We start from the raw sequence: 71,690 nt of genomic DNA, 5'->3' as shown, positions 1-71,690 counted from the left end.
AGAAAGAGGAGCCGTAGTGGAGGGCTACGGAGTAATTTCGACCACCTGGGGATCTTTAACGTGCGCTGACATCGCACAGCACATGGACGCCTCTTCGTTTCGCCTCCATCGAAACGCAGCCGCCGCGGTCGGGTTCGAACCCGGGAACTCCGGCACAGTAGTCGGGCGTCTTACCACTGCACCACCCCGGCGGGGCTGACATCGTCTCTAAGTTGAAATCTGGGGCACATCATCGTCACAACGTTCGACCGAACCTTCTGGAACTCCGGCACAGTAGTCGGGCGTCTTACCACTGCACCACCCCGGCGGGGCTGACATCGTCTCTAAGTTGAAATCTGGGGCACATCATCGTCACAACGTTCGAGCGAACCTTCTGTCCTAGTAACTCGCTGTTGTCGTTCGCCTATACCAACTACCGAGTTATCTGTCTTCATCTTCTTCTTTTTTTCTTCTTTTTCTGCTTCTTTCTTCGCTCTTCGGACAGGTACAGTGAAATGGCGAGGCTGTGGCGAATGAAGCTGTCGCTACAAAAGCTGCAAGCCGTATTGCTTGTTCTGGAAGCGTAAACTTTAAACCTTCTTGTTGTTCACCGTCGACATGACCATGACATTTACCCGATGGAACAGCGACGTGGGAAGCATAAGGATGTAGCCAATGTCTTTTTTGTGCTGTAGCAACAGAAAGTCAAACAATCCAGCAGAAGGCATCTAAGGCTAGTGCGAGGCAGTTGCTTAATATAACGTGTAGAACAGCAAACGTAGCTATGAACAGCGAGTGCGCTGCACCCGTGTAACACAGTAGTTAGAGAAAAAAAGAGCGAGCAAGATGCTGATGGTTAACCTTTTCAAAACAAGAAGCAGGCGCATAAGATGCGCACGATGCAATAGTGGAGGGCGGGGGTGAGTAAAAACAAGGACAAGTTAGGTAGTCCAAAGCAGCTAGCATATGCATGCATGCAGATATATCATCTACAAGATGGCCAATGTTCTGTGCGTTTATTTGAAAACATTTCTCACTTACGGTAACTCCAGGCACTATGGGATGTTTAAACATCTTCCCTGTTTCAATCTTGGTTTTCTATCTCTGTATTCTGTCATCGCGAAACATCAACATTGGAATGTTTTTTGGCACATTTAAGAGCAATCGCTCCTGAATGGAAATTTTTACTGGCTGTAATTTTGAGCATTTGTTTTGGCAGCTCATTAATATTTCAAATAGGTTCATTGTGTGTCTGCGCAAGCATCACAATCTGATGTTCATTCCTTTTATTTCGAAACGGTCTCTGTGGCTAGCTGGCATAGTGGTGAGAAGTTCGAGAAGTGCATCAGCTGGCAAATACGCTTATCACGAGGAAGGAACTCATTCATGTAAGTGTTAAGTGACCTATAAAGACTCAGTTGCAATTTACGGGAGCAGGGTATTTTCAAAGCGAAGAATTAGACAAGGCCAGAAGGTTCATTATGGCGCACAATACTGCCCAGTTGCTTATGGCAACAGTGTGGATTTTGAGAACATGATCCTATAAGACACGAGAAAGTCCACATCGCATATGATATTAGAAAGACTGCGGAGGTAGCGTGGCAGCAGCTCTTATTGTTCAGTGTTCACTGGTGACAAGGTGTGCAGCCTTTTTTCCTGAAGCCTTTGTCACCAGAATACTAGCGCTGAACTCTTTAATATAGTCAGTTTGAGGTTGAGCACATTCCAGGACGTACCTTACTCCGTTTGGCCGCGATTTATTTATCAAATTATATGGCAAAGTTTGACGGAAAATGCGCATTTTAATTCCAATGCCACCGATGAGACAATTATAAATGAGTTTTAAAAGGAAGAATATCAAATGTGCTATAGCTTTGCAGCGGGCTCGCTATTGTGCACAAGACGGGAGCTGAACGCTTAAGAATCGAAGGTAGCTCGAAGAAAACGAGGTTAACCGCCTTAGCGGTGTTACACAGACTACGTGTCACTGTTTCAACTGTACACACTCTTGAGTCATGTCACGGGGATTGGTTTGCTGAGACAGAGAGGATATCTGTTGGCAACTGAGCGGAAGTTGTTTCTAATGTTTATAGAGTAAACGAAAATGGATGACTACAGGCAGTAGAACAGGCAGCCAGTATTCGGTAGTGTAGCGACTGTAAAACATCGTTAGAGGATATTTCCTTGTTTCGTGTAAAAATAGCGTAGGAATTCCTTCGGATGTGAAGCACTCAAAACGTGTTTTTAAATGCTTCAAAATGGGCATGGTATTGTCTGACCCCGGCTTAAAGGGCAACTCTGCTGGCTTTTTGATCATTTTATGTTTGTAGTTGTATTACATTCCTCGGCATGTCCTTACTCCAACACAAAAACCGTTTTTCGAAATTCTAATTACAAGTATTAAAAAAAAAACAGCAAACCGAAACCGAAACTGCTTTCACGGCCAGAAACGACGTCCCAGTTGGCGAAATGGTGACGTCACACTCAGTATTAGAAAAACACTCGTACGTGCGTTAGATGGTGAAAATAAAGTATGGAAATCATGACGCACTGCATAAAATGTCTGAGGTAGTTCAGTATAAGCCTCACAATTTTATAATCACGCGGGAAGTGGACAGTAACGCGGCATACTGTTTGTGACGTCAGAAACTCAGAGTCTCCCCCAGAAATACTCTCAACTTAAGCCATGAAAACGGTATATTTCAGAGCCGTGTTGCGCGTGAACGGATTATCGTACGGCGCCAAAATTTTGTAGAATGCGTCAGGACGGAGAGGAGAACCTATGGTAAGATTTCTACTAGAATATCCGAAAGTCAAAAACCGCCAGAGTTTCCCTTTAATATTCACTACAGACTCCAATCATCCACTTGGATTAAATAAAAATTAAAATAACAAGCATATTTTAATCAATAACACGGAAAGTTGAACTAGTTGGTACATATTTTTAAGGAATAACAGCGCGGAGATATTTTAATCGGCTATTACATTTCCAACAGTAATGGCAGTATTGTACGACAGCTGCAACTGAATGTTTTCCTGAAACTAGTTTTTATTTTGAACGGCGATTTTTTTTAAAGTTCAGAATATGTTCTCTGAACCACTAGGTGTCTCTATACCAGTAAGAGATATACTTATTTTCACTCAACTCCTATTCCATGGAATCTCCTATCGCGCCAGCCTGGAAGACTGGTCTCGCACAGGACGAGTCAGCGGACGGTGATTCTGCCGTGGTGGGCGGGCTGTCGGCGTTCCAACCACCGTTGGAGTCTGCCGTTGATGGTGGTGACGAACAGAGTACGGCCATTGACGAGGACGACGAGTCTCTCTACCCGTCAGCCGGCATACCTGCTTTGGGTACCCCATACCAGGACGAGTTCACGGTCGCCCCACCCACAGCGCAGACACCTGAAGAAGAGTCTGTGACCTCTGAGCGTCACAACCGGCGATAGAGGCCGCTAGGCCGACTGTTGACATTGCCAGGAAGGAGACGCTGCCGAAAGATTTGAATGCTAAAACGGTTTGACGCCGGTGCTAGCGAGGCTAATATTTAATAAAAAAGTATTTCTTCATATATCGCTGGCAAATTTAGAAATTCAGGTTGTGATAATAAAGCGAGGCTTAAGGCATGAACGACAGTGGCAAGGCTTGTACAACTCCACACACAGGTAAACATCGAACACCATTGTCCACATGTTAGGGCAGCTTGTTGGAGGAGTTTGTTACCGTGAGATTGCAATTTGTTTTTCGCCACACTCTGCTTTCTTTGTAGCGTGAGCTCTAAGCTGATTTGACACAGAATCGTTGGATGCCCTGCGATGAAGGACAGAGAAAAAACAAAGCTGCCGTTAAAGAGGGGCATATTAGGCTTTAAACAACTTGTGAGCAAGGAGTACCTGGGCGCGCTTGTCCTGCTATTGGTCGTCATTGATCTGACACGACCAATCAAGGTGTCGAGCCGGAATTTTTTGGGTTCGGTTCGGATTCACGCTTTTCGCGTTCTGGAGGCACATTTCGTTCCGGTTCGAACGGGTTCAGAAAAAAAACAACTTAGAACGTATAGTTTTGCTCCACTTTTTTTAATACTGCGTTTCCTTTACATTTCCAGTATATAATAAAATCTGAAAAATCCTACAGCAGTACGTCTATTTATTTCGCGTCAAATATCATAAGGTATCGCCGTAAGATGGTTGTACACACATCGGCAAAATGTTTATAATGAGTTAACGACGGATAGAACCCGATAAGTGAAAATGATCATTTTCATCGGTACACTAAAGCTGTCACATGCCGAAAGAAAGTTAAAAGAAAATATTGTTTCCTGCAGCGCTTTTCAGACAAACAATAGTTCACATGACTTTTATTTTAGAGCGAAAACTACTAAAGCATATGCAACAATATTTCGTAAAGATTTCAATAAAGGACCTTTAGATGAGATCGAGAGTCATGAGTGCGAACAGGCCTTGTGCGCCCTCGGAGGGAGTCACACCGCAATTGTCGGGCATTGAATTAATGTATGAGCAAAGAAATGGTTTGATCAGGTAGATGGCGAAATAAATGTGTCTGTGTACAAAATTTTGTTGATGTGGAATAATTTTTAATTGGAGCCATAACGACAATTCGATTCCAAAATAGCTAAGGATGTAGATATAGTGTGCAGATTTCAAAGTAGCCACGGATGTCGAAATGGTGAAACATTCGCCAATATTGTGCGAGAAACAGGCGCAAAAAGAAGCGCAAGTAAAGAAGCAAATGATTGCAAACAGCTGCAAATGAGTACAAAGAGATGAAGGAAATGCTTGGAGGGAACTGCCTCCAACGAATTGTTTCCCTTTCTTTATAGAAAACCATTGTGACTGAGTAAACAGGCAGCTTTTATACCGTGTAAGCAATATTCTTCTCGTTCTACCCGAGTAAGGAGTAGCCACCTGGGTTTCTTTGTTTCCGTGTTATTTGCTTCGTAAAAAGGGCGCGAATTGTACAGCGCTTTGTAAGCATCATGTATATTCAACTAGGGCTCCATCTCGCGCGCTTACTAAAGATTATCCGATAATCGCGCGTAAGGTTTTCCGTTGCTTTACTAAGTGTCGTGATACATTTGCCTGACATTTCTACCGTCAGCACCTCATTACGCATTCAGTTGGTTTGGTTAATGGGGTTTAACGTCCCAGGACTAATCCGGCTATGAGAGGCGCCGTAGTGTAAACGGCTCCGCAAATGTCTACCATCTGAGTCGGCAGTACCCTCAGGAGAAAGTCCGTCAGCATACAAAAGAAAGCTGAGCGAAAACTTAACCAGAACAGCAGACCTTTTATTTGAAGGTCAAACACCAGGTCAGCAAATAGTTTACGGAAAACTTCAACACCGGATCCCCAGACAATTTAACAATAAATTTGCAGGGCTTTCGTCAAAATCAGCAGCAGATCAGAACAAATTTGAACAGAAAGTTCAACAGCAACTCGGCAGGGAGTACAACAAAAGAAAATTATAGGGAATACTTAAGCACCGCCTTTGAGTGTATGGCACGATAACGAAGACTACCAGCCCACGTATAAAGCCCAGATTTAACCAAGCCGTATGGACGTGCCTGCGTGGCGTATGGTTGACGTAAACCTTACCCCTACATTTTATGCGAAGCATATTGCTAGAGGTAAACCACAGCCCTTCGTGACGGTTACACGCCGTGCAAAGAATGTGGAATGCTACGGCACACCACGTGATACGCTGACGTCACGACAGAGGAGAGACGGGGGACCGGATCGCGTCGTCGGCTGCGGTTGCACGCCATGCGGACCACGTGGTATGGTGACGTCACACCATGTGATACGTTGGCGTCACGACAGAGGAGAGACAGGGGACCAGCTCGCGCCGTCGGCTGCGGTTGCACGCCGTGCGGACCACGTGGTATGGCGACGTCACACCACGTGATACGCTGACGTCACGACAGAGGAGGGACGGGGGTCCAGCTCGCGCCGTCGGCTGCGGTTGCACGCCGTGCGGACCACGTGGTATGGTGACGTCACACCACGTTATACGCTTACGTCACGACAGAGGAGAGACGGGGACGACATGTTCGTTGTGCGTGTAGGTAACACAGTTATATTGGAGATGAACGAGTCATGCTATTACCTAGTTTTATGCGATGGGAAAACATTGTGCATTCCAAGTTTAAACCGTGTAAAAGTACGTGTAACCAAGGAAAGAAAAGTTCAGCCAAGTGTAACCATCGAAAGCCGAGTTTAGCAATCAATATGCTTCGCATCTGACCAGGCTTAACCAAGCTAAGCCTCAGCCATTTTTTAACGCGGTGGCGTAAAGACCTCGTGTCGCAGAAAAGCCGGTGTCGTCGGCGTCAGCCGTGAGCGATAAATCCCGGCATGCACTTCATAAATAAAAATCAACTTCCAAGATGACCTGGGTGGGAATCGAACCAGGGTCTCCGGAGTGTGAGACGGAGACGCTACCACTCAGCCACGAGTTTTTTTTTTTTCTTTATTGCCGACTTGGACATTCAGAACAAGACGATGAACAATACAACGTGCCAGCACACTTTCGCGTGACACGGCGGGTTAAACCAAACTGTCAAGCACATGAATCCATTGTGGCTGCTCTGGGAGTGTCATATGCACTTCCCTGAACCGCACAACACTGTGCATGAAATGTTCTCGTACAGGATTGACTTGTATATTTGCATTGTTAAACTGAATTCTGGTTTTCCACAAGCTGTGGAGGCCCAGGAACATTATTGTATCAAAGGGAAACTCCTCTGTATTAGGAAAAGGTAAAAATCGTATGCCATATGCATCTAGAGGTAGCTCTTTTTTTTTAAGTTCTCTGAAGCACATCCCAGAAAAAAATGGCATCCCAACAGTCCAAAAACGCGTGTTCTATCGTCTCAGGTCTGTTACACAAGAAACAGTTTGTTGACCAAGGGACGAACAGGCCTTTAGCGTGCATCCATGTTTTGACTGATAATGTGCTAGTGTGGAGTTTAAAGAAAAATGATTTGACTGGTGGTGATATTGGCATCTTGTTAACTCTCTTGAGTACATCATCTCCTGGGCCTGGACAGTGCGACAAATGGTATATCGGTACAGGAAGCATTGTGTCCACTAGGTCCGCATACAATTTTTTCCGCTTAACATTGCACAAATACTCCATGGAAAAGCGCACATGCAGCAATCTGTACGCGAGCACCACTTCTCGCAAGTACCCACTTACTGTACCACCTACATTGAGACACGAACTGACAAGAAAATAAGGAAGGAGTCGACCAAGCCGAACTTGGATTACTGTTCTGAGGAAGACATCATTTTGGTCACGAAGGTACATGAAACGCGAGACAACTTGTCGCAAAAATAAATGCGCCAGACCAAGCCTTCCTTTTTGTACGGAAAGAAACACATTTGTTCGGCTCGTCCTTTCCCAGGTCGACGCCCAAATGAAGACGGTAAAAACACGGTGAAGTTTTTGCATGTTTGTCCTCGAAGCACTGAGCACATTCATCACGTACCACACTTTAGCAGTAAGGAACAGATTACATATAGTGGCACGCAAGAACATGGACAACTGCCTTCCTTGCCAAGCATCACTTTTTTTCCTTGGCCCTCGATGCTTGGTCATGCCAGTACGGATCTGGGTCCCGGTAAGAATCAAGGGGCACTCTTAGATACAATGCTGGAGTGGTTGACCGGATGCGCTGGTCACTCAGCCACGAGTTCGATGCTTGAAAGCGGTACAAAAGCGCTTCTAGTGAATGCGGTGTCGCCTTAGAAACGTGCCGTAGAACGTTATACTGCGGTGTATATCGGTAATTATGAGCATGTTACTTACAGAAGTCGCAGTTACACGAGTAGCGAAGTACGTTTCCGCTACATTTCTTCTGCGCTCTGCGCACATGCGGAGCCATCTTGCGGCAAACACAGAACCCCTCCTCGCAATGTGCGGCGCTACCCCGACACGTGGCGCGCCACTCGCCCCTGAAGTTTCGCCGTGCACCCTCACGGGTTGTAGAATCAAGCGTCTTTCCTTTCTTTAGATCACTATCTTCGCTCACCCGCTTCTCCCCTTCGGGCCGCGCAGGTACTGGTGCGAGGATGCCCCAATACCCTTGCGTTTAATAAGTTTTCTCGCTCTCTACCCTTCCAACATCCAGCGTGCGTCACTCGAACAGTGGTGTTTAGGTTGGTTGGTTTGTGGGGTTTAACGTCCCAAAGCAGCTCAGGCTATGAGAGACGCCGTAGTGGAGGACTCCGGAAATTTCGACCACCTGGGGTTCTTTAACGTGCACTGACATCGCACAGCACACGGGCGCCTTGCTTTTCGCCGCCGGCGACGCGGCTCCTCTTTCCGCTCACAGCGCGATTGCTAGGTGCAGCGTCTGATGCCGGACGCCTCTGACGTGATCGCTGCGCGTAGCGCTTCTGCTGGGAAAGCGTCCCTGCGATGTATGCCGAGCTGCTTCCGATGAATCATGCTTCTGCGTGGTGCTCCCAAGCGAGACAGAGGACGATCCCATCAAGGCGTCAGCCCCATGATCGCGTCCGCCTTCATGGCGCGTCGCTGCCCGGCTTTCTCCCTCCGACACACTCAGTGCGTGTGAGCGCTAAAGGAACACGGGAGCAAGAAACGTTGTAGTGTGCAAAACACAGTGCGATAATATAGATTGTGAGAAGCACTTGTTTGAACAAATAATTAGAAAAAAGTTGTACAGTGCACTTAGAAGTGTTGAGTATGAAAACTATGTCTTTGTGTGACTCAAGAGCATACCGAGCGAATGAGTGGGCGGTGCGAACGAGGTGCAAAACGCTATCGCGTTCCACTCTTGAAGGCGAAGCTTAAGCGTCCTCCAAATTTTTTTTCTCTCCTTCCAAACTGGATGCATACAATCGTCCATTAACAGAAAATGTTTGTGTCCACCATTACTTGATCCTACAAAGGTGCAGTGGGAGGCTATTAGGCTCGATAGGAATTCCGACTTATGAATAGAAGAGAGAACACCTTCAAGTTACACTATAGCACTCATTGATACTGATACCTACAAGCCAATCATACCCGCGCGATATACCACAGACAGAGGAGGCACCACATCGGATATATGTATCTTCATGTCATGCAGAAAAACGCTGCAAAGTGCGCAAAGTAGATTTGGCGAACCCTAATTCGAGAGGAGGAAGAAGAGGAAAAACTTCATTTAGCCCTATATTACTTGGCGGTTTTCGGACGTCTTCAGAGATGTCTGCTTGTTGAATCCACAAGAGTCTTCTCCGTCGACTTCGTCCACTTTTGCACAGTGTTCGGTTGCCCTCCGTCCAGGGCTCCGCTGGCTACTGCCGCCTGTTGGGCTCGCTGTACCAGACCTTGCTGGTCTTCGCAGCGGTCGCTGGACACCAGAGTCTCCCATTGCTCCGCACTCGGGTTTGGGTATGAACCCGTCTGTAATTGTCTCCATATGACAGCTTCCTCTCTGGTGAGAGAACTGTGCGGTGGGGGATATCGCATGCTTCTTCCTCTGTAGTTTTCTAGTATGGCCGAGTATGCCTTGGGTGCTGGCAAAAGTTCCGCGGACCCGTCGGATGCTCGGAAAGTAGTGTATGCTCGAGCTATCCTGTCAGCCTCTTGCTTCCCTGCCACCCCCATGTGCCCCGGTACCCACATAATTTTGTGTCTGGTCTTGTTTTCTTCGTCGTTTTTAATTCTGTCGCTCGCTTCGAGGAGTATACGGAGCGCGTGACGACCAATCCTACCATTTATGAAATTTCGACAGGCTGTTTGAGAGTCCGTGAGTATGGTTAGCGACCACCCAGCTCTATAGCCCTCCGCCACCGCTAGAGCAATGGCTACTTCCTCGGCCTCTGCAACTGTGCAGTGTCGGATAGAGGCGCTGGTCACTTCGCTTAGAGACGAATCGACTACCGTGGCCACTGCAATTTTGTTGTGTCCTCCTCTCGAGGACGCGTTTGCATACACGGTCGTGTCTTGAGGAGCGTATGTTTTTTTAATAAAATCGGCCCTTGCTTCTCTTCTACCTTGGTGGAGGTTAGGGTCCATGTTTCTCGGGACTGGAGCTATCTTGAGGGACTTGCGAAGTTCGTCGGGGATCGTTACCGTCCTCGCTATTTCTCTTATCTGCTCACAGTATCCGAGTCTCTGTAAAAGCGCTATTCCAGTCGTTGTCTGCAACAGCCTGCGTTTTTGCGACTCAAGCTGCGCCTCGCGTAGTTCTTCGAATGTGTTTTGCGATCCAAGCGCCATGAGCTTTTCTGTAGACGTGTTGCGCGGTAATCGGAGCGCCGTCTTATACGCTTTGCGTAGCATTGCATCCGCTTGTCGAAGAAGCCACCAGTGCGGTGTTATGCAAAAGTATTACTTTGAGCAATTGCGTGCGCTTTTTAATGGAGTTATGAAGTAAAAAAAATCTAAGATCTCCGAAAACCAGCATAAAAAAATTGCTGTGGTTTAGCTCCAGTTTGTGTCTCGCGAAAGCTTGTACACACGGTTACACGTATCGATAATCAATGATAATAATTAGTTTACAGGAAAGGAAAGGCGTAGTTTGTGTGGACAATTCCACGTCGTAAGGATTGATTGATTGATAGGAAGGGAAAGGCGCGATAACTGTCTCACTTGTTTTCTGTGGACACCTCAACCGCGCCGTAACGGAAGGGATGAAGGTGGGAGTGAAAGCGGAAAGGGAGAAAGAGGAGCCGTAGTGGAGGGCTACGGAGTAATTTCGACCACCTGGTGATCTTTAACGTGCGCTGACATCGCCCAGCACACGGACGCCTCTTCGTTTCGCCTCCATCGAAACGCAGCCGCCGAGTTCGGGTTCAAATCCACGTCGTAAGGAAAGAAGGTGGGAGGTGAAAGTTGAGTGAAAGGTAGCAGTAGTGGAGGCTTCAGACTAATTTCAACCACCTGGGTATATTTACGTGCACTGACATCGCATAGCACACGGAATGAATGAATGAAAAAAAAAAAGCATTCTATATGCAGGGAAGGTATGGCAGCGCGCCTTAAGCTACTATAATTAGGTAGGCTACCTCTTACGTGAGTCCAATCGGCGTCGACCGCGGCCCAGGACCACTCGACCAACCGCGTTAACCGCGTTACGCAGTCAGGTTATAGCAGCCGAGCAGGGCCACCTCTCAGTCCTCCCGGTAATTAATAATTGGTTCACAGGAAGGGAAAGGCGCAGTATCTGTCACACTTGCTATGCGGACACCTGAACCGCGCCGTAAGGGAAGGGATGAAGGTGGGAGGGAAAGTGGATAGAGAGAAGGAGGAGCCGTAGTGGAGGGCTACGGAGTAATTTCGACCACCTGGGGATCTTTAACGTGCGCTGACCTCGCACAGCACACGGACGCCACTTCGTCTGGTGGTTTTTGAGATGCCCACAACATGTGGAAAATGTCCGCGGACTTTTCCTCACAGAGGGCGGTGGGGGGGCGGGGGGGGGGGGGATTTGCTTCACGTAAGTGGGGTTTATTTCAATGCTGCCGGACAAAGTATTTCAATGCTGCCGGACACAGGGAAGATTTGCTGTAAAGGCGATAGGAGAATGTGCTCCTCCGGGTATGCCTCTCTGTTTCGCCTCCATCGAAACGCAGCCTCCGGCGGTCGGGTTTGAACCTGAGTACTCCAGAACAGTAGTCAGGCATCTTAACCACTGCTTCTCATCCTCTTTTGTAGCGAGAGCTACGCTGGGGCAGTATTACGGGCCACTCTACAATTGAGAGCGCTTTAAAACGCCCGCTCCTATTGGTCGCCGCCACCATCTTGTAATGGTGTGTCACGGTATGCTGCTATTGCGTCAAGGATGCTCAAGAGCACATGACGTTGCGCACCTAATTATGCGCAGTTTTACACTATTTCTGTAGTGCGCGAAACTGACTGTGGCACCTCGGTGTGGTGGTGATTGCGGTGCCTGATTAGACTTCAACATGCGAAAGCGGAATGGTCGTGCGACGGATTTGCGATGGATTTGATGAACTGTGATGAAGCTCGCGGTCGACCGCTCTGTCGGTGCGGCAGTAACTGCCATGCGTGCTCAGATTTTTTAGAGCGCAGCTCTTTGGCGCCCGTTCCTGGGTTTCGCGGCGGCGTCGGCGTTGTCCCTCGTAACCAGCTCCACTTTCACTCCCACCTTCCTTCCTTCCCTTACGGCGCGGTTGCTGTGTCCACAGAAAACCAGTGAGACAGATACTGCGCCTTTCCATTCATGTGAACCAATTATGAAAGGCACGCTTCACAGCTCAAGTGGACTTTCACTCTCACCTTCCTTCCTCCCCTTACGGCGCGATTCAGGTGTCCACAGAAACAAGTGAGACAGATACTGCGCCTTTCCATTCATGTGAACCAACTTTGAAAGGCACGCTTCAGAGCTCAAGTGGACTTTCACTCTCACCTTCCTTCCTCCCCTTCCGGCGCGATTCAGGTGTCCCCAGAAACAAGTGACCAACACTTCGCCTTTACATTCGTGTGAAACAATTATGAAAGGCACGCTTCACAGCTCAAGCAGAAGACGCGACCACAAATGGTGCACGCTGCAAAGATAATTCATGAATAATGCGAGCGCCCACACCGAACTGCAGGGTAACATGTGCAGTAACCGAGAATTCACACACTCACAGAGAAAAGCATCATATTTTGATGTAGCTTGCTTATATACACCTAGTTCACCACGGTAAAAAAAAAAAAGAACTTCGCTTTTCAAAATATGTCTCGAATGACATCGTTCCAGCATTAAGCTTTTTGGCGCCTGTTCCTGGGTTTCGCGTCGTCGTCGCCATTGTCCCTCGGAACCAGTTGTCTGTAATTGTACATATATGTCTTGCTCGAATTAGTTGCCTAAATCTATAGAAAAGCTAAAACAGTTGACGAGGTGCGCTCAAATTTCGCATTAGAAAGTACCGTAATCGTCGTAATTTTTTTTTCCTCCAGACGATTTCATGTCTCCGTAGGCAACGAGCAGATTGCAGGTCTCACTTAATCGACGGTGTGCAAGTGCGTGCGTCGATAATAATAATAATAATAATAATAATAATAATAATGGTTAACAGGAAGGGAAAGGCGCAGTATCTGTCACACTTGTTTCTGTTGACACCTGAACCGCGCCGTAAGGGAAGGGAGGAAGGTGGGAGTTAAAGTGGAAAGAGAGAAAGGGGAGCCGTAGGGGTGGGCTGCGGAGTAATTTCGACCACCTGGGGATCTTTAACGTGCGCTGACATCGCACAGCACACGGACGCAGCCGCCGCGGTCGGGATCGAACCCGGGTACTCCGGCACAGTAGTCGGGCGTCTTACCACTGCACCACCCCAGGGGCGCGTGCGTTAAGTGGCTGAAGTCATATTCGGCAAAGTTGGTACACGGAGGGAGAGAAATGCGCTGGTGCGAAGTCAGGGCACGTTACAGATCCCCTGGTGGCCGAAATTACTCCGCTGCCCTCCACTACGGCCCACTTACTTTCCGCTTTCATTCCGACTTTCTTCCCTTCCCTTTCGGCGCAGGTCAGAGGTCCACATAAAAAGTGTGATGCGTCAAGTGGCTGAAGTCATATTCTGCAAAATTGGTACACTGAGGTGTGGGTGTACCGAGTGTACCCGGGTGTACCCGGGTGTACTGCGGTGTCACAGTGCACCCAACGCAATAGGCGGCGGCAAAGGCGACACACAATACAAGACGAATGAAAATGAGTGAGGTTGGTAGTGTATACGCGCTCAACCGCGTTGCTCTCCATGTGCTTGTTCTAACTGAAGTATTTGTATGTGGGACTTTCATGCGGCGATAAAAGTTTATTTTGCTCGACGTATCATGCTCCTTGGTCGATCTTTCTTCTGTCTCTATTTTGTAAAAAAAAGAAACAAAACCCTGATTACAAATCTGGTTTATCTGCGCGAATATAGGACCACTCGACAGTACCTTGAAATTAGACGATGCGTAAAAAGCAGGAACTAGCCATGGAATTAGCTGTTTTAAAGAAGGCCTCCATGGAGCACGCCATTCGCGTATGGCCAGGCGCAGCCAATCTAAGAGCGAGTTGTTTCCTATGGCCTTCGTCGCGGACTAATAATATTTGTTAGAATAAAGGGTAGCTCAAAGAACGAGGGCGGAGGAAGGAACACAAACACGAACCAACTAGCCCAGCAACAAGTTTTATTGAATAATAATATTTGGTTCACAGGAAAGGAAAGATGCAGTATCTGTCACACTTTTTATGTGGACCTCTGACCTGCTCCGAAAAGGAAGGGAAGAAAATCGGAATGAAAGCGGTAAGAAAGGGGGCCGTATTGGAGGGCAGCGGATTAATTTCTACCACCAGGGGATCTGTAACGTGCCCTGACTTCGCACCAGCGTATTTCTCTCCCTCTTCTTTTTTTCTGTCTTGCTTATTTTCTCTTCTGTCCGCACGAGGCAGCGGAGGTGGCTCAGCTACTACAGCTTCTTCTTCTTCTTCTTCTTCTTTCTTCTTCTTCTTCTTCTTCTTCTTCTTCTTCTTCTTCTTCTTCTTCTTCTTCTTCTTCTTCTTCTTCTTCTTCCTTGATATTTGGCACATACCCACGAAGATGGATTGGCCAGGGTTCAGTGTGGACTGCCAAATCTCCTACACAAACTGAATTAGTGTATTAAAGTAATTGACAACTACAGCTACAGAGCCAGTAGCAGGCCCGTGAATTTTCTTTTATTTCTTCCTACAGCCACAACAACAACACAGAGTAGTTGGGTTAGCTACATGCCAGCAGCGTATTCCCCAAGAGTCGCAAATTTGGCTAGTTTGTGTTGACTTGCGCATTGAACGAGGGCGAAGACTGCTTTTTTCTGTGTATGCGGTCTCACTCAATATGTTAGTCTAATTTTTTGTGTAGACGATGACGTGGCGCCTGCACGCCGCACGAGACGTGAGCTTCAGGTGGATAATCGAAGGGTTGCTGGTGCCGTTCGGTTGATTGTCCCTGGCTCTTCCGACAATTTGGTGAGTGCGAACTTCGCCCTACCCACCTGTTCCGCCGTGTTATTTGTTACCTGTTAGTTGCCGTGGTCCGTGCGCTCATCGTGAATGCGACACCATGGACAGCGCGACCGATGACGTGTCGCCGCACGCCTCAGACGCCCAGGAACAGATACCAAAGCTCAATGATAACGTCCGTCAGCAGCAGCTGCAAATAAAACACCAGGAGAGGTCTTTGTCTCCAAGCAACAGGGAGAACAGCGACGAGATCAAGCATTCGCTGGCCATGAGCATGTCCGACGAAGGAAAAGAGGAATCCTCGGAGAACTCTCTCGAGGATCTCGGCCTCATCGAAATCGATCCAGAGTTCCTGCTGCTGGACGAAGAAACGTGGCTTCTCGGGCCGGAGGCGACGGGACCCCCCGGTGAGACAAGGCCCAGTGTCCTCGAATGGGTGTTCGGGGACACGAGTGAGGTTGGCTCCCAGGAGATCTCTGTCAACGCCGCCCATCTCTCGCTAGCCAACAAGGAGGACGAGATTGCACAAATGACCAAACAATAAATCCACACACCGAACCAAACCAGATGTCCTTTATTTTTTATCGTAGCACTGACCTCTTGATACAGCGTCCGCCGCGGATTCGGGATGTACTGGCATAAATTCCTGGTGCCGCCGGGTACCCAACGGTGTTTCAATGGGTGCAAGGTTTCCCCAGCCTAGTGTCCGTCTCATATGGGGTGAAATGCTTGAAAAACATTGCTGATGGTTTAGCTTGACTTAGAAGCGTGTGTAAGCGAAAGCTTCATTAATAATGGTTACACGTGTTAAAAGTGTTTGGACGCACAAGTACCCTTTATCATACCCTTGACCATACCCTTCAACCTTCATAACATTCATTTTATGCCCCGAGCTCTAGGTAGGTGACACGTGTGCTGTCCGTTGTGTTGGGGCGCTGGCACATACACCCATGCTACACTCACATTTTCATTTCTAATTGCAGCATCAGTGTAGATGTCTATTCTATTCAGCGGTCTTGTGAGAGCAGCTCTCTGTTCTAAAAGATGCCTAGCCACCCCGTTCCGCCTACTAATAGGTCGTTGTGGCCTTAGTGTGATTACCGGCGCCTACCACGGATGTGAAGTGTCTGTCCCCAGGGGCCTCGGAGAAGTGTTGATTCGGTTGTCCCATGCCATGATCTTCTGCCCTTGCGTCGTGTTTTCTAGTCGGGATCGCATTCTTATTTTTGCTTCTCTTATAATGTATTGTATGGGTAGTATGCTGTCCAGCTTAAGCAACTCTTCATTCATCGTGTGCTTAGGAAGCCCAGTAATTGTGCGAAGAATGGCCCTGTGTAGCTTTTCAATGTCTTTAAGGTCGGGATGAGAAAGCTCATACACCGGTGCCCCGTACAGACTCCTGCCGACACCAACCGCTCTAGACAGTATTGCATGCCATATGGGGAGCCATAAACACCATTACGACAGCTGCAGCCAGAAAAGATCATTTTAATGAATATCGAACTTTAACCGACTCATATTCAGCGATTGCAGAGCCGACGGCACCAACTACAGACCACGCAGTGGCCAAGGACATCAGAAAGAGGCTGAAGCGAATGCCGGAAGTTGGAATAGAAATTCAATTTATATGGAAACCGGGACATACTGGCATGGACGGGGGAAACGTAGCCGCGCGAGCGGGTGGGCTTGCTAAAAGGTACAATGCCCTACACCCCAACTCCAGGTCTAATCCGACAGACTTAAATTCTTACCAAACAATGCTCACTAAAGGCTCCCCTGACAGATCGATGATGCACTATGTACGCACCAAAATAAAGCACGACAGCAAGCTTAGATTATATGAAGCGACACCAATGCCAGTGTTTGATAACATGAAAGGGCTCACTCAACCACAAGAGATATTTCTCAACAAAGTAATAACAAACGCAGCTTACACACTTCACATACTTGACAAGTGGTTCCTCGGAAGACACGAAACACTCAAACACAACATATGCACCCACTGTCAGGAACAGTGTACAGCAGACCTAAAACACCTTATATGGCAATGCCCATTTTTTTCACGAGTAAGAAACAAAATTACGCATATTCCACACGACGACAAGCCCACGCTAGCAGATCAGATTCTGTCAAGAACCGCAATACATTTCATTGCTGTATACGGCAGTGAGTGCGGCCTGCTTCGAGTAGTGCGAGAGAGGTCGACTTACAGCGCGAAGATAGGCCGCATGGCAAGCAACAAGCAACAGCTTGAAGAACCGTTAAGACGAAGCTACACTTCCATCCCTCCCAACTTCCTAAGTACCCAAACAGCGGCCGAGAGTCTTGCCTTCCTTTAAATAAAGGCTTCATTCACGACGCCCTGAGCGAGGCAATAAACATCGCAAAATATCAGTCAAATGGAGCAGAAAACTTGGAAGACCGCAATAAGATGAAGGTAGAAGAATGGGAGAAAAAGAGGTAAATGGCCATCAATTTAGAGGAGACCAACAACAAAAAGATTCTGAAGCCGACAAGAAGAAGATGGTAGAAGGGAAGAAAAGAAGAAAACGAGAAGCAAGAAGCTGGTTTGAATCGGCTACATTTTGGGCGGCTAGTCCTATTTTTCTGTTTCCCCTGCGCCTTTGCGCCTTTTACCGCGTAGCTAACGCTCGCGGAGAGATTGTAACTGTCAAGTGATGTCTACGCAGCCTCTTCTTGGTCAGGGGAGCTCCCCGTGGTCGCCTTTCATTCTGCTTAAGGATCTATACCACTGGAATCTAATCAACGCCCTGGCGTTCGAAGCATTCCTGTTGCGCTGATGCCCAAGGATGGCGGATTCATCAAAATGACCAATCCAGGGACTCTTCAAGCTGCTCTCCAGGCAGAATCTTCCAGTATGATACATGATGTCCCGGTTATAGGGCTCTTTTCGGGGTGGAGAGCAGGAATCACACACCAAATAGGGCCAGTAAAGATTTAATCTGAGCTGGAGCCCCCGCTCACCCGACGGTCTTGAGGCTGCGTCTGGACGCCACTGCGGTGATCCGGTGTTTGAGGTGGGAGATGATGGCCATAGCTGCAGGCAGCGCTGATGATGGCGGTTTACACAGCGAGCTCAATATACGCGCTGCCAGACCTAGCGAGCCGTCTTCGTATTTTCAGACAGTCGTCCCTCGCGAGACGAGGCTTGGTTGGCCTGCTCTAGCGCGTCTCTCGTACGTTCCTCTCTGCCCCACCGTTCTTCTGCTGCTTTCCTTGTCGCCTCGAGTCCTTTCTTCCCGTTCTCTGAACCCTCGCAATCCTCGCAACAGTGCACGTGTAGCCGTCATTAGCACGTCGTCCCCGCATTCCAGCGTGTCGTTCCGCGACCCTTCTTCGTATCCGGTTTTCGGACAAAAGGCGACACGAGCAGGCAAAATTGTGGAGAGGTCGGCCCTTCCCTGATCCCCGCGCTACCCGTGTCCCAAGTTCCGGCACAGGCAATTTAGCAGTCACGTTCGCTCACCATAGTTTTTCGAGAAAAAAAAAACATTTTTTTTTCGAAGTCTGTGCACCGTCACATCAATTCTTGCGTCCATACGTTGTTGACCTTGGTCTGTATGCGCACTGCCAAGAAGGCACATCAGAAATGAGTTCAACCGCATCACTGTCCATACAAGAAGTCCTCATTTCACACACAACAGCGAGGTTATCCAGAAAGCACATCACAGATGAGTTCAATAGCATCACCCTCCATACAAGAAGTCCGCATTTCAGACACAACAGCGAGGTCATCCAACTCCCTAGCATCTGTTGAGAATCAACTGGCTCGACTGGCTACTATTTTACAATGAACAAAAAAAATTCTGTACGCTTTCTTCCCTTTAGCAAAGCATTGCAACGGATACACATTCTAAAAGGGGACTGAAAATGGTATCATAGAGGTTGATATACACATCATTAAACTGAGTTCATAAAATTCATACAATTAAAACTAAACACAAGAGTACAAGAAAAAAGCTTAGACATCTGAACAGCGTTCAGAAAAGGGTATCACACTATGTTTTATACATGGATGAAACTTACTAGCAGGCTCGCAGCATTATCAATTAGGACGCAGGATAGTACATATCCCACACATTGGGATGCAAAATCAGCTCACGGTTTGGCTCTGCCGGCAGTTCAGAATTTTCGTCCCTGTTCTCTTGCAGTGCCTGCGACTGTGCGGCCTGTGAATTATCCACGTCACCCTCAGCAGTGCTGCTGGGTTGAATATCACCGTCTTCAGCATTTTGCGGCGGTAAATGTTGAGCCTGTGTCAGAATGCCGTGACCGATTTCGGAATCTATAATGCTTGTTGTCGCAGGTAGGAATACGTCATTGCAACTGTCCTGAGCCGGTGCGCTCTGTGTGCAAACTTCGATTATGTCCTGTTCTGAATCACTTTAATGGGTCCTTTCTTGGTAGCGCTTCAGTCTGTTTGCATGCATGTGAACGTTGGGCGCCTCCCTTCCCTGCACCGAACACGACATGTTATGGGGCCTAGTTGTTCAACGATGGGGCAGGGCATTTCCATTTTGGCACCAGTTTATCTGGCAACCCCCTTTCACAGTGCTCAAATTTGATCAAGAGCCGATCTCCTGCCATGAACTCTGCTTCCGTGGCTTTAATGTCATGTCTCGCTTTCCGGACAGTGGATGCGGAAGCCAAAGCTTTCTTCGTCATCTCGTGAGATAGCTGCAGTCGCAACGCCAGCTCTGCCCGATAATCGTCCATGACGGAGTACTTGGGACCCCTACACTCCTCAAATGCCTCATGCGGCATGTCTGAGTCTCGGCCATACATTAGGAAAAACGGCGTCTCATGAATACTCTCGTGGACGGCGGTGTTGTATACATGCGGGATCCACAAATCCCAGTCTCTCTGGTCGCGTGCCACAACATGCGAGAGCAGCTGCTCAAGAGTCTAGTTCAGCTAGCCGCACTACTGCCTCATTACATTCTGGGTGGCATGCTTTTCGTTTCAGCTTTTTGACCTTTAGAAGCTGACCCACTTCTGTCATAACCTTGAAGTGAAATTGCTCCCTTGGTTAATAAGCTGCTGTTTGGGCACACCGTGGCGTAAAACGACTCTCTCAACAAAGCTCATCGCCACTGTTGGCGCCTTCTGGTTAATCATTGGAATGGCTTCCTCGAATTTGGACAGATTATTGTAGAACACTAGCACGTACTTGTTTCCATTACTGGTTGTCGGTAAGGATCCGATAAAGTCAATGGCCGTTCTCTAAGAAGGTGTGCTCAACTCTCTAAACTCCTGAAGCCGAGCCCGTTTCCTGACTGACTGACTGAATTTTTCTGTGTTTTTCGTAACTGGCAGGATTCGCACTGAGCGCAGTACTCGGTAATCGACTTCCTCATTTCTGGTCAGAAATACTTCAATTAAATTTTCTGTCTCATTTTCTTAGCTCCGAAATGACCGTAGTATTGTGCGTCATAGTATGCACGTAACACATCTCTAACCAGGCTGCGCGATACAATGTTGCAGGCCTGAGCCCGACCGAAGATTGAAAGCCGATATGGAGACTAATGCATTAACATAACGCTGGACTACTGGAACTCATTCTTTCCAGTAATTTGCACTTGACTTAATTGCATGCAGTGGAACGTCCAGATATTTAGGGGGCACACATGACCATTCCACTCCTGCATATAGGGGCGGTGTTGTGCCCCACGAACCAAACCAAAGGCCAGAACTCTTGAGTGATTCATCTTAGCACCAGAAACAATGCCAAATTGTTCTATGCTGGATATAACTTTTTCTGTACTTCGTTTGTTAGTGCAGAGAAACGCAAGATCATCCGCATATGCGAGCACTTTAATCTCATTCCCAAGGAGATGAACGCCATGGGTACTACTGTTACGTAGGGTCGTGAAACGCTCTTCATTATTTCGCTTGTCTACCGTGAGGATGATAGCGGGATTTCGCGAGTGGCAGATACTGAGATTGGCGCGCAATTTTAAAGTACCAAAGACTATAATAGTTAAGTATAGCCTATGCCACCCCCTTTCTCAATCTCAATCCTGATGAAGTAGAGAAGTTAGAGAAAATGATCAGAACGTCATTCAAAATGGATTTAGGCACCCCCCCCCCCCCAACTCGTCGACAGAGAAGCTTCTAGCTATGAGAATGCATAATTCCTGTGAAGAGATTGCTAAAGCGGTCAGAGAGGCCCAGATCTGGCGGCTCAACTCCACTGTAGTGAGCCACTCTATGTCGCTGAACTCCTGGAGCTTGAGACGCGGAATTTTTTTTAAATTGCACTGATCCCTAAGAAGATGCACCCGATTCATGACAAGGAACGAAGACAGCATAGAGCAAAGTTTATTCAAAGGAAACTAATAAACGACCCTCCTGAGCAATCAGCCTATTGCGATGCTACCTGCGGGCTAGAAGGGGTCACGGTCATAGCAGTGGTAGATGGGAACTACTCCCAGAAGGTAATTGGTTCCATTAATACGCGTAACGCTTTAATAGCTGAAGAGGCTGCTATAGCGCTAGCATGTGCAGGTACTAAAGTCAAAACTATCCTCTCAGATAATTAGGCTGTTAGGCTGTTAGGATCGAAATTCGGCAAAGGCGTAATTTCCAAGCAGGCGGTCAGACTACTGAGAAAGCGCCCGCTAAACTGGGTGGTTTCAGTCATCTGGGTTCCAGCTTACGAAGGTCTACCAGGCAATGAAGCTGCCCATCTCCTCGCTCGAGATGTATACACCCGAGCGGTCGTAGAGATCCCGCTACCCGGAGACAAAGACCCCCTCCTCACCTACAAGGAGCTCTGCGAGACTCTCAAACTAAGCAGAAGGATCTATCCACCACCAGATAAGTCCCTAACACCCTCAGAATGCAGGGCCTGGCGAAACATTCTGGCCAATCGTTTCTTTCCTTATGTTGCTCTGCATAATGAGTTGACAGGTGACCCAGAGGCTTGCAATCTCTGCAACGTACATCTGAGTCAAAATCATCTAATCTGGCAATGCCCCAATCCTCCGGGAGCTAAAGAGACTGATCCCTTTGATCAAATTACGTGGCAGTCCTACGTAATAATCAGAATAGCCTAGAAGGCCCTGGGCCTCCCAATTACGACATCGACGGACCGGCTTTTATGACTGGGCATCCACAACATGGTAAACGAGCTGATAGAGGCACACCTCACGGCGCAGGTGGTGACTCTCCATGACTCTGACTGGCCGACAAATCTTGAACGGCTTGAACATCAATTGCTCTCGGCAGCTAGACCCTACAAGCGACATCCCATCCTCATGTAGAGGACAATTCAAGGGAACTCTACTACCGAGGAATATGCACCCCGATTTTCACCAGTCTAGTAGACAAGCACGAGCGGAAGCTATAAAAAGGCACTACGGCTGGCGTGAGGGTGTGTTCTATGTCAATGCCGCAGGTCCTGAACAGAGAATGGCGGCCGTTGCGATAGTGCCCCAAAATCAAACAGTGAACGGACTACTATTGCCCAGCCATGGCAGATTGGCTGCGGAGGCAGTGGCGATTGCCCTAGCTGCAACACACACTACCTAAGAATACATTCTTACAGATTCACAGACAGCATATCGCAATTAGCTCAGGGGCTGGATTACACCGCTAGCAACTAAAATCCTGCAACATAGTTACACCTGTGGCTTCCAACCCACAGAAACACTTATAGTATGGGTACCAGTACCAGGTCACCAGGGCATCCCAGGGAACGAGAGAGCACACACCTCAGCCCGAGCATTTTTCCCCCGGGCACCCAATACGGATCTCGTGGAACCCCCTACCCCATTGCTAACTTACACTGAAATTCTTCAGCACGTAAGATTATCTCGCCGGGTCTACCCTCCACCGGCTAAGGCACTAGACAAAGGGGAGGAGGTACGCCTCCGCAAGCTACAGACCAACACTTTTGACAACCCACAAGACTACATGCATGCAGTAGATCCACAGTCATTTGACTCACAATGCAAATTCTGCGGGGAGAAGGCGGACATGTACCATATGGTGTGGCCCTGCCAATGAAATCAGACTATCACTATTAATAACCAGCCAACGCTGGAGGAGCGGGAGGCATCTCTGGCTAGCTCGGACGCAAGGAGTCAAAAATTACTCGTCGAAAGAGCGCTGACAGCAGCCTACACCAATGAGGTTCCGGATTGAGGACTCCGACCGCCGCTACAATCTCCTAAACATTCTCATTAAACTATTTTCACCACCGGCGCGAATAGCCGCACTCTTTAGGCCCGTGTGGCGTGCGTCAGCTGGTTTACGGAAAAAAACTATGCAAGGAATGATATCAGCCAAGCGCGTGCCGCCAAGAGTTTAGAGTGCGGTTACGCGTTTTTACTGCCCTAACCAGATCAGTGAAGTAGCTCAACAATTTCAGCGCCGCCTTGGTTCGGTGCGTTGCATGTAGTAAGACCGACGCAGAGTACGCCGGTTTTCTTAGCCCATACCCGGTCGAAAAAAACTACAGAAAACTTTCTGATGTTACGACAAAATTTCTGTGCGGTTTTTGACGGGAAACCTGTTGTGACAACAAAACATTCTGTAGTAACATCAGAAGTTTGTGTAGTTACAATAGAAAAGTACTACAGAACTACAGGCAACAGAAATGTACTACAGAAGTACAGAAAAGTACTACAGACAACAGAAATGTACTACAGAAGTACAGAAAAGTACTACAGAACTACAGACAACAGAAATGTACTACAGAAGTACAGAAAAGTACTACAGAACTACAGAAAATTATCGTGGTTACGATAGAACTACAGGATATTTTGAAGTTTTTTGACACAGTTCTGTAGTTTTTTTTTCGACTGGGTATCTTTAAGTGTTGAAGTCCCTCGTATACAAACATCTTTTTTTTTTTTTAAAGGAAGCAAGAGGTCCGCATTTCTAAATCTTTTGCCAGAGCAAACACCCCCTTGGTATCGCTAAATATTCAAAACTCCAGTTTTATTCAATTGAATGACAAAATTGAGAACCTGAGCTTATCCCAGCGCTTAAGCCCGTCAAGGCTACCTTTCAGAGTATTACACTTATCCACCTTGAGAGGGTCTATCGCTGCATGACACACCAATTGACCCGTGGCGCTTTGTACCAAGTGACCGCGAAGCAGTCGGCCAGCCCGGCACTCAATTCTCAGGCGACAACGGGAGCCGCTTTGAAACACTCCGTATCGACATCCCACCATGAATATCTGAACTCTCTAACGACGCCAGTCATACTCGGACCATCGAAAATATTGGCGAATTCTAACGGCATTAATGTGAGAAAAGTGTACAGCTGCTGTATTTTACTGACACGCCATTATAGAGAGGACGCCTGAAGAAAGCGTGCTATTTTCCTTAACGAAAAATGTGTACAACCCGTGTATCTTATTCAAATTGTGTTCACTAATCAGCGTGAACCTAGAAATCCAAGAAGTACACCGAAAGCCTTGATATAAGTCCGGATAGTTCACTAAGCAATGGATTGTAAAATGGAATGTGCGAAGTATGAAACAAAAATACTATTTCAGAGCGCAAATTTGACTGAAGGGTATCCAAGTTAAACACCAAAAAAATGGTTTCGACGTGAGTAAACTGAAATTGTAGAAAGCTCTATTTTCTTGATTTTGCTTGTTTTCGCTAGGTTTAGCTTGATGGTAATTTACTCCCGCGCTGCATTGTAGCAAAGGCATGTCATTTTAGTTTGCATTCACTGAAACCTTAAAGGATGTTTTACAAATAAACACAAATTATGCACTCGGAAACAAGGCCGCTTCCAAACGGCTTCGTTCATGTGCACGATAAGCCACATTTCGCGCCATTCTCGCCTGTTGTTCTTCGCGCAGTAAACGTACCTGTCCCACATTCTTGTAGTTTAGACGCTTTTCGATACGAATTTTTCTTTCTTGGCATGCTTGTAGTGTCGCTTAGTCTCAAGACCTCGCTCCCCATTCTCTACATAGCAAGGATAAGTAGAAGCACGCTGTCGCTCCCTTCGCTCTTGCTGTTGTTTTCACTGTTTAGCACGACATGATTCGGCTTCCGATAGTCGATGCCAAAGGTTAGGCTTACTCACAATCTCGAACCAGGCTGCCTATTCAAGACAAGATTCAGCCATATATAGTATAGGAGTTTCACCACATTACACTAGCATTAGCATTCTGTTATTTTCCACGAATCAGCCACCAGAGACACCCGAAATCAGAGTCAAGGTCAAAAGTAAAGGTCAAAGGGTACGAGCACCATGGCTGACAATAGTCAATATGTCATCTCATGTGTGTACACGGCACAGCATAGTAAAGTTTGGTTTCCCTCTGAGACGCCTTTGCTGTTTAATTATTCCAAGGTTAAAGGAAAGTACCTTCAGACCTCATTCGGCTTTTGCTGCTTTAGTGGCGAAGTAGAGCTTTCGCTCTGTAAAGGAATAGGCATGGGCAAGGCAGATATTTCGGAACGAAGATAGTAACTGTTTACTGAAAGCAGCGCATGGTGTTTCAAAGAAACATGGGTGCCATGGAAAGCGGTAGCGAATCAGGCAGGCGCATGAGATTACGACGCTTTCGACAACACTAGAACAATGCGACGAAATTGCATCCGTCCTTTGTCTTGCAGTTGTTACAATTCCCAGTTGAAAAAAAAAAACTACAACACATTTTTCTCTAGTCATAATGGAATTTCTGTGCTGTTTCTGACTGTGAGCCTGTTGTGACAGTAGACATTTATGTTGTTTTATCAGAATTTTGTGCGTTCACGACAAACCATTACTGCTCAAATACGTCTACAGAAAACAACCATAGAAAAGACAATTGAACTATATAAAATGCTAGAGAACGTCAGAAATGTATGACGTTGCGACAGTGCACGCGGCAGAATATTTTATAGTATTTCGACACAATTCTGTACATTTTTTCGACTGGGCTATGCTATACAAGGAAAGATAAGATGTACTGATGCTGATTTATCATTAGCGGAGGTCCAATGTTTTGGAGAGGGTAGGACAAACTTCTTACCAATAAGATATTCAGGACATTAGAAATATATTACAAGCCACACGAAGTACATTGCACATGTGGAGCTGAGTGGGGTTCTAGCAGCGCCACTGTATTGGAAGCTTCGAGCTGGTCGGCGCCCGAAGTCACAAGTTCAACTAGCTTATCAGTCATAATGAGGATGCCTTTGACTTCTGTAGACAGTTTAAAATGATCATGGCTAAGGAAGGTCAAATCATGCACGTCATGAAGGGGATCAATGAAGGCGCCTTCAACATGCTGCGCGCCAAGTTTCATCCTCAGCTGAGATTTCCTGTACCAGCATCATCCGATGATTTACTGCGCCGGTACTCAAGTCGAACCCTGTCTGCGTCCTGTGTTACGCCTTTGGATGCCATGCAGAATGAACCGCGTCCTTTTTGTCGAAGAAGGCTAATGGTTGTTGGCCTGCTGATTTCTATTGATTTCTTAAACAATCGCCGCTTTTAATCGTTTTCGTCATGTTTTTCCGCCTTTATTCATAGTAAGCAAATAAGCTTCAGATGAAATTTCTGCAAGAGTAACATGACTTCTACTTAAATAAAAACAAAGATGCCATGCATTGTGTTATTAACCTACCTCTAGCAAAAAAAAATTATTAATTCTGAAAAAAAAAATGAAAATAAAAGCAATCGCATAGATAAACTGCGTAAATATTGTAATTATTCGCAACCAGTCTTGCCTGCTACTGATGTACCCGCGGAACTCGCCTTGCAGGAAGTCTTCCTGTTCAGTTCGGAGATCATTATAGCGCTACATTGCGAACACAAAGAGAAATAAAAGAGCCGCGGTGAACTTTCATTCCAGCCAGTGCACTGCGGAGCACATCAGATAGCGATAGCATGTTAATTAAATTCCAGTCGTATCGACTCCATTGCACATAAAACGTTCCGCGAATCGCCCGATCTATATACCGCTACGAGGAAGGCAAAATTAATGATGCCGTCTTCCTGTGCACAACCCGTGCACAGGAAGACGAGTGGTATCCAAAATGCCTTCACGAGGGGAAAACGGAGGCTCGGAGCAATACAAAGGGTGTCCCCACACTGAAAGCCAAGGCGTGGGCATCAAGACGCCCTAGTGCATCGATGCATTCCGCATCGTTGAAGCAACGAATTCACTTCTTATGTATAACTGTGGCGAAAGCTTAGTTCAAATTCTTTACAGCACGAGCTTTGCTCAATGCAAAAGCCGCTCACTCTTACGTCTATTACATACACTATTAGCATACCCTAAATGTCAAAATTTCTAATCAGGCAGTAGCATCACTAGTTATACCGTTGTGTATTTTGTGCTAAGTAAAGTCGCCCCAAGTGTTATGTCGTTCAATAGTTTATGTCGAGTATAACTACACAGAGGGGGGAGGGGGGTGGGACTACTAGTATGCCTGAAAATGCTACTTTTAATTAGTTAATTGTGAATAAAATTGAACTTGTTCTACAGGTGGAGTATTGTATCCTTGTATATCTTATGCTGCGCATAACTCCACCGAACTAATTCAAGGCTTTAATTAAATAGTATCACTTAGTTACTGTTGATCAAGTATGAACTGCAGCACCAAGTTATAAATCGTTAGATCTGTTGGCTGTCCTCTCTTAAAGACCCGTCCGGCCGCCTCGCACGATGAAAGGGGGTTTTTACTGTGCTTTAACAGGGATAATAGCCCTGTCGAAGTTTCACGGCGCACCACACAAGAACACAGCCAGTCTCAGTCTCCACAAGTGAGCACGAGCAGCGCAGCGGCACTTCGTCGTCCTTATCCTCGTCTTCGTGATATTCTCACCTACTTAATCCTCGTCTTCGTATATCCTCGTGTAGTTCACTACAGATCGCTTATACTGAGCATAATTGCACTGTATTAATTCAAGACACTATATAATTACCGTTATACAATATAAATTGGTGTATTGGAAAAGAAAGATGTATATCTCTCACATGAAGTTGCTTAGTATTAATTAGTTGATTGTCAGTGAATTATACTCAATATTAGTTATCCAAGGATATATGACTCGATGCTTTAGCGTGAAGTTCAATCTTCTTAATATTGTTATTCGAAATTAACTAATTAACAGCAATTTTGCGCGCAAACATAGGCGTATCTTTAAAACGGCGGGGGATGCGAGAATGTTTACGAAGGAAAATTATGCTAAACCGCTTTCCCCGGACAAAAAAAGAAAGTCGAAAAATTGTTCGGTTCATTTAGGGTTACCTCTCTCCAAGACTACCTTAAAAAGCAATCCTGTGCACAAATTATGCTAGGAGAACAAACTAGAAAAACACAAAAATATGTCAGTTTTCGATATCAGGAGCAAAAAAACTAAAAACTTGAATCTTAAGTTCAGTTCAGCCACGTAAAGAGCTCGGTGGTGTGCGAAAATTATGGACAATAAAAACAACAAGTAGATATGAACGCGTGATAGAAAACATGCCATATACGCATTTAACTATTTCATATATTTTCGTTAGTCAATTTTAATGCCTGTAGGCTTTAATCATTCTCCTTCCTAATAAAAAGCCTACGTTAGCCCGAAATTTCTAACAAATGTTAACGCGTCCCTTCCACTTGAAAAATTATGGTAAATAGTTAAGTGGTCACTTTTAAGCTGAATATGATGCGATAGCCAGTATATAAAGCCCCACTTTAAACAAGCCTGCTTACCTGCGTGGGCCAAGGACAAGTTGAAAACAATGGTCCTAACAGACTGATTCCGCCATCGCGTTAAAACGTGACCCTGAAAGATATTAGAGATTTTTTCTTCATGAGAAATGAAAGCTGTGCACCGAAGCGGCGTCATCCAGGAAGAGATCAAAAAAGAGATAAAGAGGTACCGCATTGTTCTTGAAATACACTGAGTTTGACGGCATTTGGCATCACGCACAGCACGCGGGCTCTCGTATATTTTACCTCGACGCGGAAATTCGTCCGCGACAGATTGCTCTCGAACTTGTTATCTTGAGCCCCATAGCACCACGCCGTCAACACAGAAGCGCTTTTTTTTTTCTTATTGGCTGAGCAAACATAAGCCGCACCAAAGATAACGTTTGGCACGAGATCAACGTCATGCAATAAAAGGTCAAGCATTAGGCGAGTTCTCTAATTTTTGCTTATTTCCACTATATCTGCATACACATTATCAACATAAAACGCCCCTTTGACGCCCCGCTAGCCACGTCTGCGGTGATAACTTACGTAGCAGCTGCTATTGTTCTCGAATGGGCATAGCACAGCTGCCCATCAGTGTGGAACTCATTTGGGAGCGATTCAGGCACCCGAAAAGTGTGCGCTCTGCCTACGAGTAAAGAGCACTAAACGTCACAATATTCTTATGGGGGTGAAGAACCTGTGGAAAGAATTCGACATAGCGAAGAAGAAGGTTAAGCTGAAAAATCTCCGAGGAAAACGGTTGGCCGTCGATCTCAGTGCATGGGTCAGAGAGCAGAAGAGAATGGCGAAGACAAAAAATGTGTCCAGTGTGCCCACAAGGTAAGCATTGAAGTTAATAAGTATTGTAGTATGCAATGGCTAAATTTTTGCCCATTTGTTACTCGAAGGCACATGCCGAGGACGTAATAAAAGATCTCACTAAATAATATAAAAGTCAAAATAAAAAAGTCTGTTCAGCGGTTCTGCGTGTGACATGCAGACTCTTAAAAAAAAAGGTAGTTGTGGTTACTAACTTTTGGGGTAGTAACTGCGTGTCACATATGTTACTAACTAGTTAGTAAGTGCAGGTTAGTATCTGCTAGGTAGTAGCATATACTACCTCTAGAAGGTAGTAATCAGAACTACCTCCAGCAAATTTTACTACTTCTAGATGTAGTACCAGCAACTACATTTAGTAAACTTTACTACCTATAGAAGGTAGTAAGAGCAACTACCTTTACTAGTATTCACTACCCCTGCAGGTAGTGTGAGTAAAACATCGTTGTCGTCACCAGCTACCTTCACTTTTATATTGAAGATAGATAGACAGCAACGAGATATGTAACTGATGACATCCTTCTTGTATCGGGGCGATGCAAGGGTCGCACTGCCTATTAAATTAGGTGGCTGTTTCATAATTTCTTCACTTTTCTTGATTTTGTTTCAGAATGTTCGCGTTTTTTGTTCTCAAGTTCAATGCTACTTTTATTCTGAGAAACATTGATTTCTCCGACAGTACATGCAGTTCATTCTATATATTTATAGCGCGACAAAAGAACACAAGTGACAAGAAGAACGGGAAACGCTTCTCCCGTTGTATACTTGTCCATTGCGTTTCTTCGTCGCGCTATAAATATCTCGAATGAGTGGCATAAACCAACTCACCCAACAAAAAGTTTAATCAGGCCTAATCATTAGGCCGAGCCGACGCCTGCGGCACCGGGCTCCGGGGCTGTGACTTGTGGTTGTGGGCCTTTGCGAGGCTGAATACAATGGAGTACTCCGTTGAGGGAGAATCTATATCGCCCGAAGAGTTCGAGGCGGGAGAATGGAACTGGGTTTTAAAGGCGCAAGATCGATTCAAGAAGTCTGTGTACGGGGATCACTCCGAGAGTAGGCCTACCGAGAAACAGGCGGGCAGCGACGGGCGCCAGACGCACGGAGCAGCCCAAGTCAAGCGGGGGAAAGCGCCGGTGTGGAAGAAACGGGGACCGTTTCTGAAGATGCCAGCCAAGGATTTCAAGGTTGTGTGCCGGCCCAAGAATTGGGACTTGAGTATAGTGACGCCGAGGGAGCTCGGATGTGCCTTGAGAGCGGCAGCAGAGCTGACGAACGCGACTGCGGTGGAAGAAGACCTGGTGCGGGTCAATGAGACAAACAACACGATGACGGTGAGCACGCCGTGTATGAATCGTAGTGGGGCATATGCGAATGTAAAGACGCTCAAGCTGGGCGGTCGTGACCTTGAGGTTTCGGCGTACGTGGCGGCGCCGGAGAACTCTGTGCGCGGAGTAATTTACAATGCGTACAACGGATGCCCATTGGCAGAAGTTCGCGCAGGATTCTTGAAGAAGAACGAAGACATGGACATTTTGGATGCCAGACCTTTGGGCAAGTCAAAGGCGATTCAGATCACTTTCGGCGGGAAGCGCGTTCCCCGGCAAGTTATTTATTGGAACTGTCTGTACGCTGTGATCCCGTATAGAGAGTTAGTCGAGACCTGCTATAACTGCAGACGAGTGGGACATCGGGCGGACGTTTGCTATCGTCCGAAGACTAATTTGTGTCGCCGTTGCGGGAAGGAACATCCTGCACCACCGGACGGAGAGTCGCTGACCTGCACGCCGGACTGCATCGTGTGCCATGGGGCGCACAGCACGGGAAGCCGCAACTGCAAGTTTCGTCTAGCCCGTCAGCAGCCGACGGGTCTGCAGCACAGCAACGAGGACAAGAGCCAAACTGGCAAGGAAGAGCGGCGTTCGCAGCACAGCAACAAGGACAAGAGCCAAACTGGCAAGGAAGAGCGGCGTTCGAGGCCCAGGAAGCGGTCATCTAGCGGTGCGAGAGGCGATAGCAAGAGAAGGAACCGGTCAGCTTCCTTCCCGTCACTGCCCGGACCCGAGCCTGGCAAAGGAGGAGGGCAAGGTTCCGGTCATGGAAGAAGTCCCAGTGCCACAAGGAAAAAGGTGAGCTGGCCAAACGCGGGCTCCCAAAATGAGACTGCTCGAGAGAAGGAGCTACAAAGGCAGGTGTTGCAGCAAGCCGAAACTATCAAAAAGATGGAAGCTAGGATGGCAGAGATGGAACGCGCGCTTAAAACCGGCAGAGTAGAAAGGGTACAGACGCCGCTGGCCCAGGCCCCACAAAAAGCGGCGCAGGCGAACGCTTCTAGCGTGGACGCCCCACAGAAAGCGGCGCAGGCGAACGCTTCTAGCGTGGACGATAACTGTACAGCTATGGAAGTGGAGAATCGGGGGACGGTCAAAAGGCCGCCGCCGGCAGATGAGGGAGCTCATGCGAAGAGAATAGCAGAAACTTCGGCGGCGGACACGCCGCAGCCAGTAGTTAAAGTCACTAGTCTTAGGAGGGACATGCTTACCCTTGCAGAGAGAGTAGGAAAACTGGAAGAAAGACAGGATAGGTTGGAAGGTCGGGTCGACAAGATCGAAGCCAGACTAGGCAAGATTGAGGAGCGTCTTGACGCCTTCACCAATGACTTAAGGGGTTTCCAGACCCAAGTAATGGGTATGTTTAAACACCTAAATGCTATGCTAGAGGCTAGATTGCCTCCCGTAGTCGGCCAGGAGCCGATGTTAGTGAACCTAGTGCCTCACCATGGCCCCTCGCCAGCAAATTGAGGTTTGGCAGTGGAACTGCAGGGGCTTCCGTCGCAAGCGGGGGAACCTGCAGTTGCACATACAAAATCTAGATAGTAAGCCGGACATTATAGCTTTGCAGGAGGCTAGCGGCTCAGTTAAATTACCGGGATTTAAGACATTTACACCACCAGAAATTGATCGAGGGGGCGTATCGAGCGTCTTTACGGCCATGCTAGTCCATCGTAACACCACAGTGATTCAGCATACCATAGATAGCAGCAGGGAGGACTACGTCCTGCTAGAGATTTTACCCAAAAGAAAAGGCGATAAGAGTCTCTTTGCTCTTAATGTATACTCTTCTCCAAAAGATAAGGGGGTGGGCTTGCCAGACCTCCTGATAAAGACGCAACGGCTAGCGGCTAGGTCTCAACTCATCGTGGTGGGGGATTTCAATGCGCCTCATCCGGAGTGGGGCTACATCCGAGCCAGCCCGAAGGGAAATAAACTTTGGCAGGTTGCCCAGGACCTGCGATGGACGATCTTGAACAACCCGCTAGATCATACAAGGATAGGCAACAGCGTGAGCATAGACACCTCTCCAGACCTCACATTTGTGAATGGTATCAGGGATGCAAAGTGGGTAAACACGGGACAGCCACTGGGAAGTGATCACTATATCCTTTCCACGATATTTAGTGCTGCTAAGCACAAAGACAAGGTGAAAGGAACTCGAGTGACGGACTGGGACCGATTTCGGGAAGTCAGGAATGATACAGTGACCGGGGAAATCGAGGACTTAGGAGCCTGGGTTGAGGCACTCAAGCAGGCCGTGAAGAGTACCACAAAAGAGGTTCCAGCGGAGGAGGAGGGCTCTACGGCTGATTCCAGATTGTTACACATGTGGGAAGCACATGCGAGTCTCCTTCGGAGGTGGAAGAAACAAAGGCATAATGGTGTGCTCCGTAGAAAGATGGCCAAGTTAGAACGAGAAATCGAAACGTACACATTGGAGTTGCAGTGCAAACAGTGGGGGCAGATTTGTGACCGGATGAATGGGCAATTCGGATGCAAAAAAACATGGCAGTTGTTGAGGCACCTTTTAGACCCGACGGCAACCAAATCTGCGCAGAAGGGGCAAATGGCTAGGTTAGTGCATCGGTATCAAGGCACGACTGGGGAGTTTATACATGAACTCCGAAGACGTTACATAAACACAGAGGCGGGCGGTTGCTTGCCGGATTACTCGGGAGAGGAAAACCTTGAATTAGATGCAGACTTTACGGTGGCGGAGGTGGAGTTTGCAATGGGTCAGCTTCGTACCACGTCAGCAGCGGGTCCGGACGGGGTTACTAATAAGATGCTGAGGAACCTGGATTTCAAGTCAGTAGGGGCACTCACGAATTTGATGAATAAATTTTGGGTGGCCGGGGAGATTCCGCCAGAGTGGAAGCATGCTAGGATTACATTTATTCCTAAAGCAGGGAAGAAGCTCTGCATTGAGAATCTGCGTCCCATCTCGCTAACGTCGTGTTTAGCCAAATTGATGGAGCATGTGGTCCTGAACAGGCTTCAGGGTTATGTAGAGGACAAGGAGTTGATACCTGAAACAATGATTGGTTTCAGGGCTAATTTATCAACGCAGGACGTCATGATACAACTAAAAAAAGACGTTGTTGATCCTGGGTACGGCACGGGCACCAAGGCTATCTTGGGGCTCGACCTAACTAAGGCCTTTGACAATGTTACCCATGAGGCAATATTGAGGAACCTATCGGACATAAGACCGGGGGGTAGAACCTTCCGGTACATCAGATCGTTTCTGGAGGGTAGGACTGCGGAGATTATAGTCGGAGAAATGAAATCGGATCCCTTCCCATTGGGGGGCAGAGGGACACCGCAAGGGTCGGTATTATCGCCGTTCCTATTTAATCTCGCATTGATCAAGATACCACCCAGGCTGCAAGGGATATCGGGACTTAAACATACATTTTATGCGGATGACATTACTCTTTGGGTAACAAGAGGCAGTGACGCACATTTGCAAGAAACTCTACAGCACGCGGTGGATATTGTTGAGGAGCTAGCAGGGGAAGCAGGACTCTCGTGCTCTCAGCCCAAGTCCGAGCTTTTTGTGCTGAGGGACAAGCCAAGAGGGATACATGCGAGACACACTATGTGCCGCCACCGCCTTTAGAGGTCAAAGTGGGGGGCGTACCGGTCGCTGAGGTTCAAACGATCAGGATCCTGGGTATGTATCTGCAGACTAACAGGAAAAATAGCGAGTCCTTGAAAAGGCTTAAAAATACGGTCAATGCTACCGTGAGGTTAATCAGGAGAATCGCTAATCGTAAGAGAGGTGTTAAGGAAAAGGACTTGTGTAAGCTGGTGCAGGCGTTTGTGCTCAGTAGAATTGTGTATGCGACGCCTTATTTGAAGTTGGACGCGACGGAAAAAGGCAAGGTGGAGGCTATGATTAGGCAGGCATATAAAGCGGCCCTTGGGTTGCCTCACAATGCGTCTACCGAAAGGCTGCTGGGATTAGGGGTGCACAACACCCTAGAAGAACTACGGGAGGCGCACTTGGTGATGCAGCTCGGTAGGCTTTCAAAAACAAAAGCAGGAAGGGACATATTGGAAAGGATCGGCATTGGAGTTGATGCTCCAGCTGGTGACACTAAAATTCAGATTAGGCGGGAAATGCACAAGGGCTTGTACATAAAACCTTTGCCCAAGAACATGCATCCAATACATCACGAGGACCGCAGGAAGGCAAGAGCCAAAGCTTTACATGTTAAGTACGGGAAGTACAACGGGGCAGTCTATGTAGATGTCGCCGAGTATAGGGACAAGGACGCATTTGCAATTGCGGTGGTGGACGGGCGGGGACGCTTGATCGCCTCCGGATCAGTCAAAACCCGCTCCCCAGAAACTGCAGAGGAAGCGGCGATAGCACTAGCTATTACTAGTAGTAATGCTGACTTGATCTTCAGCGATTCCAAAACAGCCATCCGAAATTTGGCGAGGGGCAGAATATCTGTCACAGCGGCGCGATTGCTGAATCGGGCCACGGGGCGAGGGACTACGGAGGCGGAAATTGTCTGGGTACCAGCACACTCTGGGAATCCTGGGAACGAGACGGCTCACATGAATGCTCGAGGTTTCGTCAGCCGAGTAGGTGAGCCGGACGTTCCGGGAAGGTCCACGAGAGATGGGCTGGTATCCTTTCATGACATTACTAATCATTTCAAACTTGAGCGGAGGATTTACCCACCCCCGGACAAGCAATTGGGGAAGGCGCAGGAATGCGTCTGGCGACGATTGCAGACTAGATGTTTCTTAAACCCATACGTGTTGAGCAAAATCTACCCGGACATTCAGCCGGAGTGCAAATGGTGTCAGGAATTGGCAACCTATGACCACATATTATGGAGCTGTAGCATAGCACCGCCACCGGCGGATATTATGCGTGATCCTTCCCTCGAGCAGTGGGAGGCCGTGTTGGCCAGCTCAGACCCGGTCGTCCAGACCAGGGCCGTGGAGTGGGCCACCCAGGTCGCCGTCAGCCATGGGTTGATGGCCATCTAACACGGAACCATCCATACATGCTCTCTGACGAAAATAAAGTTTTTCCATCCATATTGATCATGCAGTTCCTTCGTTCTGCTTTTAAACAGCATCGCTTTACATGTATTTCAGAGAACATTGTTTAAAATTTATTGAGGATCCAGGGTATGACCAGAGAGAGAAGATGGCTATACAGTATGAAAGAGCACTGAACAAGGCTTCAGGAGGAGCCTCAGCTCGCAAGTGGAGCCAATGTTTCGTGAAATTGTCTTCATCTATGCCTCGCACAGCACGAATGCCAGTCCACTTGTCGAAACGTTGGCTCGGCTTTCAAACTGAGGCTTCCCCTTAACCCTTGTTCAGTGCTCTTTCATACTAAATATTGTGAGTTCGGGATAGAAAAGAAAATATTAACAGAAACAAACTGTGAGGCGCGGCGGATGCAATTCGCTGCGAAATTCTTCAAATTATACATCTAATGACTGAAACTCGCAAGGTACATTTTCAGCTATCGAAGTTTCGTGGCAAGTCCCAACAGGGAGGTCAAAGCCGAGAACAACATGTTGTCACTCAGTTTTTAACCAAATAAAAGTTCAATCTCTAAAGCGCAGCTTCGCGAGGAAATCAAGCTATTTTAAGAATACAAACTCTACGTTTGCTATTCGTGATGGTTTGCGTTTGGTTTAGAAGATAGAACAAGAGATCTAGAATAGCGCCACGAATATCGGCACTCCTGTAGGAGTCCGCTGAGCTCTCCGCCAACTAGTAGGAGAGTACTCGAGGAGCCAGTTATTGCGGAGGAAACGAATCCAGCAAATGTTGGGAGGTGCGGATCCAGGAGGTGTTATTGAAAGATACTGGAATCAGTAGTGGGTGAGTGCAGATTTAACGAAAAGCCTGAATACCTGTTGTCGATTGTGTCAGCACCGGGATAGATCGATCGGGGTATGGAGAACAGATACCTAGGAATATAAATGGGAGATTTACGTGAATGGAGAGAGGAAGCAATGCAATATCAATCAGGGATGGAAGGGAACGGTTGGTGCAGACGCCAGAAAGGCGAGGAAGAATGCTGTTGAAGACGGATGACCCAGGCCTTGAGTTTTCCGTCACTCCGGAAGATGTTCACTTCATAAGCATTATTAGCAAAGCTCTGCGAGTTTCACTGCACCCCTAGAGAAGATGCACCATACATGCGAGATCGAATAGCTTCCATGATTAAGGTGGTCAACTCTTTAGAAGTGCGAATATTTTGTAGACTGCCAGGGAGTTCACATTTCTTAGGATGCGGTCCCAGAATATAGCTGAATGATTTTTGGTGACGCTTCGGGGAAACGTGACTACTTCAACGTAGACTGAGTTTCTCTGTGCGGAGAGGAGCCTCTCCAATGTCATTGTCAAGAGTTGTGTCTCCATATGCGGTGTCAGTATGTGATTGACGCAGAGCACATGTCAATGTAGCCTTTATTCCTCGGCGATGGGCCTCTTGTTTGAATGAATGTAGCAAGGGAGACACCTGTGAGGGTGGTTACGTCAATGCTCTCACGCAACTGGCTCAAATTATTTGCCTTCATCTTTGGACAAGCGAGAGAGCGAATTTTGTGACACAAAGGTTTGCAAATATCTCATTAGGATGCCGACAGGCCTTTGTGCCCTGTCTTAACTGTTATAGCAGCCACTGCTACAAGATTCGAGTAGATGTTTCGCATATGACGCTTTTACTGTAATGATAACTAAAGATACGGCAGGGACTAAAATCTTGTGAACTGACACTTCCTCCGTGGTAGGTAACGTAGTCTGGAAGAGTTATAGAGCCTTGTAGAGTGAGGAGAAACGTGTGCCGGTCTTGAGCACTGCGTGTGTTGAAGTCTTAACAGCGTTGGCGGTAACGCGTTACAAGTAACGGAGTTACCGCGGTAACGCGTTACGTTTTTCGTAAACGGTATCGGTAACACGTTATCTTTTTTTTATGGGTAACGTATGGCGGTAACGCTTTCCTTTTTTTTAATTGTAATGAGTAACGTACTTAGTTACGTTTTTCGGTAACGTCTAAAACACTGGAGAGCGGATGTATGCTATCTTTCGAGGAGTACTAGGCAAGTCTGTGTGGTAAATACCATGCATCAGAGGATTTCGGGATCGGATGTGAAATTTACGCCGGAACATGTTTACTTAAGTCAAGCGGTATCAGCGTAACAGTGCACCCTCAGTAGCCCCTATTTAACGTTATGTGGTTCGCCGGGTTCATTAACTTCCCTTCGTGGTCAAGTCGGTCCCAAAGCAAGACCACGCAGGACGTCGGACGGGCAGGCCAAAATTTGAAAGCGCGGCTGCCTCCACTTAGCAGCCGTGCTGCGCCATTGATACTAACGACTTTACAGTCTTGCTGTGAGTAAAAGCATGGGTAAAGAACAAAGCATACCATCGCGTTCCTGACCAAGATCCGAACCCTCTACCACTCCACACATTATTGCGGCAAATGCCAATCATGTCCATGCAGCCCTCTGTGTTAGTTTAGATCTATCAGTTCTTGTTTCCACAAACCACTGACCTATGGAAAGTTCAGTATCCGTTCTGTTCTCTTAGAAACCAGTAAAAACGTTTATCGGATCTGTATATTATTCGAACACCGCGTATTAGTTAACGAGTAGAGCTCTCTATTTTATTTCCATAAAGTTTCGCTTTATAAACGTTTGATGACTTGGGAGCATTAGTTAGACCAGTCATCGAGGCACCGTTTCCGTTGGGATGGGTGGCGAATGGAGCCCATGGAACCACAATCCTGTGAGAGAACGCAATTTGTCTTCTTCGTGATTAGCGGTATATTCTATTGCGACTGGACAATTTCTCGCCCACTGGACATAAGACGCCCTGCCAAGATGAACAAGCTTACAATTCTTGTAGACGCCCTTGCGGCAATTAGTGCATGTTTATCAGACGTTTTGACAAGCTGTGCAATGAATTTTGCACGGTACTTTCAAAACATTGCCAGAGATCTTTCAACATCGTGTATCCTACTTTCATCTCCTCTAATGTTGCTATTTTTTAGCTGCAAGACACTTTGCAAGGCTATTTATAGGTGTCTCAAAGAAAAATCCCAGCTGCCTACAAAGCGCTTAACGGATATCTCTCAATGAGGCTGCATAGGCCGCAAGGCTTCGCGGCGCTGGCTGGCAGGTTAGATTATGTGATACCCGGGTCAGTACATTAATCTGCCGTAATGTGTATCCTTTTTACTTCTTTGTCAAAAAAGGAACCTGTTTAAGTGGTGCAAGAAGCTGCTGCTCGAACATCGAATCAAGCCGTTTTTCGTGCTGGGAGGCCAGCGCACGGGTAGTCAGCAGAAAGAGGTAGGTATACTAGTCTATAAAGAGGCATGTTGCAGAAAAGTGATGGCATCCTGACATAGCCGGGAATTCATAGTGCGAAAGACAAAGGCTTGAGCAAACACAATGGTAAAAATGAAAAAAAAAAACACTGCATTTCTTTGCAGTGAATTTATTTGACAGCAGTGCCTTGCCAAAAAATACATTCAGCTGCAGCGTTTGGTTTTGGATCTCCATAGCTGAGCACTCTACAGCTTTCATGAAGCTCGAAATTACCAGAGAGGAAAATAAGATCTTTTCACAGAGATAAGTGACGTACTCTGTTGTGCCACGGCTCTGCTATGGCCCCCCAAGATTAAAACCTGCATAATTTTTTTACACAAACCTGTGCATACCTATAGCAAGCATTAACTAGACGGAAACTAACCTTTCCTAAATTAGTAAAGCAAAATAAAGCAAACTATACGCATTGACGTGTTGCCAATCTCGTCAGATTGCGCGAGTGCGAAAAGCATCATACTTTACATCACCAAAACGCTGTCCGACCCGCTTTCTCACTGTTTAATTATCGCGTCGTAAAAGCAACTAAACTATGCAATACTGGTCGATTTTTGTAGCTTAAGCCTCGAGGAAAGTTCGTGAAACTGTGGTCATATACATTTTCTGCATTTTGCACTTTTCAATTGGCAATACATTGATCGTTTATGTTCTCATTTGGATCTTTTCATTATATTTACCTTGTCGGCGTCAAACTCAACAGACCACCACCGACTAGTATTCCATTATTTTTTTTTTTTTCAAAGCAGTTCCAAAGTGTCTTTGAAGTGAAATTAACACAGAATGGTCGATTTTATAGCACCTTATTTTCTTACTACATTTCCTAGATGAAACTAACACTGGGGCTTCTAATAGTGCATTGGCATTTGTGTAGAAAATTGTGCGATACCTTTGAAAGGCAGAGCATCCACGACATTGTGTCCCATTGACTAAACTGAGAGGATTGAGGAAGATGGCCGTTGCGGAATTTATTTCTGGTGTGGACAGCCTATCAATGTATGTAATTTACAGAGATCGCGCACTGCGAAATGTGCGCTAGATACGGCCTGTAGTCCAGAACTTATGATAGGTAAAAAAAAAAAGGATTTCTGAGAACATGAGCAGCAAACTGTCTAGGAACGAATTTTGTGTCACTGAATTTCTTCTGTTCCCGCTGCATGCAGTGTAAAAAGCTCTTGGATATCTTGGGCCTTCCTTGCTGCCAAATAGACCGCAAGGCGGAGAGCCTGTGCGCGTTCCTCAATGAGAAGGGGGTGAGTGTGGTCAGGCTGGTTGGTTCACAAATTTTACGCAGTTGGAATGGCCCCATTCGAGTCACTAATGTACTCACTGGGTTTTTCCTGCTTTGGTGCAGCTATGTCGTGTGATATAGATAGATGAGACAGAGAGACACAGACGCCGCATTGAACCAAAATATTCCGCTTCAGAAGAGGGAGATTTTTTAGAGCGCAGCTCTTTGGCGCCCGTTCCTGGGTTTCGCGGCGGCGTCGGCGTCGTCGGCCTCGTTACCAGTTCCGCACCCCTTTCAGCCCTCCAGTTCAAACCGGCGCTTTGGCAACCGGAGCCTCCCAGGAAGAGGGGAGGGGGTTACACTCAGCGGCGAACGATGAGGGCACGAGCGCGCGCAGCAACCGGAGAACACGAGTAAAGGGGGGCGGGGGTGGGGGGCGCCGAAGGCACGCCCCTAGCGAGTCAAGACAACGTACTGCGTAGAACACCGTTGCCGCCATGGACAAAGAGGAGGAGGGTCCCTTCTCCCCTCTTCCTGAGTGGCGGCGAGGGTGGTGGTGCTCTCTGGTTGCCGAAACGCCGGCTCGCTAAGCGGATCATTTTGCGTGCATCCCGTTCTCACTTGCTTCGCTCGCTAGCGGTGTCAGCGGCATCAGTCAGTCGCTGCTATTTGTTCGTCGCGCAACGTTCCTATGGACCCACATGCTGCCTCCCGCAACCTCCCGCAACCTCCCGCAACCCCCCGATAACTCAATTGCTCTCTTCATTTCTCCGATTACAAAACTTCTTTCATGACAGCCAAGAACTGTTAGTGGAGTGTTTCTGGAAGGAATACGTGGTAAATTTAAAAAAAAAAGTTGTCTGTAATTGTACATACGCGTCTTGCTCGAAATATTTACCTCAATTTATCGAAAAGGTGAAACAGCTGATGAGCTGCGCTCAAATTTCGCATTAGGAAGTAACGTAATCGCGGGAAATTTTTTTCCCTTCAAGATGGGAAGCCAAATGTCCATTGGTACCATCAAGGCTAGGGCTTCATAGTGTTTATCCCCACTCTCTCTCTATCTGTTTCTCTCTCTCTCTTTCCCGCTTCTTACATGACGCCACGCGACAAACATCGATCGGGCTGGTACTTCCTAGCCCAGATAGACTAAATCCAAGATAATGTGGCCCTGAGAAAGGAGACATACCAAGTTTTCGTTCCGGTCACAATTATTTTTAAATGTTCTCTCTTGATTAAATATACTTCAGCCATGGAGGCAAAATTACGAAGCGTGCGATCATTAGAATTCGTCTTCCGTGTCTTTGCGATGTAACCTTTTCCTCAGTGTTTTCATGGGTCTTATTTTTCTATTTCATCATCTCCCTGCGGAGACGGTGGATGGCTGCATCACAGAAGGTAGCGACGCATTTCTATACGGCGCACAGACTGTATACAGGAAGTTCAACATTGAGGAGGAGGTAAGGTTACTTGTTCCATTAGGTACTCTCCGAGTGGGAAATACAGTAGCACTGCAAATAGCTTATTTTCTTATCGACAACTTGTGAAAAATGCGAGAAATCTGTCAAATCTAAGACCTAATATGCCATTTTACTTCATGATGTTGGTGAACAGAATTTGCAGCGCTGTCAAAATCATTCGAACTACGCGCCAGAAAAAAAAAATTAACTTGCGAAAGCTCCAACTTAATATGGACATACCAAACGCGAAAATCCCTAATAAAAAGCGTAACGCCGCTTGGGATTCCTTCTACGTCGTTTAAGCAATCATTGCAGTCCTACCTGATCGACAAGAAATGATGCGAAATATTTTTGTCTTTAGGCAATTTTCAACGCTGTAGATGCATTAGAAGCCATGCCTGTGGCTAGGAAGTAAATTCTTTGCTCCAATAATTTGTCAAATGCTGTACGTCAGCTTTACTTTCTGTATATATTGTTACGGAAGAAGAAGACAGCAGAGACGAAAGCAGGAGTAACACTTCACCTTGGCAAATCCCCCCATGGTTGGTGCGTGCCATTTCTCAAGAAACCAACCACTACTTGCACTGCATCCAGTGCTGTAATTAAAACAATCTCATTGCCATCGGTGATGCTCTTTCTTCTCTGGCTTGCTCGTTATACTTAATGAAGGTGCCGAGTGTCCAACTCTTACCGTCCTAGACATACAACTTCAGTGCCCTATGTCTGGCTTAGTGATCGGCAACAGGTTCCTGGTGTGCATAAACCGAAAACCACGTCTTGGCACGCCTTATTGCTCCTTTTATGGCACACATTCAAGATCAATAACAGCGCTTTTTTGTTGTTCTTAGCGTAGTTAGCAGCGCCCCTACATCCCCTTCGCCAGAAAATAATGCCGCCCCCAAACTTGAGTTGAAAGCTTCATTGTCTTTACTGGGAAGACACCTTTTAGATCGCGTGGTCATCGCTCGGACGTTGCTTTCAGCGCTATTACTGCCTTAATCCTTAAAGGCAGCTTCTGACTTCCAGAAATTTGAGAAGGCACATGCCTTGATGGACCCGAAGATAGTGACACCGACTACGCCATTGTCTGGCCAGATACAGTGGAGACGAGGACTCTGGAGTAGGACGGAACTCCTTGTTCTCGAAAATGATCAGACGCCCCCCGGTTACGCTGTATAACTCCCCTTCATCTCTCCGCAATGTAGTATCGTGACCGCTGCGCTCTGCTGAGGAGCTATACTTGACAATCGGCATCTGTCACCTACATCTTTTGTCCCAGAGAAATGTCCCGTACCTCTCCCACCCTAAGGTGATGGTTTAAGACCTTAGCTTGCTTTTTATCGGTGGCGCTGTCCTTTTAGAAGAAAACACCAAGTGACGGAAGTTCCGGCGAAAGCTTGTCTGCAGCCCTGGGTACATGTGTTAGCAACCGTTGACCCACGAGCGGATAGGAGGGTTGATAGCCAGAGATGCCTAGCGGGTTGCTGTACAAAATCAGTCAGGAGCGGTCATCACTATTGCGGGAGCAGCTTTTCACCGTCATTATGGCACTCTAGACTGCACCTATTGTGAGCACCCGAAGCTGATGGTGACATGGTTTAATTCGTTCTCCTTGACAAAGTTCGAGAGCTCCTGTGAACAAAACTGAGGACCGATATCACTTCAGAGCACCTCTGGTATGTCGAAACGAGCCACGGCACTTTGGCAGCAGAACTCACTGCCTAGCTAGAAGTGCTGCGTAGCGTGAAACCTTCTTTACGTTCAATAGTTTTCTTGAAGAAGTCTTGCCCTCTTAGGAGGATTAAAAATCTGCCCCCACATGTTGCCATAAATAATCAGCAGATTCTGTTGGAAGCAAAGGCTCCACCAGGTGTGGTCTGGTTGCACAACTCTCGCAAATCTCCACAATGACCCTAACCTGATTTCCAATGTTAGGCGGTCATGCCGAGTCGCCGGCTCGTTCCTTGCAACGGTTAACGCCCTGGTGACTCTCGTGGACTAAAACACACAGAAAGAGAGAAAGAGAGAGAAAGTTATTTATTGAAAGGAAAGGAGGATATTTCGGCCGGTGGTAAAGATACACTGGCTTGCTAGTGCACACCAGAGAATGGAGAAAAGAGAAGTAGAGTCAAGGCGTGAATGGAGGGTGACGATGGCATAGTACAGTAAAATTCTCGACACCAAACCAATCACATGGTCAATATCACAGCAGTCTTTGCGGAATTCTGTTCTTTCCTTCTGCATACTGGTAGCATTTTTCAAGAAACCATTCAAGACGTGTTAAAATCACGCGTTCCATTGTTTTGCCAATGCAACTTGCGAGAGCTACAGGTCTGCGTGATGTACTGCCAATGGGCCGATTTATCCGATTTGAGCGAACCCAGAACGCGAGTTGCTTTTCATTTGATGTTCAAACACTGACAGCGACCCAAGTATTTCAATCCAGGCTAAAAGCATTTCGTTTGATTTGGCTCCAGGTGGTCAAGCACACTCTAGATAATTCCATCGGGCCCATGGAAAGAGCATTGTTTAAAACCAGAAAAGTTCATAAAGAGTAAATTCAACTACCAGCTGATAATCAGCGGCAGGAGGAACACACCGGTGCTGCGTTATTGATGCTACGGCACTAGATATGCTTCGAGCAATCCATGAAATTTCAAGTTCTCCTGGCATTGAAAACGCGCCAGGGCGCAGAAAAGATGCTGCTGTGAGGAAGAAGACGGCGGTTTTCGGACTATACACGGATACATGAGCACTTTCCGACCATCTAGTCTGCTGCAAAATGACCTCCACGGCTGTCGATGAAGTTTCTCTAAATAGCGCACTTGCCTTTGTGCACTCCCCGAAGCACGGAGATCCGAGACATACTTCGTCCCGCGGTATCGTCTTTCTGCGCATCGCCGAATCGTGGTAACTGCGCATAGAGCACATCTATTGTAGTTGTGGAATTCTCGGCAGTGATGCAGCTCGATGGATTCGTCCTGCGGTATTGTCTTTCTGCGCATCGCCGAATCATGGTAACTGCGCATAGACCACATCTATTGTAGCTGTGGAATTCTGGGCAGTGATGCAGCTCGATGTGTCTTGCAGATCCAGAATCATACACTACTCCACATCCGCTGGCATAGTAAGAGCTCACAGCTCACTTCTCAAACGTTGCGGAACGGGTCCCCGTCGGTGCAACGTACTTTAACAGATTGAAGATGTTCAAACCAGTGAAGCTACACACGTGGTTAGTATGTGGTCATTGTCGTACGTTTTGATATCAGCTCACCAAGTTGCGGATAAGAAGAAACTCCTCTATACAAGTTCCAGGTAGAGGCAGCTGCTGTATGTACTTCCGCGCAAAACAAGTTGGCGTTCCATCGCTCACAAATGCCGGCATTATTCAAGAACGCGGATCCAAAGTTGTGTCCCGAGAAGCGGAGCTGAGAGATAACGCAAAACTATCTCACTTCTGGGTGGACACGTCAAATCTGTAGCCCAAGCGACGTACCCAAGTAAAAATAAGACCATATAAAAATGATACCTTCTAGAGGCCCGTCGCGATGGCGCAGTGGTTAGATGCCCGACTACTTCATCAGAGTACCCATGTTCGAACCCGACCGCTGGAAGCTGCGTTTCGATGGAGGAGAAATGGGGGAGCTGTCCGTGTGCTTGCGACGTCATTGCAGGCTAAAATTCCCCAGGTGATCAAAATTACACCATAGTCCCCCGCTACAGCACCTCTTTAAATATCCCTACCACAAATGTTCATTACTGCACTAACCCAGCAATGGTGATGCGCATTGCAATCACCGAGTATAATATGGGCTGCGAAGTGCAGTCCACAAGCGACTGTAGTCACGATTCATCAAATCCAGGCCTAAGTGGGGTGTAGCCACCGATAACAGAGGATGGGTGTCCATTCAGGTTCACTGCTAAAGCAACATACTCATTGTAGCTCCTTCCGGGAACTTGATGTTGAACGAACGTCAAATAACAGCAAATTAATTGTAGAACTTTGCTTGGATGTCCAACCGGTTCGGATACGAATTGCTCATATTCGGACATGCTTAAAAAGGACGTAATATTTGGCTCAGAGATTACAAATACCCTAAACCGAGACTGGAATATTCTTTTCCTGAAGTCCGCTAGGCAGCTTTGCAGATGCTGAGCATATTACAATGAAATGCTGCCGATCGAGACATTTTCTCTTGTAGTGATGGTGGGAAGGAAATTAGATCATCATCGGTACAGCCTTCTATAAACGAGTAGCCAGAATGGTTTAGCAGCGTCTAAAATTGGCACAGCTGGCTTGGCAGCGGGCGTGTCCACACCAGCGGGGATCAGCCGTGGGGTGTCGATCAGTTGTTTAAGCATAACCTTAATTTGTGATCCGCAGTAAACCGACGCATTGACGACTGCGCCTCAGCGATTGCGCAGTGCATGGTGGAGGTGTCCATGCTGCAGAATCAAGTCTACCCCTGACTGGTTGAAATATTTAGCGCTTCCGCCGCTGGAACCGGTGACTTCTGCACAGAAGAGTGGCCTTCTTCCTGCTAATGTGTTGTCGGCTCATTTGCTGTATTTGAGATCTTATGGTTACGTGTGCGCCTGCACCCGCAGTGAACCGCATTTCTGGTCTCTGACCATTTCCCTCAAAATCTTTATCTATGTCCTTGCTTTCCGACACTCCCTTGAGGTTGCCATGTCCTTTGAATTTTACTCATTTCGGCTCTCGAACTGCACATTCAGGTCCGTCATGGTCTCCAGCGCAGCAAAGGAAGGTTTTGTTGCTAGAGCATTCCGCGCTCACGTGTGTCCCAACTTTAGAAATTTTCGGCACTGCAGAGGCCGGGGTAGATAAGGACACACTGGATGCCTCAAAATTCTATCTTCACAAGTAATGATAACCTGGTGCCTTCTAACACTAGTTTCACATATTTCGATCGACCAAACTGGTGAATGTTATTGATTTGGGCAGAGCAAGACAATAGTTTCACAAAATCCACATCATATTATCTCAATGTCCACATCAGAAATCACTCCCGCAATAGCACTGAGGTCATGAGCAACGAACGAGCGCACTTGTATATGCTGAGGTCTGACATAGCCTAAGCTACTCCAAGGTGTCCTAGTAGGAGACATCACTGGACAAGATATCAATTATAGCATTAATACGTATTTCACTGACTTGCTCCCCAACTAGCTGTCGAAAGGAAAGAGTGGGAGTCGGCCTGTTAATTATATGTATATCATCCATGCCATCGATAGGCATGTATAAAAGCGTGTAAGTGAGCAGTTACGCACTCACACTGACTTCATTTGAAGATGCCTCCCTTGAGAAGCAGACTATTAAACACCGTCAGATCCCCACATCAGTTCCAGTATTTCCCGAAGCTTTTGGAGACTTTTCTTTTTTTACCAGGAATGTTTCAGTGTACTTCATGAAGTAATGAACTCACCATCTTTCGACTGGGGTTAGTGAATTTCCCCTAGGCTAGTTGACGCAACCCTGAATGGAACCAACGAAGTCGCCTACATAAACAAAGCCTAGCTGCCTCTGCTTTTGACGGCGATGCCATTAAAGCTTTTGAAAGAGCATCCGCCATTGACTAGTACATGATTCTAATACCGGCATCTCATTAGCTTGATTCGAGTCCTCTCCATTTTCGGTGGCAAAATAGATTTCTGGCTCTCAGCAATGCTGTGACAGGTTGGTGGTCAGGTTTCAGTACAAAATGTAAGTCCCGAACACAGTAATCGAAGCGCCGGACAGTCAAACCACCAGCGTCTCCTTTTCTCTCTGGTTTTATGGATGCTTCGTTGACGTGAGCGAGGGTGACGCGTCCCATTAGTTGTCGTTCGCCTGTAGGCTGATCTTGAAGGAAAACAGCGCCCTCGTCAAAGAAGGTACAGTTTGCAGATATAACGGTTGACCGTAGTGATTGATAGCTGGCCATGCAAATGTTGGACGAGAGCATACCTTTAGTTTTCAAGAACGCTTCCTGCTGACTCGGTCCCCACATCTACTCGCTTCTCTTAAGCAGTTCTCGGATGGATGCCGTAACCTCTAACAGACGCGGTACAAACCTTCCCACGTGGCTCAACTATCCTAGAAATTGCGTTTACTATCGCAATTGACCGCAAGATCCATGCCCTTGATTCTTTTAAGATTCTCTAGGTCACGTAAGATATCGATGCCACTGACGACCACATCGAAGACTTTCATGCTTGAGTTTGGACTCCAAGTTGTTGAGGGTCAGCTTAGTTTTTCTGAAGCGCCTCAGGATTCTTTTCAGTCGTTTGCTATGCTCTTCATAGCCTCGGCCGAAGATCAAGATGTCGACAATCATGTTTACGACGCATTTCGAGAACTGAAAACCCCGTTCTCCTCCGACGGACTCATCTCCGGTTTCATTAGGCAGGCCACTCCTGGGTCGATGACTCTTTTTTATTCTCATCAAGTCAGGTGCCTCCTGCAACTTTCAACATCCAGGAGCAGTGTTTTATGGCGGAGGCAGTGGTAGGCGCTGCAGGTAACATCCCGTTGTAGACCACGAGATCTGGAAAGCGGGCCGCCCCAAAATATAAATTGAGTGTGTCACTCTGGGGATGGCGTTGCTTTCTTAAAAAGAGGGATATGTAGCGTCGTTACTAACCATACTATGAATAACTACCAGAGGGCGCCCTTTCGTATTGCTCATGTGTACGTATCTATAAAGGGCGCAGTAAAGAGTGCAAAACATATTTCATTGTAAGCCGAGACTGGTACATCGTTTTTCGTTCCACTACAGTAGGCACGCAACCTTCCGTTCTCTACATTCGCGAAAGTACAAAATATTTGTACGAATCGATAAGGGCACAATAAAACCCGCCGCCTTCTCTGTTTAGTTTTAGGTTTCACTAAATCATTGTTTCGAACAACAATTGCAGCCTACAACCGAAAGTTGATGCACTATACAGTCGCACATGAGCAGAACACAAGACCACGCCAGTTTATGTTACGTTGTTTTCAGGGCCGCTCTGGTTTCAGCAGAAGAGCCCACCAAAACCTTAAGAGATACATGTCATGCTGCAAAGTAAAAAAGCATAAGAAATTCAACTATCCTTGAACCAAGTTTTACAAGCATTAGCCATCGGCCGTAGCCGCAGTCGCTGCTGCCGCTTCGTCTTAGTTTACTTCCGCTCTTGGCAAACTTCTCGGCAATTAGCTAGCATAGCTTCTCTTTGTGTGATAGTCTCGGCAGCCTGTCTGGCACGACTGAGGTCTATGTCCTTAGTGAGACGGCATATGTGTATGGCGTATTTAACTAGGTGAAGTGAAGGAGCGGCGCAGATGGAACTTCATGAAGACGACGATGTTTAAAGCACAGGGCGAGAGTGTTTTGAACGAGATGTTCACTGCGCAGTGAAAAAGTGTGTTGCAGTTTTACATGAGGCGTGATTAGGGGCGGCGAGAGCATAGTGCCCTCGTGCCTAGGCACGATGATGAATACGACGATGTTTGCTGCACAGCACGAGATGAAACAACATGCAGCTCCCAAGTACGTGGTGCCATCTATATAACTCATGAAGTGCTAGGTGCAGGAGTAACAAGGAATGACGTTGAATAACGTTGAATAACATGAAACTCGCTAGTGAAACCCGTATAGCTAAGGCTCGAAATCTTGCTCTCACACAAAGATGGAACTTGTATTCTGCGCACGCGCCAGCTAGTCCTCACCAATTTCACCAGTTCCCATCATATATTACTCAGGAATTGAAATCTGTACTTTTGTGATGTGCCATACAGACGAACCTTTTTGTTGTTATGGAATTTTTATTTTCGTTTCTTTCGCTTGCCCAGCAGTTATATTACTTTTTTCACTTGGTTGACTACAATTAAAACGTGGTGAAAACGCACTTTTTTTGTACAGTGTACATAAAACATATTGTTTTATGAAAAATATTCACAATTATTCGCTTTTACAGTCTTTGCCACGCCAGCTCTTCGCGACTGTTCAGAATCGCTACCTTTGTCCTCGATGTCTAAAGACTATAAAATAATTTCGCGAATAATGTTGCATACAAGTAACAAAACATCGCTTCTCTGTAACCTATCTCATGGCAGAAACTGTCAAGAATACTGGCAGAGTGTGAGGATCACCTTTCTTTTCTGACCTGTCTCACAATTATTTCTCCCTTTTGGGTAAAAGAATATACAAGTGATACAACTGAAGTAGGTCAACAGCAACTTCTTTATTCTTCTATCTACTCTCCAATAAAGCGAGGCTTTAAGCCCTGTTCATTTGCATTGTTTCTAAGCCCTCACTAAACATATTAATTGTGTATCAAATTCGACGCTGCATGGTATGATACTATAATGCCCGGTATACGTGCACGATATCTCTTAGGACCCGGAAATTGATGAGTACAACATCTCTGACATCGAGAAAAAAGCGGACCTCAATCGCAAGAAGCTCATAGCATTAAACATGCTGGTTGGCTCTGATGGTATCCCCGGAGTAGGCATGGTGACGGCGGGACAGCTGCTGAAGGAATTTGGCGACGACGATCCCATCAAAAGGTCAGACCCCTCCTGGGGGCGACAGCTATTCCGATCGGGTCTTCAAATATTCACCATTGTTCTTTAGAAAGCCATTCGACTATCTGCACCTTTTTCAACATGACATCATTAAATCTACGATTCTGCACATGCAGGCTCCATGCGGTGCGCCATGCACTGGCGTGCCCGCCATTTTCATGTCAGATGGTGATGGCATCCATGTTTTTCTTTCATTTCTGCTAGCATTCGCATTAGCAGACGGGCGTTCCAACTTGAAGCGGCAAGCATTGGTCGCCGCTTATCGTCACTTATTTGAGAAATAAGAGTGTTTACTTTACATCTTAATTTATCTGTTTGATTGTTCCACTTGCGCATTTTCGCACATCTGTTTTACTGAGCTTGTTTGCGAGACGCTATGTTTGCTAATGCGATAGTATCAAAGGTTTCGTTCACAAGAAAACCCGGCATCAGTCCATGTCAAGAAAAATAGCCATTAATCGAGAGGGTGATGACGTCACAACGCTACGTGCATGGGCGAGCTCTGATTGGTCGGAGGAATGTGGCATCATGAGACCACATCTCATCGCCACCCTCTCAGCATATAAGGGAGGCCACGTATGCAGGTGGCACTGCTAACCGCTGATTGGTCGCCGGGTTGTGTTATGCAGTCAAGAGTATGGCCGAGTCGCAGGTGTTCTGGCAGTTAGTGGATGACATGGTCGCTGTGGTGTGGGACGTCATGAAATCACGTGCCGTGAACTAGTTTGCAAGTGCGCTGGCAGTTAGTAGCTAGAGGATGCACTGGTCCGTGACATGATGGAGCGGTGCCAACTGGTGGGATCCATAAGCTCCTATTAGTGAACAAAAATGGTAGTAAAAGTGACAACAAGCAGGTTGGACTGCCTCAAAGTAGCTTCTAATGTCGCAAGGCGACTTGAGCGTTCACACAATTTTTAACCATATCCGAAAATTTGTACCTCAAGCCCAGTATCTCTGATTTTCTACGGGCACCGCGACAGGCTGCATGCTGACCTTCAAGCTTTCGCAAAATCTGCTTACCAGATTTCTATATGCCGACTTTGTGGCAAGTGTCTCCAATGCTCTGATCAAAGGTTTGTACTCGCTAACCACAAGTCCTGCCTTGCATCGATGACACCTCCAGGCTGAAAAGATGGACGCCGAACGAGGTTCCGGAGGCGTCTCAGGATAAACCCAGCACTAGCGACCAGCATAAAGGTGAGCCTGAACAAGTGAAATTCAGGGTTGCAGTTAAGCATCATAAGGACGCAGGGTCAGCCACAACTTCGCTCCTGCGCTTGAAGGTCACTTTTCGAGAGGACATGGCCTGAATGTTTGGCATGAGTGACATAGATAATGATAATTAAATCTTTATTACTTCCAAAGAAGGGAAACGAGAACGTCAGTTGCACAGCTTTAGAAGACGTCGGCAAGGACCCCTTGAGATGCTGCAGCCACCAATGAGTTCTGGATGATCCAGCGCGGTTGAGCTCGATCAGTGGTATGCATGAGGGACTCCCGCGTGTTAGGTGTTTGGGAGTCGTCTATGATCGAAGGGAACAAAATGTGGCGCACCTTGGTGCGCTACATTTCGTACCCTTCGGCGGAACTGTGACATATCCGCGTCACCTGAAGTAGTGTGGTCGTCTGATATGTCTTTGCACCATGGGCTGACTACGGTCGGATATAGCTTGCTCTATAAACACGAATTAGGGAAACTTCCAATCTGCAGCTTTCGCCAGAGTACCTCCTTTCGTCTAGGGAGGCTATGGGCCGCGAGAAGGTAAAGACATTGGCCTAGCCTGCAGTGTTCCAATCTTTCATGGAGACGTAGAGCTCTAAAGATCTAAAAATAGGGGCTAAGATACGTACGCAGTTGGAGTTTATGACATACCATGACCGTGGTTTTGCTCGGATCGGTGTGCTGGAGTCGCAGTCTTATATGTATACGTGAGGCATAGTATTCCGTGATACGAGCGCAAGTGGTCGCAGCAGGTAGGACAGAGCCGCTGTCTTCTTATCGCTTATTGATCACAATATCACGGTTATTATAACGATAGCTTATTGTTAGGACACTTGTCTGTCGATCTCAAGGGGGCAGGTTCAATCCAGGCCGTCACCATTCCAGAAAGGTCGTTGCTCGTGCGAATGCGTGCGAGCCGTCGTACAGATGGCGGAAGTACAGTGTCACTTCAAGTCATATTTTCCTAGCTATAAATATGCCAATTACTGAATTAACATAAATTGCGAGAAAATAATAATAACAGAATTTCCCAGCTACGTTTTTTTCCTTTTCTTTTTACTGCAAGGCAAGCATCTAAAGAGGTTGAGGTTGATGCTGACTACATAGCCTTGAGGATTCTGCCGGATTGCTCCACCGTATAGCCGCTTAATTAATAATGTTCACAAGTCAGTCGCACACGTAATAGATGATAGTCACTATTATGCCACCATGTGGATTCCGAATCCAAATCCTCTAGGATTCGGATTCGAAAAATAAGGCGTGAAACCTCCCCTCTGCAATACCGGTTTCCTACCGGCTAGACAATGTCCTGAAACATACAAAAATCTATAAAGGGCAGCACAGTTTATTGCCGCATAAAACGAAAATTTCAGGGAACAGTCATTAATATATCTTCAAAACTAGGATTTCCATCCTCCTAGCAGTATTCTTCGCTACCAGCCTCCATCACGGTCTACTAGAATAACCCCCGCGTACACATCGCCCGCTCTTCGCGCGTCAGGATAACTTCCTCGTCTCATGTGTCACATGGAGTCCAAAAAGGCAGTTCTGCACTTATTCAGATACAATAACTGCGCATAAAGCTCGGCGCATAAAGATGTCGATTTGGTTATTTTCAGCAGATGTGTATTGCGAAGCTATAGCTTTGTTTGTGGGGTTTAACGTGCCAAAGCAACTCAGGCTATGAGAGACGCTGTAGTGTAGGACTCCGGAAATTTCGACCACCTGGGGATGTTTAACGTGCACTTACATCGCACAGCACACGGCTGTCTTGTTTTTCGCTTCCAATGAAAAGCAGCCGCTGTGGCTGGGATTCGATCCTGCGTCCTTGGGAACAGTAGTCGAGCGCCCTAATCACTGCGCCACTTCGGCGGGGCACGCGAAGCTATGGAGACATCCGCTCGATGTAGCACAGATAATGTGTGAAGACAACGATACATTCGCTCTGCAAAAAATATCTCAGAAGGTATATTCGATTAACACCACTTGGTTGTCAACTGGTTCCCAGAGACACTGCAGCGTTTCACGTGGGATAGCGAGCCCGGGGTAGCAAACGTACTGCGGGTCTAAACAGAGGACAAACGCTCAGCAAACTTCTTGCACGTTATTAGTCATTCTAGCACATTTCTCACAAAAAAAAATGCGGTTCTTCTAATCCTCTAAAAACAGAAACATTATAGCACCAGACACTCATGGGAGTTTAAAAGATAGTAAAATAATTTCACCCTTCCCCTGTAACCATCGTATTCAAATAAAATGCAGTAATTGCATTTAATTATCTAATACTGCATTCCATTATGTATTGCATGCATTGGTTTTGCATTTAATTGAGCTTAATTATCCGCAGTTAGCACAAGTGTGATCAGCACTTAATATTCCTCAGATATGTGCTGGACACGTGCTTTTCTCAACGATTGTGACGTCGTTCCTGCTGTTCGTGACATCATAAGCTACGTTACCACTTTCGCAAAAAGAACTGATGCTCTACAGCTCACCAGTTCTCGCCTTTATATTTCGCCTGCAGGAGAAAGCAGAAATATTTTCTCAGCACGTATTCAGTCAAATCTCACACTGACTTTTTTTTTGTACGCTGCATACGCAAAACTGACCCGGCGTACGAAGAGAAGCGCGACAGTACCGGACGTGCATGCGACGTGGGCGAAGAAAGCAAGCTGGAGTTCAGTGTCAGGAACGAAATGCATGACCAGGAACCCCATTTTCAAGAGGTGAGCATGCTTCGAATTATTTTAATGTGACGGCTCTTAAAGGAACGTTTCCTGGTTCTGAGGAGTCGTTCGCGTTGCATGAAATGGTCCTGGAGCGCCATGTATTTCCTGTTTTGAAAGCAGGATGTTGTGATTGAAGAATTGAAATGCGTCGCTACAGTCTCGCAATATTCTGAATGAATTTATTTTTCTCCTCTGTTACGTAAAATACTATAGCATACTATAGCACTATACAATACAATATATAATACAATGATACCATACAAAGCAGGCACTAGATATCTATATAGAAGTCAAACTGAAATTGAGGTATCATATTAGAGTTACAATATATTTCCTATTATTCTGTTATTGCTACACTTTCAAATGTTCTTTTGTAAAAGCAGGGAGTATCAAATTGCGACAGAGGTTAATTACAACGTTCGTCTTCCTTTTTTATAACCGATATTTCTAGCATTTTGTTGTCATTGGAAATATGGAAATTAAAAGAATTGTCAACGATGAAGTCTGACCAAGCGGTAAGAACATCTTCCGTGAATAAAGTAGGATTCTTTTGCATTGGTGTCATCATTCACAGAGGTAGTACATTTCCTATTCCTTACGGAAAGAAAGATTATGTAGCCTGCTTGGTGAAAAGTAACAGTTTCATATTGCTTCTGTAAAAAAATGCACGCCTGCCTGAGACACTCGCAGGCTACACACATAATGAATAAAATATTGAAGTTGTCGCTAATATGAAACTCCAATGCTTCTTCTCCATCAAGCTCAAGTTTTGCTATGATTTTTTTGTCGCCTTGTTTGAGAAATTTGTCATAAGGCACCTTTTAAAAAAAGTCCGGGCTGTTTTTATTGCTTCTCGGAAACATGCAATCGTGCTAAACGATATGTAAAGTTTAATATTACCTCTTTTGTCAGTTCGGTTCGATATCACGACACAAAGTTACGAATATATATCTAAAGCGCATAAACAGACCTCTCACTCATTTCACCATTTTCGCGTGCATATATCTTATAATATGAATGGTGTTCTATAATTTTTTTTCATTAACTACTGTTGTATCCTACCAAAAGCACTTATTATATAGATCTGTATGCATGATCATAAACAGGTCGTATCTGTCATTAGGATAAAAACGCACAAATCGGAAGCCTGTCAGCAATGAGTGAATGGGAATGAAAGTGGGAGAGTGCTTCGTCTGAGCTACATCGAAAAGGAAGCGCTTTTGAACCAGGAGCTCGGAAAAGAAACAATTGTTACACTCTAGGCAGACGAGGAGTTTCTGAGGGGCGTTCCCAAAGTACCCTTTATCACACGATATCTTCACTAATACAAATGTGCTAACGAGAAAATCAGAACCTTGTTAAGAAGAATGTCTTCGCCACAAGGGTTCACAGTCCAGCATGTGAAGCGAGCGTATAGTTCGAATGCGTTTAGCATGCGGTCGGTTAACGATTTAGAAACACTTGCCATGGGGTCTCTTCAGCAGCCAGACACAACGGCATTAAGCATTCCTGTCGATACAGCCCAACAAAGGTCATGCATACATTACATCGAATAACTAAACATTAGCCATTGTATTGTTCACTGTAATTAGCAAACGTCTAAACATTGCCAATGGCATATTGTGTACAGGTCATATCCGAGTACATGGATAGCCAGGAGAACATCCAGGACCCCGGGGATTTCAAATGGCAATCTCCTTCCGTTGAAAAGTTTCAGGTAACTGCCTAGCCGCACCTTGCTATTTCGAAATTCGCCTAATTCGAACAGCCACGTTACTCGAACCTGTGATTTGGTGCAGGCAACATGAGGTATGTTGTAAAGTTATCTTGTTATTCGAACTCCTAGTATTCGAACAAAACTTCGGCCTATATTCTTCGAACTTGTACTATTTCGGTTATTCCGTTTTATTTACTGGAGCCACGTGACAGCTCAAAAATCAATCCTTCCTCATTTCTTTACACAGCATGGAATGGGCTAGCCTCCAAGCTATGTCACTTTATGAAACAAGCCTGAGGCTTCAAAGCTGCTGAGCATATAATTTCCTCCAGCAGTTAGCTTCTTGTTTAGTTAAAAGGCACCGCGATGACACAGGATTGCTTTTTCGCAGGTGGTATATCTTATGGTTATAGTTAGCAAAGCTAAAATAACGCACCCTCGAAGGCTGTTGCGCTCATAATGTTGTGACAAATGAGGATACAAAGACGGTGACCTTTTCAAGGATTTCATCGAATCATCCTAGATAACGTGACTTTCGTTATTCTAGTCGAAAACAAATTATAGGAGTGTAAAAGCAAATTTTCGCTGGACGGATTCTTCCTTGTAAGTATACTTTAGACATTATGTATGCATCACTCCCAGGATGTCCTGCTAGGAAAATTAAATGGTTCTTCTATGATCCTAATTGTTGTTGTTGTTGTCGTTGTTGTTGTTGTTGTTGTAGGAAGAAAGAAAAGAAAATGCACGGGCCTGCTACTGGCTCTATAGCTGAGCCACCTCCGCTGTCTCGTGCAGACAGAAGATAAAATAGAAAAGAAAGAAAGAAGAAGAGGCAGAGAAAGACGCGCGCCGAGGCGGTGGCGGGTTCAATGACGGTCTACAACAGATAAAAATCAGTAGCTGACTAGCCCCCGCCACAAGCGGCTTTGACCTACCGTCCCAGCCCCGTAGGGCCAGGAACTGCCACCCTTCACCACCTAACGACTGAACGAAGGCTATGAAGCCAGTGTCGTGTGATACATGAAAACTAATGTAGTGCCTGTTATGTATTAAACAGCAAAACGATTAAACGAGTCTGCTTCAAAAACCGGGATGAAAGCAAGCAACACAGCAGTGGTTAAAACGCAGTGCTTCTATTCCTTATTTTATCAGCATCTTTATGTCGCAGCCATCGTTTGGTTTAATAAATCAAAACATAAGACATAAGAAAAATAATAAATTCATAGACTGCCTGGAGATTGCAATCCAATACCACGTGGTTATTCATGTATTGTTTTATGAATCATTATAAACAAGAAATCGTGAAACAACAATGAGATATCTATATTGGAATCGAGGCCTATAGCGTCTCCCATTTGCTTCATAGGATGTGGCACCCGCTACGTTCTGAGCTATACACGTAAAGTGCAGGTATACGTAGTACGTACCGTAAAGGAATTGCGCAGCGTATGGTACCTGTATCTGCGGAGGCACTTGCACTCCTTAAAGACGTACGCCCCGAAACAGTGAGGAGAGTTTCACCAGTGAGAGATAACTATATTATCAGCATTCCAATTTTTTAACACTGTTCAAAAACCTTTAACCCTCTCTTTATCATTGCCACTCTTCCGCCAGCGACTGGAACTCATGCCCTTCCTCTCTGTTCCCCTTCCTTCTGTTTTCTTCAGAACTTCATGCAGGAAAGTTCGAACTGGAATCATAACGAATCATTGAAGGAGCTGTTTCCGCTACTAACTCGATGGCACGTCGACAGTGGGGGCGAAAACGTTGACTGCTTGACGGCTACGGGGTAAGCCATTCTTTTCGCAGTGCGCCTGTATGGAATACGTTTTTTTGTTATTTGAAGGCAGGGTCATAGTATAATCGGAATCAGGTTCGGCGTGCATGGAAAGAAGACCGCGAAGGCTTCTAAATTACTTATGACAAAGGGTAGCCCTTAGCTTATTTTTCTTCCAGTACAGAGGTTCGCTGTTTAGCCAGATGGCGGACGGTCTCTGAGTACCGCACAACCTGTTCAGCCCCAGCGACGGAAGGCGTGCAACTTCGGGCAGTAGCATTGGGTCCATCGCAATAACGGCTTAGCGACTGTGCACCAAAGGAACAGTCCGAGGCACATCCTCTTTTGAAGCGCACGGATATACCAAACATTATTGAGGCATTTAAGACCCCCTAAGAGCGGTAAGGCGAAAGCCTTTGGGGCTGATTTTAAGATAGTGTTTATTTGCCAGAACCCCACCTATCACACAGTACTTCCCTGCTGAAAAAATTGTATGAGGCTTCCTCACTCAATTCACATAAGAAATCACATACAAGTCGCATATAATTGCATAAGGTCTCATAGTTTCTTGTACATTGTCATAAATTATGTACGATATTTCATAATAAAGATGTGCACCGTATGAGACTATGCGATTATATAAGATTTTATGGGGTTATTGCACCGTAGAACTTTGGTTTTTCAGTAGGGTTCTTCCGTGTCGGATTCGAGGTGAGCGTCTACGCGGCGGCGATGACACGCACTCATTGCAGCGCTTGATCTCCATAGCTGGCGGCAGATGACGTGCGCCTCGAGACCGGGTTGAAGGCGTCGTCGCTGCGTCCCTACGTTGCCATGGAGATGGCAGGAACGCTAGACAAGGAGGACTAAGATATATTTCTCACGTGCCCGGCGTGTCATAAAACAATATAAACAACACTGTGTTGGCCAAAGTGCAGTTGGCATGTCTCATTTTTGTAACCTATTAGTTTGAATGTTAAAATTGGCAATAAAGAAAAAAAGCCTGGTGTGGCATAGTTGGTTAAGGCGCTCGTCTGGTGGACGGATAGGTAAGAGTTCGATTCCTGGTGGAAGATTTTTTTCTTAAACGTTAACAGAGCGTCACTCGTTGCTGGATGTGCCGACGTCATTTTATTGGCAGGTTGAGTGCGACACTTTCTGCGGAAGGACTCACACATGGACTCATACTCGTGAGCCTATAAAAGCTTTCGACTTAAACGTTAAACAACCCTACTGAAAAAGCAAAAGTTCTACGGGGCAATAACCTCATAAAATCTCATTTAACCGCATAGAGTCTCATAAGGTGCACATCATTATCATAAAATATCGTACATAATTTATGATAATGTACAAGAAACTATGAGAACTGATGCAATTATATGCGACTTGTACGTGATTTCTTATGTGAATTGAGTGAGATTGTGTGAGAAAATGTGAGGTTATTGCCCCTTACAAATTTTTCAGTAGGGAAGTTAATGTACCTGCCAGTTCTTAGAGTCAGCATCGGCGTTCATAGGAGTCACGTCGACAACGGCCTTACTGAGCTGCACCGTAAGCGCATTAGTTTCCCCACTGAAAAAAAATGTGAGGCAATAACCTCACATTTTCTCACACAATCTCACTCACTTCTCATAAGAAGTCACATACAAGTCGCATATAATTGCATATAATCTCACAGCTTCTTGTACAATATCATAAATTATGTACGATATTTTATATGAGATCCGTATGAGAGTCTATGCGACTCGATGAGATTTTATGAGGTTATTACCACGTAGAACTTTTGGTTTTTCAGTAGGGTTGTGTATGGTAATCCGTTGCAATGAGTTCTCGGTGCCTTGTTCCATGAGCCACATAACCGTCTTAAGAGCTGATTTAAGTCAATGATGGACAGCTTCGACGGGGACACTGCATTCAGTATGTGCGATGAAAATCTAAAGCTTCGGAGTGTGCTACTTTGCCCTTCAATACGCTGCCAAGGCGAAGATTGCAACCCAGGGTCCTAAAATCACCACTTGACAAGGCGTTTGCTCGAAACCTTCAGCAGCAATGGACGGTAGAGGGAGCTGAACTTGTTCTGCCGTTCAGAGAGCAACATCCAAATGAGAGCGTCGTCATGTTCGCGGAGGCTCTGAGAAGCGGTCCAACTCCGCTCATCCTTAAACTTAGAGAAATGAAGAACGTGCGTTATGTCAAGTTATTATTCTTATGCGACGCATTAAGGAGCAGCTCAGGTGTTCGTACAATCACGTTCCCGTCGGATGGATCATCGATCAGTGCGTAATTTTTACGTCAAGCGTATATGTACAGCTCGTTCGGTTGAGGCCATCGCCGTAGCCCAGTTTCGGTTCGGGTGTTGTTGGGCGCTGTCGGAAGTGATCGGAACCTGGCAGCAAGAATGCAATTGACCAGTAATCGCTAGGTAATGAATGAGGAGCGTGATGGGAATTGGGGGTTAATGCTAAAGCCACAATTTATTATTTGATAATAAAAATATTTAGGAAAATTATTAAAAAGAGATTACAAAGTTAATTTAAAATTGAAGAATAAGAGAGTAGATGACAAAAATCAACAAAACTGCTCAGTCATTCCATCGTAGTGCGTCGCAGCTGAAATGTTGATGAAGCACACGAACGCACGCTATCCTGCATACCTATCCTTAAAGGGCGCCTCAAACGGTACTTCTCAATTCTGAATTTCCTAGGGGACAATATGCCCCGCCGGGGTGGTGCAGTGGTAAGACGCCCGACTACTGTGCCGGAGTTCCCGGGTTCGAACCCGACCTCGGCGGCTGCGTTTCGATGGAGGCGAAACGAAGAGGCGTCGTGTGCTGTGCGATGTCAGCGCACGTTAAAGATCCCCAGGTGGTCGAAATTACTCCGTAGCCCTCCACTACGGCTCCTCTTTCTCTCTTTCCACTTTCATTCCCACCTTCCTCCCTTCCCTTACGGCGCGGTTCGGGTGTCCACAGAGCAAGTGTGACAGTTACTGCGCCTTTCCCTTCCTGTGAACCAATTTAACTTATTTAACTAGGGGACAATATCCATACATGTGGTCTTTGTGAGGATTCGAACCAAATTTAAAAGCGTTGCGGGGAACCGAAAGTTTACAAATAATTTTTAAAACGTGCAAATGGCGACTTCTCACTACCGATTAGGGCGGCACGTTCCCCCGCGCAAACATTCCATATGACGCGCGCAAACCTCCCACGTGAGGTCATCGGGACTTGGTGTGTGAGCCCACACGTTGGACGATGCAATGGTTAAGACGCTCAGCTACTGTGCGCAAGGATGCGGGATCGAATCCCGACCGCGGCGGTTGCTTTCCAATGGAGGAGAAAAGCAAGGCGTCCGTTTGCTGTGCGATGTCAGTGCACGTTAAAGAACCCCAGGTGGTTGAAATTTTCGGAGCCTCCACTACGGCGTTTCAAAGCCTGAGCCGCATTTGGACGTTAAACCCCGCAATCCAAACCAGAGAGAGAGTAAACTTTAATTGTTTAACGGAATAGCGTGGGTGGTTTTCTCAGTTCAGGATATCATTGGCCTGGGCTGTTTCCCAGGCCCTGGTGAGCAGGCTGCGCTGCTCAGAGAGACCCGTGTGGGCCAGCTCTGCCTCCCACTCCGCTTGGCTGAGTGCTCGAGCTTTATATTTTTCTAATTGCTCTTTGCAAAACCAAATCAATCGTTAGACGATCCCATGCGACGCAGGAAAAACGGAACATAATGGGGAACCGTAGGGCTTGTTTTCTTCATTTTTCTTCTCTGTCAGCGTGCACGGAGCTCAGGGGTGAGGGGGAGCGTCATTTTTTATCGCCGTTGTTTTCGACGTTAGTGGCGCTATAGCTTAAACATTTTACGTTGAGCAGTGGACTGATTGAATGCCTATTACTGGTGTACGTTTTCTAACCTTAGTAAATAGCTCTTCAAGGGCCCTTTAAGGCGAAGCATAAGCGTCCTGCTATGTTTTTTTTTTTTTTTTTTTTTTCAAATGGGTCGTTTTATGGCAAAGGAAACTGTATCTGTTACTTTTTTCTATGGACACACCCGACAGTGCTGTAAGGAAAGGAAGGGGGAGCGAGAGCAGATAGAAAGAGAAGGCTGTAGTGGGGAGCTCTGGAATAATTTCGACCACCTGGGGATCATTAACGTGCACTGACATCGCACAGCACACGAACTCCTTTACGTTTCGCCTGCATCAAAACTCGACCGCCGGGGTCGGGGGTTCATTAACCGAGCGTGTTAACCACTGAGCCAACATGGCAGGTTCTCTTTTCTGTTTTGCTGTAACCGGATGCAAATCCTAGTCAGATCCTAAATATCGCAAGTGGTCCTTGTTCAGCTTAGAAATTTGCATTCATATCACTTCTCTTTTGCAATACTAATATTATAAAAAAAATTCGACTTGATCTAGTTCGGCGCATGCAGTCAGTAATTGTTCAACCTAGTGCCGACGCATTTTGAAGTGTTGGTCTGGCCAGCCGCGTAAATCCGTTCGCTTAAGCAGCAGATCTTCACTCACGCCATCCGAGGAGGTGCGTGGCATACACTAAATGCCACACATTCATTCCTGCCGCTGAACTGTGCACCGAGGCTAGGCCTAGCGCCCTCGGTGACACGCTGGCGGAGCTAGATTCGTCGACGCCACAGACCTCAATGGCACCACCTACAGTTCCTGAGCATGGGCCAGACGTGCAGATTCGTGCTACCTCTTCACCACCTAAAGAGCATGTCCCGCCTTCCGCACATGTATGCCAGACAGTGAGCGATTTGTCCTCTGGGTGCAACCCGGCTATGGCTGCTCCAGCTATAATCCTGGATCGACCTCCAACCGCACTGCACGAAGAGCCGGGCACTCCCGTGCACCTGTCATCGGCTCCACTATCCGTGTCGCCGGGCGTTCGCGCTTCTCAAAAGCGTCCTTCTGCAGACGCTGCACCGGGTTCCTACTCTGCGCCTCTCAAGGCAAGCGGTCCTGCTTAACGATTGACCACGCTGTTCTAGCTACCTCAAACTCGGCGAGCTACAAAGTAACAATCAAATATCTGGCAACCAAGAGCCTCACAGATATACCAAACAGGATTGTACAGGCGAATCTGGATGCATGTCTCGGAAGGAAAGGCTTCGCGGCTTTACGGCCAGAAAGAAATCCAACACTATTGCTGTGTGGCTCCCGACTTTGACTGCTGTAGAACATCTGCAAACGCTACGGTGTATTACAGTTACCAGTGAGAGATCGGTGCCAGTACAGGTTTACTTGGTTGAGGGGTCAGACTTACAACGTTGCGTTGTCTACAATGTTCACATTAATGAGGACCAGGCCGCCCTTCAGCGTGAATTATACTGTCCCACACACCGAGTGATTCAAGCACGTTACATGGGAAAGGGGGGCTCTTGCATTGTCATCCTGCAAGGCCCACCAACGCTACCAGCCTGCTTGTACTATTACGGCTGCATTTTACGGCCTCGCCTATACAAGCCCAGTGCAGTCTGCTGCTACAGTTGCCTTCGCCCCGGCCACATGCATAGATCCTGCCCTTTCCCATCCCAACAAGAAGCAGAGTCCGGCGGCGCACCAGCCTACCGATGTGGCCTTTGCAAGGCTGACGACCATGATATAACATCTCCAACCTGCCCAACAAAACAGAAGGCAACACAAAAGATTCGGCGTGCCAATTCTAACTATAATGCTCTCAGGATGTAAATACAGCCCCTGTGCATACTTACAACCGGTTTGACGCTATCGAATGGGATGATGACGAATGGCCAGAACTTGGAGAGTCACGTGAAATCGCTGAGCCGCAGACATATAGCGACAAAGTACGTAAGGACCGCCGACGCCAGCAGCCTAAAAAACAGCGTAGCATACCGGAACCTCCCAACGCCAACATGACATAAGTGGACAAACAGATTGCACGCCTCTTTGCAGAGGTTAATTGCTAAGCTTCGACAGCATCGTGAACTGCTGGCACGTCTAAGGCTGGCTGAGGAATCTAGCACCGCAAGTGGAAATGCTGAATCACCACCGACGATGTCCCGCCCAGCTACTTCACTCATTACTACTCCCAGCGTGTCTTTTGCAATTCCAGATAACTCTACAGCATCCTTGCTCCGTTTCATAGTTACACAGCTGTCCAACCTGACATCTGCTCTCTAGCAGCTCTTGGACTGCTAACTAAGGATGGCTTCTACAAGCTTTTCTGGTGTGCTCCAATGGAACTGCAGAGGCATCTCCACTAAAGTAGGTAGCTCAAAACCCGCCTTCGTTTGCACAAGCAACGCTTGCCAACATTTCCAGGCTTTTGTGGTTACGCGTCCCCATCGATGATTGACCGTGGCTTCCCCTCCAGGAAAGGTGGCGGTGTATGTTGAGACACGTTTTCCTCACGTGTGCCTCTCTCTGGAAAACTGGTGTAACTCATACTAGGAGGTTGTTGCAGTTGCTGTTAAATTTCCAAAGGCAACCGTTGTGGTAGTGTCTTTTTACTTCAGACCAGCAGGTGGCTCTCCCTCACGTATTAGTCTGGGCTGGCTGTTGACTGTGCGTAGGAAATACTCCAGTTGCCCGATTCTAGTCGGAGGCGATTTCAATGCTCAACGCCAAGATTGGGGGTATCCTACTTCAATCCCTCGTGGTAGGCGCGTGCGGGACGCCTTCACTGATGCGTTATTTACTCTTCTGAACAATTCCGGCTCAGCAAAGCGGACTGTTTGCAACAGCAGCACTGCCACATATGCTCCTGATCTGACGTGGTGGTCTGACTCTGGCACTCCCTCGTGGCGCACTGAACCTGATTGCTGGGGGAGTGACCATCACCCAATAATCATTGGTGTTCATCCATCACGAGCCCGCCGGTATCGCCGTAAATGCACAGTGGTTAACTGGGATAGTTTCCGCACTATTCTGCAAGATCTACCTGTGGAGTCGTCGCCACTGCTTGTTGACCGCATAATGCGCGTTAAACAAGGCTACAACTAGCACATGGACAGATGTCGATCGACCGGTTCCTGACATCGGTCTGCTCAACTTGTGGGCTGCTCGCTGACAAGCCGAGCTGGCAGCTTCACGAGACCCTCAAAGGTGATCTAATAACAGCTAAGTCTCGCAAGTATGAACGAGATCTAGCACGACGGCAGTGGTATACTTGGTGTGAGCAGTTTAATACCAATTCATCAAATGCATCTCTCTGGCGAACTTTCCGGGCAATGGAACAAGGTCACCGTCGTCCCGACGCAGCGACTACCGCATGCTTTGCAGCCAGCTTGTCTCCGGACTGTTTTGCCAGAGAAGCGGCACGGAAGTTTTTTCCAAAGTATGATGTGTTGCCTCCCTCAACTACCACTTCTAACGTTGTAGGGATTTCAGCACACATAGGCAGACTTCCAACAGTAGACGACACCGATGGTATTGATAGTCCTTTCTCCATACCCGAGTTGCTTGCGGCAATAGATGAGGCCAAACAGAAGACATCACCCGGTCCGGATGCCATTCCATACAAAGTGTACAAGAACCTGAGTAACACTGTACTCCCTCAACTTCTGGACGCCATTAACAAGGTATATGACTAGACGGCTCTGTAGCCGAGACCTGGAAATCAGCCATTGTGATCCCAGTTCCAAAACAAGGGAAGCCACCGACGGACCTCGGCAACTTTCTGCCGATTTCTCTAACGTCAACACTGTGCAAGATGACAGAAAAAATGTTAGACACACGATTGTCCTGGTGGTTGGACCACCACGGTTTCTACCACCCCGCACAAATTAGCTTCCGTCTATCAATAGGCACTGAAGAGGGGCTGGCTGTTTTGGCCTCGCAAGTTCTGTCGTCAACCCGAGGCCGCAATGTACGTACCATTCTCGCGATGGATGTCGAAAAGGCGTATGATAACATTAGCCACGCCGCCATATTGAATTGTATTGACACGCTGCATTTCCCTCCAAGGGTACGCAGTTTCGTAAAATCCTTCCTTGAAAGCAGAAGATTTGCAATACGGCTTAATGGTGATTCCATCGGATCATTTTACCTGTTCGCGGTGTACCCCAGGGCTCGGTACTGTCACCAACGCTGTTTAACATTGCCTTCATTCCTCTTGCATGGCGCTTACATAATATCCCTGAAGTCAACTTTTTGCTCTATGCTGATGATATTACGGTGTGGAGTACACACCATGGCCTGTTTACTCAAGCAGCAGTCTTGCAGTCAGCCTTGGATATTATTGCCAACTATGTTAAATCTGTAGGCCTAGAGCTTTTCACAAGCAAAACTATGTTCACGTCGGTCGCCAACCCCTGGGGTCGCTGTAAACTCGCAGCGACGCCGATCTGTCTCCAACTATCTGGAATCCCCCTTCACGCAAGAGAAAGATTGAAAATTCTGGGATTGTCGATTCATCAATCGGGAACGGGAACCGCCTGGCTTTCTCAGGCTAAAAAGCAGGCGATGCAGACATTGGGCCCCCTAAGGCGTATTGCTCCTAAATCAGGCGGCGCTCGCTCCCACGTCGCACGGCATTTGGTGACTGCGGTTCTGCAGTCACGCCCCATTTATCAAGCACAGCTTCAGCACTTGACAAAAGCTCAATGGGATCGTCTAGAAGCAGTAAATAGAGAGGCTATAAGAACCATCACTTGTCTCCCCCGCATCACACCGGTCGTGGTACTACAAGAGAACGCTCAGCTTAACACATTAGATGAACTGGTATAGTAACGCTGTGATGCTCGTAGCCCTAAGGCGACCCTTTTGCAATCACTGAAAGCACTCCGGGCCTATGCAAAATCGCACACCATATTGCCGCCACCATCGCCAGTTCTTCCTCCATGGAATTTTGTTCAGCTGAGCGAAAACAAACCTACTGACCTTCATAGACCAACCACATCTTATGCGGCATCATCCCTTCGTGAAAAAAAAATCGCAGAGCAAGATACCAAGCTGCCCCAAGGCTCAATAATTGTATATGTAAATGCCAGCATTGACTGATGTGAAACGACAACTGGAATTCATTGTCCTTGTAAGCCGGTGCTTAATAGCACATCGAGATATAAATTTGCAGAACCTCCTTCTTTCTGTGCTGAGCTGGTTGCCGTCCAAGACGCGCTTCGCTCTCTATCCGTCACAACTTTACTACCTACAGCCAAAATTGTCATCCGCACCGACGCTCTACAAGCAATACGTCTGCTTCGACGCGTCAGTTGCAGCCCATAAATCTGCCAGAATATACATCGTCTAGCGGCTCGCATCTCGCAGACCACTCGAATTGAGTGGGTCCCACGTGACCTACTCAGTTCGCAAACCTCTGCAGATTCTACAGCCCGACAGGCGACTCTACCTTCATCAATGACACGCTTCCTCACAATGGATGATGCTACTTTGCTTCTCGCAAGAAAGCAGCACCTCCGACGCCGCACATGGGATCTTGTTCCACCGTGTGCTGCAACCCTCCCCAGCAGTCTAACCCGCGCAGAGGAGGGTGCGCTACGGAGGATCCGGGTCGGGGTTGCCCTCACACCTGCTGTAACACGAACATGGCCTCAATACCGATTTTTATATCAGCGTCCAGAATGTCCTGTCCACAAGATCATGAGGCAGATATTCACCGCTTGTTGTGGGTTTGCCCAGCACTGAAGCCGACGAGAATTCGGCACCTGGCGGCAGTGGGTCTTTCGCCGAACAACTCATCTTCGTACACATCGCTTGAACTCAAGGGCCTTATCATTGCTCTCTCTCTCGAGCTTTATTAGAGCAGCCAACCTTTTTTCTTTCATTTAATACCATTTAAGTTTTTTTAACATATTCCATTATGCCCTGAGGCAATGAACAATGTTATAAAAAGTGTTGGTCGTAATTTGTCCGTTTTTCGTTTCATCTTCAGGATCGTTGCTGAGAAAAAAGACTGCTATGAAGTGGAATGGAGCTGCAGTAAATGTAAGCAAATTCGCTATAATTTCAGTAAGGTTCAGTAAATGGGTGTCTTGGCTCTGTAGACAGCGTTTCCTAAGCGAGGTTGTCAGTCGCACTATTTCCCAGTAGTTCTACATGCTAGTTTCCCCTTGATCACGCGTTACGACTGAAAACCTAAAACGAATGAACGTTAGAAAAGTCATCCCCGAGGCCCTTTCTGACGGGATGATATTGTTAGAGCGTAATATCTTATGCTTCCATCCTCCTCAGTCATTAAACTGCTCAATCGACGTCCTGAGCATGGGTCTCACCAGGGCAGTGGCTTATTGTGAGTTGCGCGCCCGCGCTAAAGGAGGGCGCTACTGTCGGAACGATGCCAGCGACACGGTGGCAGAGGCAAAACGCAGTTTGCGCTAGGCCTAATGCAAACATAATTTGGTGCACTATAGAAACATGGGGCGCGATATAGTGAAAGGAACTAGTTATGACAAAATTATGTTTACATGACCCAGCTCCTCCCATCCATTTGAATCGCCTGCGGAGAGAGTGGCTGGCGGCGCGCGCATGTATCGCGAACTAGCGCTGGTCGTTAGGGCGCTTTTTGAAAGCGACAAGTGAAAAGTAACTTGATGCGCTAGTATTGTTTTAAGAAGCTGTGCGGCGTACAGTACCAGCTGCTAAGCATTGCGTACTTTCTACAGTTCCTACTCACCAGAGATATTTTTCCCCGTCATCTAACACCGTTAACGAAACCGCTACAACCGATAACGAAACCGTTAGCGTCTTAGAATGCTACACCAGCTACAACAAAAATTTAGGAGTTTCTTATTGTGCGTTAGTTAGGTGAGTTTTTCTTTGCTTCTTTTAGTAAATTTGTTAACATGATTACAGTGAAAATGCGGACGTGCTGAAGTTTTGTGAGGTAGATCTAGCCTATTTGTTATGAAAGCACATAAGAACAGTCACTGATTTCATAATACTTGCGCGCAAACGCGTCGTTTTTTACATGCATTATCAAAAGTGGTATTTGTTTGAATAAAGTATGTAAATCGTGCCAGAATGTTTTGTGTTGGTGCTTGGCCAGCGCACAGCCGCTTTCGCGGGCGCGCTGCACGCCAAGGCGCATTGTGCTACTAATTTGTGAACACGCGGCTGGGCTGCTGCAAAAGAACAGATAGGCACAAGAGGTGGGCGCACAACGAAATATGCGTAAGGCAGAGAGACCCACGCGAACAAAATATAAGTTACTTGTACCGAAGTGGACTGCCAGAAGATCAAATCAGTCGATATTGTCGACCATAAACCCTGACTGCTCATTGGAGGGTCAAATTCTAAAGTTAAAGCTCAGATACTTTGGTCATCTGATGGGAAGAGAGGAGTCGCTGGAGAAAGATTTGATGTTGGGAAAGGTTGAGGGTCGCCGGAGAAGGGGTAGGCAGCGAACGCGATGGTTAGATGGCATCCTCGAGGCGCTGCAGATGAAGTTATGTGATGTTAGGAAGATAGTGAGAGACCGGAAAGCGTGCGCACGACTGAACGACTGAACTGGACTGTACCGAAGTACCAAAATTCAATTATCAAAATGCCTGTATATCTCCCGCTGCCGCAAGCAACGGCAGCGATACAAGCAATACAAGTACGCTAGGTGCACACGACGCGCGCGCTGCCATAATGGATTGGATCGGCTTTCTGCGGCAAGAGTGGCTTACTCAATTTTGAGGCGAGAGTCAGGACGTTTCAATTACAAGCCATATTTGACATTTTTGATGGTAGTACACACTTGTAATATATTTTTTATTTGTGGTAATTTCAAACTGTAGTAATGTGATGAATTAAATATCTTGTTCTACTCTCTGTAGGGCACGAAAGCATTTTAGTAATCCTAGTGTTTACTGTCAAAAAAGCAGAAACTGCTAGTGTCGCCGTCAATTTTGCTGGCCTCTGGTCCCAATGGTATACGGAAGTGTCACCCCAATGGCCTCGCCATTGCTGCGGCGCACGCTCACTCCTTCGGCTCTCCACTGGCTCGCTATCACGCGATCACTAGCTGCGCAGTACGCTCCTACTCCGCCTCACAGCTAATTTAAACCACTACTGTCGTCGCTACATAACAGCTGCCTGGAGAGGGTATATAAGCTGCTTAACTGAGTTCAGCCAGCCTGAGTCTAGCTAAGCATGATGCGATGCCTGCACTGTCGCAAACGTCAGGTTGAATCGGAGAATCCTGCTGCCCAGTGTGAGGCCTACCTCGCTAGCAAGCGCACTCGTGTCAGGTTTGAAGTTGAGATTTCAGAACAGCGAGAAGCCCGACTGGTCCATGCTCATAAGGCTTACCTGCGAGAGCAAAAGCGGGCGAAGCATTCATCGGCAGCCGAGAGTTTGCGCTCGTTAACATAGGTTCAGCGGGTTCAACCACGTCAATTTCTAAGCAAAGAAATTCGCCGATATATTGATATAGTGATGCTGCTATATTCCACTGACCCCGACCAACATCCTCAGTGAGACCCGGCCATACTTCAAAACTTTGCAGGGTGGGAAGACTCATCGCCACCTACAACTGAGGAGCCCCAGGAACTGTTCAAAAAGGCATATCCGGAATTGGACAAAAGCTTCCATTCCACGACTCCAAGTGACAAAACAGAAAGCAGGAGTGCGGAAACTAGCAGTAAGTGGTGAAGGCAACCTTCTTGACTGCTTCCAAATCATAGAGACTACGTGCCGCTTAAACGAGAGCGTCATTTAATAATTGTCAGAAGCAAATACAAGACAATTATGAGGAACCGCTTTAGCCATACTTCTATTAACTGCCTCGGATGAGTTTTCTTCGTTCGCTGTTTTGTTGCTGTACTGTTTTTATTTTTTTTTTTGCATGCTGTTCTGATGCGTGCTGTTTTTTACGTGTGCTTTCGTGTCCTCGTAAGTGGTCACGTGGTCGCAGATATACTTTCTGACAATATCGACGATATCAGCTTTCGGATATTAGAACAGAATCACTGTCCCTCTGTGCTCTTGTTTTGCTCTGCGTTTTACGTTTCTATCTGCTCTCGATCAATGAGTTTATTCGCCCAACTGATAAATATCTATTCGACCGTATGAAATATCAGGTGACATTCAATAGAAGCCCGAATTCCGGCCCAGTGCACGCCTTCGCTGCGTGTACCTCCATCAGTGACTCATGTTTTACTTGTGGGAACATCAGGGAAAGGGACAGACCCCTTTAAGCAAGCTGCATCGGGTATGCGAAGTCGATTTTGCCAGTCCTCAACCGCAGGCGCCAGTGGCAAGTGTTCTTAACGTTGTATCCCTGTGTGATTGACATGAAAACACGGCGCACTAACAGTCATTTCAGCTGCGACGATGACAATATTGAATCATTTCAGGCGAGCCGTCTTCCAGCCGGAGCGGACGTGAACGGACGACACGAAGCCAGCCGAAGGGCAAAAAAAGGGGTATGCCTCACGGAGCCCTGGTCCCTTACCTCAAAAAGAAACCAAAGGAATAAACGAATATTTTAGCAACCGTGGTGACATTAAACTTAACCACATAGCATTCTTCATGCGCGTTTTCGTTTCTATATATGCCCAAAAGTGTCAGCTTAGAAGTGATGCGAAGATACGATATCTTGACCACAGGCTGATTTAGTTTTGCAATTGCCGATGTTTTCTTTCTCCAAACAGTGAACTTTGCCTGTTCTGTATTGAATTCTGCTACGACTGTGGGATCTTGAAGGTCACGTATCTGGCATTACCCGTCTGCCGACTCTGACGAATTCTGGGGCGATGCTGGCTGTCGGCTCCCCTGTATGGTGGTGGTTTGTGGGGTTTAACGTCCCAAAGCAACTCAGGCTAACGCCGTAGTGGAGGACTCCGGAAATTTCGACCACCTGGGGTTCTTTAACGTGCACTGACATCGCACAGCACGCGGTCGCCTC

The 71,690-nt window shown here is 46.8% G+C and overlaps 3 protein-coding genes across 3 annotated transcripts; all 3 read left to right on the top strand.

Moving 5' to 3' along the window:
- Positions 1 to 29,173: 29,173 nt before the first annotated feature.
- LOC146181407 (flap endonuclease GEN homolog 1-like) lies at positions 29,174 to 40,532 on the top strand. The gene is made up of 4 exons (XM_084575781.1): positions 29,174 to 29,454; positions 39,031 to 39,127; positions 40,324 to 40,413; positions 40,515 to 40,532. Exons 1-4 carry the CDS (start codon positions 29,297 to 29,299, stop codon positions 40,530 to 40,532), a joined length of 363 nt encoding a protein of 120 aa, XP_084431907.1. The 5' UTR covers positions 29,174 to 29,296.
- Positions 40,533 to 41,710: 1,178 nt separating this feature from the next.
- Positions 41,711 to 52,053, top strand: LOC146181406 (flap endonuclease GEN homolog 1-like). Its single transcript, XM_084577884.1, has 3 exons — positions 41,711 to 41,851; positions 50,230 to 50,402; positions 51,544 to 52,053. Exons 1-3 carry the CDS (start codon positions 41,726 to 41,728, stop codon positions 51,728 to 51,730), a joined length of 486 nt encoding a protein of 161 aa, XP_084434010.1. The 5' UTR covers positions 41,711 to 41,725; the 3' UTR covers positions 51,731 to 52,053.
- Positions 52,054 to 67,671: 15,618 nt separating this feature from the next.
- LOC146181405 (uncharacterized) lies at positions 67,672 to 71,298 on the top strand. The gene is made up of 3 exons (XM_084575779.1): positions 67,672 to 67,783; positions 70,290 to 70,424; positions 71,140 to 71,298. The coding sequence occupies exons 1-3, from the start codon at positions 67,672 to 67,674 to the stop codon at positions 71,259 to 71,261; spliced, it is 369 nt and encodes a 122-aa protein (XP_084431905.1). The 3' UTR covers positions 71,262 to 71,298.
- The last annotated feature ends 392 nt before the right edge of the window (positions 71,299 to 71,690 follow it).

This window comes from Amblyomma maculatum, chromosome 8 (assembly GCF_055883805.1).
Source record: "Amblyomma maculatum isolate TAMU_Amacu chromosome 8, ASM5588380v1, whole genome shotgun sequence".
NCBI lineage: Eukaryota > Metazoa > Arthropoda > Arachnida > Ixodida > Ixodidae > Amblyomma > Amblyomma maculatum.
Note: the sequence above shows the minus strand (reverse complement) of the source record. Positions and strands in the feature narration are given on the sequence as shown.

Coding starts and splice junctions, on each gene's coding strand:
- LOC146181406 (XM_084577884.1), top strand. CDS start 41,726: ATGGGTCTTATTTTTCTATTTCATCATCTCCCTGCGGAGACGGTGGAT. Junction 41,852..50,229: donor AGTTCAACATTGAGGAGGAG/GTAAGGTTACTT, acceptor GATATCTCTTAG/GACCCGGAAATTGATGAGTA. Junction 50,403..51,543: donor GACGACGATCCCATCAAAAG/GTCAGACCCCTC, acceptor TGACACCTCCAG/GCTGAAAAGATGGACGCCGA.
- LOC146181405 (XM_084575779.1), top strand. CDS start 67,672: ATGAACAATGTTATAAAAAGTGTTGGTCGTAATTTGTCCGTTTTTCGT. Junction 67,784..70,289: donor GGAATGGAGCTGCAGTAAAT/GTAAGCAAATTC, acceptor AAAACTTTGCAG/GGTGGGAAGACTCATCGCCA. Junction 70,425..71,139: donor CAGGAGTGCGGAAACTAGCA/GTAAGTGGTGAA, acceptor GAATCATTTCAG/GCGAGCCGTCTTCCAGCCGG.
- LOC146181407 (XM_084575781.1), top strand. CDS start 29,297: ATGGGGGTGAAGAACCTGTGGAAAGAATTCGACATAGCGAAGAAGAAG. Junction 29,455..39,030: donor GTGTCCAGTGTGCCCACAAG/GTAAGCATTGAA, acceptor TTGTCAAAAAAG/GAACCTGTTTAAGTGGTGCA. Junction 39,128..40,323: donor CGGGTAGTCAGCAGAAAGAG/GTAGGTATACTA, acceptor CGCTGCATGCAG/TGTAAAAAGCTCTTGGATAT.